This window comes from Triticum dicoccoides, chromosome 3A, assembly GCF_002162155.2.
Source record: "Triticum dicoccoides isolate Atlit2015 ecotype Zavitan chromosome 3A, WEW_v2.0, whole genome shotgun sequence".
NCBI classification, from domain to species: domain Eukaryota; kingdom Viridiplantae; phylum Streptophyta; class Magnoliopsida; order Poales; family Poaceae; genus Triticum; species Triticum dicoccoides.
Genome location: NC_041384.1, coordinates 266,732,152 through 266,804,240, shown reverse-complemented (window position 1 = coordinate 266,804,240; position 72,089 = coordinate 266,732,152).

Sequence of the window (72,089 nt, the reverse complement as noted above, 5' to 3'; positions counted from 1 at the left end):
GCCAGCATATTCCATGTGCTGACCCATTTTCGGGCTGCAACTTTTCATGTTGCAGACTTTTCAGACGACGAATAAGGTGCTTTTAGGTTGTGGTTCTATACTCAGTGATGCCGTTGGAGTTGATGGACTCACTTATCTTCCAAGTCTTCTGCTGTTATCGTTATTAGATGGCCTTAAGCCATGATTACTGTAATAAGTCCTCTTCTGGACAAACGATGTAATAAGTGTGTGATTGCTACTCTGCTATAAATCCTTCGAAGTACTGTGTAGTGTCAGCATTACTGATCCAGGGATGACATCGGAGCATAGAGACTTGATCCATTCGGGTCGGGTCGCTATAGAGATGGTATCAGAGCACACGCTGACTGTAGGACACGACCACTAAGTTAAAGCCATAGATCACTATTCTCTTCTCATTTTCTAACTCCTCATCTTTTCTACTCTTTAGGATGACGGATGCAAAGATCAAGTATGCTCAACCAGATGAAGGCACACCTTTTGGATCCCACTTGAAGGAAGTCGCCAGGTACCTGAACATTGGACTACCAAGCTTCACCGGGACTTTCAACGCCACTCTGCCTGAAGAGGACCGCTGGAAGATTCAAGCCCATGTTCCGGGAAGGACATTTGCCCCAATCACCAAGCCCATAGATAGTGTTTTCAGTGCACCAACCTGGAGTCTGGGAAAGAGCATGGCAGCTCATATCACCATGGGACGCATTGGAGAAGTTTATCAAGAAGACCTCAAGGACACTATCTACCAGATTTGCGGACGCCAGAATGAACAATGGGATATAGTCAGCACCAAGAAGGATAGATCCATTGCAGCTTTCATCCAGGAGTTAAACCAGCACATTCGACGCCAGGAGAACCAGATGTGCAATGATATGATAGAGTTGAAGAATGCAAAGGGAAGGATCATTGAACTTGAAGGAGAGATGAAGACTCAACGCAAGGACTACATGGACGAGATCGTAGCTGTCGTAAGGCACAATAACGATCTTAAGTATGAGATTGAAGAACTCAAGAAGAAATTGGAGCTCAAGAATGAAGACAAGTACGTCGACTTTCCGAGCAACTACATCATCATCGACGACACCGATTCGGACCCAAGCGAGCCCGACTTTGAAGACGAAGCTGGAGCAGACATCATGGAGTCTTCCACTGGTTCAAATTAATACATGACCCCCACATATTAGTAGTATTCCCCTCCATGTAAACATTATAGTACACGCACCTTTGCAATAGTTAGACCGTTGTATGCCCTTTGATTGAATGAATGAAGTGATTTTGTGTGCAATTGTCTCATGTGCATATGGGTAGTGTTTTCCCTTTAGACCCCCTCTATTCTTATATCTCGTCTTTTCTAAACCCTCAGATGCCTCCAACCCAAGCTCTTAGGACACCAATACTAGTAAGCTCGCCAGGAGCAGAGTACATGGCCAGACAAGGATGTTTCCAAGTGCCATTGAGTATAGGAAGGCATGTGTTCCCGACGGATTTGATCGTTCTGGAATCCCAAGGATTGGATGTGATTCTAGGTATGGATTGGCTGTCGATGTATGGAGGAAACATCGATTGTGCAAGTAAGACGATTTTGCTCACAACGCCTGAAGGAAGAAGGATTAAGTATGTATCACGGCATGAGCCGAGGAGAGCTCATGTAAATTGCCTATCAGGAGTTGTGCAAGAAGAGGTGCCAGTAGTGAAGGATTATCCTCATGTATTTCCTGAGGAATTGCCAGGAATGCCACCGGATAGAGACATTGAGTTTTTGATTGAGCTGTTGCCAGGAACAGGCCCGATATCGAAGCGACCATACAGGATGCCCGCACAGGATTTGGCGGAAATCAAGAAGCAGATTAAGGAGTTGTTGGATAAAGGTTATATACGCCCAAGTTCTTCGCCTTGGGGATCACCCGTACTGTTAGTGGAGAAGAAGGATGGATCGTTAAGGATGGTTGTTGATTATCGTGGATTGAATGCAGTAACAATCAAGAACAAGTACCCACTACCAATGATAAATGATCTGTTTGATCGTTTGCAAGGAGCTAAAGTATTTTCCAAGATCGATTTGCGATCAGGGTACCATCAGTTGAAGATTCGAGAGCAGGACATACCTAAGACAGTGTTCACCACAAGATATGGACTGTATGAGTACACCGTTATGTCATTTGGACTGACTAACGCACTGGCCTATTTCATGAACCTGATAACAAAATGTTTATGGAGTTTTTGGATAAGTTCGTCGTGGTGTTCATTGATGATATTTTGGTTTTCTCGAAGAATGAAGAGGAACATAAGGAACATTTGCGATTGGTTTTGGAGAAGCTAAGGGAACATCAGTTATATGCCAAGTTCAGCAAATGTGAGTTTTGGCTAAAGGAAGTTGGATTTCTTGGACACGTTATATCCGGAGAAGGTATAGCAGTTGACCCCACAAAGGTTGAGACCGTAACCAATTGGGAAGCACCAACGACAGTTGGAGAGATCCGGAGTTTTCTTGGACTCGCAGGATACTACCGGAGATTCATTGAGAATTTCTCAAGGATTGCAAAGCCTATGACGGAGTTGTTGAAGAAGGATACCAAGTTCATATGGACTGAGGACTGTGAGGCAAGTTTTCAGGAGTTGAAGAAAAGATTGGTTACCTCACCAGTGCTAATTTTGCCAGATCAGACCAAGGATTATGAGGTGTATTGCGACGCTTCACGTCGAGGACTTGGAGCAGTGCTTATGCAGGAAGGAAGAGTTGTTTCGTATGCTTCACGACAACTGAAACCTCATGAATTAAATTATGCCACACATGATTTGGAGTTAGGAGCCGTAGTGCATGCATTGAAGACATGGAGACATTTCCTAATTGGAAATCATTGTGAGGTGTACACGGATCACAAGAGTTTGAAGTACATTTTCACGCAGATAGAGTTAAACCTTAGACAGAGGAGATGGTTGGAACTCATCAAGGATTATGATATGAGATTGCATTATCATTCGGGAAAGGCTAATGTAGTAGCTGACGCATTAAGCCGCAAGAGCCATGTCAATACGCTGATGACGGGAGAGATACCAAAGGAGTTAGCAGAAGATCTTCGTGAGCTATGTTTGGAAATAGTTCCGAGAGGCTACGTAGCAGCATTGGAAATTCAGTCTACCTTGATGGATAAAATCAGAGAAGCTCAGAAAAATGACAAAGAGATTGCGGATATAAAGAAGAAAATGAGCGAAGGAAAAGCAAAGGGATTTCGTGAGGATGAGCACGATACCCTATGGTTTGAGGACCGTATTTACATGCCAAATGACCCGGAGATCAGGAAGTTGATTCTGCAAGAGGCACATGATTCACCCTATTCGATTAACCCAGGAAATAGCAAGATGTATTTGGATTTGAAGGAAACATTCTGGTGGACCGGAATGAAGAAGGATATCGCGGAGTATGTAGCAGTTTGTGATGTATGTCAGAGAGTGAAGGCAGAACATCAGAAGCCAGCAGGATTGTTGCAGCCATTGCCGATACCGAATGGAAGTGGGATAAACTAGGCATGGATTTCATCACGGGATTGCCAAAGACTCGTTCAGGCTATGATTCGATTTGGGTTATAGTCGACCGCTTGACGAAGGTAGCGCATTTCATTCCAGTTAGGACTACCTATAGCAGTGCTAAGTTGGCAAAGATATACATGACCAGAATTGTGTGTTTGCACGGAGTTCCGAGGAGTATCGTATCAGATAACAGTTTCGTCCCATGACAACAGTTACGAAGTTGGAGACCGTCAGTTGTTTGGACCAGATTTGATTAAGGAGTCTGAACAGAAAGTTAAGTTGATTCGCGACAGGCAAAAGGTAGCCCAGTCCAGACAGAAAAGCTATGCGGATTCAAAATGCAAAGTGATAGAATATGAAGTTGGAGATAGAATTTATCTTAGAGTATCCCCACTTCGAGGAGTTAAGCGTTTTGGAGTTAAAGGAAAATTGGCGCCACGTTTCGTTGGACCATATAGGATTTTGCAACGCATGGGAGAAGTCGCTTATAAGTTGGAATTACCAGAAGGACTGTCAGGAGTTCATGACGTGTTCCATGTTTCTCAGCTGAAGAAATGTCACGCCGAGATGGCGGAAGTACCGCTAAGAGATACAGTGCCACTTGAAGCAATTCAGTTGAAGGATGATTTAACATATGAGGAGAAACCAGTCAGGATTCTCGAATATGCCAGCAGAGTTACTCGCAGCAAGGTTACCAAGTTTTGCAAGGTTCAGTGGAGCCACCACACTGAGGATGAAGCCACCTGGGAAAGAGAAGAAGATTTGCTCAAGGACCACCCTCACCTATTTTCTAGCCAACCCGAATCTCGAGGGTGAGATTCATCTTAAGGGGGGTAGGTTTGTAACATCCCAAATTTTCAATTTGGAATGTTATACATTAGATCATCATGCATATCATACTTTCTTGCATTTTGTTGATCCTAGAAATTTCACGCAACTCAAGGACCCTCGGAGAGAGTTGGAGATTTCGAAATTTTCGTATTTGAGTTCTCTCAAAACTATGAAAAGAGGATCATTGGATTTACTTATTTTATCTTCAAATATTTTTCCAATATCAAAAATAAGAGAGGGAATAATATGACTTTCCCAAAATTTAGGAAAAATGAAGATTTAATAAATAAATCAAATTTTGGATTTTTCTCGGAGTTTATTGCCTTAGGGAAAAATGCGTGTTTTCAAAAATTGCATTTTAGGCCCCGAGTAAAGTTCATTTTATTCGACTCGTTTTTAGGAGTCGGGGAAAGTTTACTTTATTAATTTTGGAGTTCGTATAGATTTTTTTTCTGCGCGCGAAACCGTTTAAAAAAAAGAGAGAGAGCCGCAGCGCCTTGGGCCAAAGGCCCAAGCCGCCAAGCCAGCCGGCCGGACAGGAGGCCAAGGCCATCGCTAGCGCGCGCCGCGCCAGGCGCCAGGGAGCCGCCGCCGCTTCTTTTGGAAATCCTAGTAGGACTTTTGTCCTACTTCTGTTTATTCCATTTTGTTTCTAGATCTTTTCCCTCTTTGTTTCCTAATCCTAGTCAAATTCTTGTCCCCTACTCCAAGCAAAACCCTCCCCTCCCTAATATAAATACCCAAGCACCCCCCCCTCTAACACATCAAACCAACACCTCTCCTCTCCTCTCCTCTCCTCTCCTCCGCAGCAGCAGCAGCGCTGCCGCCCTACACCGCCGCCGCCGCCACCCAGCGCCGCCGCCCCTCACCAGCGCCGCCGCCCTACACCGCCGCCGCCGCCGCCAAGTGCCGCCGCCGCCACCCAACGCCGCCGCAGCCAGAGCCCCTCGCCTCTTCGAGGTACTAGCCCCGCGCCGCGTCACCTTTTCTTTTCCTCGGTTCGGTTTTTCGTAAATCGTTCCGGTTTCCGTTCCGGTTTTCTAGATCGGTTTTTCTTGCCGGTTTTTCTTTCCGGTTTTGTTTAGCAAGCGTTCGCCGGACCGTTCTTCCTAACGAACGTGATCACCGGTTTGCCTGGATTAATGAACGCCCATTCGTTCAACCGTTCGTCGTTTTCTTTCTCATTGGATTTATTCCGCTATTTTCTGATAGCGATTTCAGATCCGATTTTCTTCCTAGTCTATCTTCTCGCTCGTTTATCGGAATCAGGTGATTCAAGCACCTGGAGTTTCATCTCGAAACCGCCGTTCCGACTAATCAACTTAAACAAAGTTTTGCTACTGTAAAATTTGACTTAGTTTCAACTTGCTAGAACTGAGTTGTTTTCTTTCATCGTTTGACTTTCGTTGCTTTATTTGATTTGATTCTTTTTGCAACCAGGGTTCTTAAGTTGAACTTTCTGGTTTGATCTTTTATTCGAGATTTACCTGTGCATTAGATGAGTACTTATTGTATGCTTGTTGTTTGTCTGCGATAGATCACTTGGAGTGCGCCGCTTGTTACTTCGAGTCTCTTGGTTTCGCGGATCGTCGGCAAGGCAAGTAACACTTAATCATACCTTTTTCTACTACCCAGTTTTTATGCATTAGATCAATCCTCAAACATTGCATGATTAGGATCTAATTAAATTGTGGGATGGGAAGTAGATGAGGTAGTACCTATTACCTGTATTACTTATGAAACCTTTGGGAGTTACTTCTACGTTTGCTTATTATGCCATGCTATGCTAGTAGACGTGGATTGGGTGAGTGATTATCCATGACAGATGTGAGATTGTTATTAATGGTTTATCTAAGGTGGCAACTTAAATACACATCTGGGTGGATTGAGGCACCTATTTTCTAGTAGGACTTGCCTGTATTTCTTTGGACCGGCACCCAGGCTCAAAGGGATCATAAGATAATTCATACTAGTAACTTACGTGTGCAGCCACAAGCCATTATGGGCTCTGGCATAGTTGACTAAGTTGTGCGAACTCTTATAGTGGTGGACTAGAAGATGTAGGGGATGTAGGTGTACCGGTCCACCCATCGTAAGGTGCTAGCGCTTCTGAAAGATTATGTCTCGGTCATCCGTTTCTTAAACACCATGTAGTGCGAGAAACCAAGCGGAGGCGATCGAGTCTTGTGGGGAAAAGTGCGCAAACCTCTGCAGAGTGTACAAACTAATCATGATTAGCCGTGTCCCCGATTATGGACATCTTGAGTATCTAGTACTTGAATATCATGTGAATCTCAACATGTTACTTCTAATTAATATTGTTGGGTTTTTAATGAGTACTTTTAATTGGGATTGAGAATGCTGTCAACCATTCTCAATGTTTAACAACCACCATGATAGTTAATTAAATTTATTCCTTTGTAGTATGGAAAAATTGGCTTTATGCAAAAACTGTAACCATAGAGCTTTTCCACCAGCCAAATATGCATGTAGTATAGCCAATACTCATTACCTCTCTCTATGTGTTACATTGCCAGCATATTCCATGTGCTGACCCGTTTTCGGGCTGCAACTTTTCATGTTGCAGAATTTTCAGATGACGAATAAGGTGCTTTTAGGTCGTGGTTCTATACTCAGTGATGCCGTTGGAGTTGATGGACTCACTTATCTTCCAAGTCTTCCGTTGTTATCGTTATTAGATGGCCTTAAGCCATGATTACTGTAATAAGTCCTCTTCTGGACAAATGATATAATAAGTGTGTGATTGCTACTCTGCTATAAATCCTTCGAAGTACTGTGTGGTGTCAGCATTACTGATCCAGGGATGACATCGGAGCACAGAGACTTGATCCATTCGGGTCGGGTCGCTACAGGGATAGACAAGGTTGCTACTTCGTGGACCCTTTGTGGGTGGTTGCTTCTTCGTGGACTCTTTGTGGGTGGTTGCTTTTTCGTGGACCCTTCGTGGGTGGAGCCCTCCGTGGACTCGCACAACCGTTACCCTTCGTGGGTGGAGCCCTCCGTGGACTCGCGCAACCGTTACCCTTTGTGGGTGGAGCCCTCCGTGGACTCGCGCAACCGTTACCCTTCGTGGGTTGAAGTCTCCATCAACGTGGATGTAGGATAGCACCACCTATCCGAACCACGGGAAAAACATCCGTGTCTCCAATTGCGTTTGAATTCTCCAAACCCTTCCCTTTACATTCTTGCAAGTTGCATGCTTTACTTTCCGCTGCCAATATACTCTTTGCATGCTTGCTTGAATTGTGTGATGATTGTTTGACTTGTCCTACAATAGCTAAAATCTGCCAAGGACTAAAATTGGGAAAAGGTTAAGTTTTTATTTGGTCAAGTAGTCTAATCACCCCCCCCCTCTAGACATACTTTCGATCCTACAAGTGGTATCAGAGCTTTGGTCTCCATTTGCTTTGATCTCCATAGCTTTTGGTGGTCATAGCCTTGGTTTCACAACCTAGGAGAGTATAGCGTCTAGCGAGGGAAATTATCACTGTAGAGGTCCTTACTTTGATGGTACTAATTTTGCTAGTTGGAAGCATAAAATGAAAATGCATATTCTTGGACATAACCCCGCCGTTTGGGCTATTGTGTGTGTTGGTTTGCAAGGTGACTTCTTTGATGGGAAAGAACCAAACCGTGAAGCTACCGCGGATGAGTTGAAGATGTTGCAATACAATGCTCAGGCTTGTGATATTGTCTTCAACGGATTGTGCCCCGAAGAATTCAACAAAATCAGCCATCTTGAGAATGCAAAGGAAATTTGGGACACTTTGATTGATATGCACGAAGGTACCGACTCCGTCAAGGAATCCAAGTTGGATGTGCTTCAAAGTCAACTTGACAAGTTCAAAATGAAGGATGGTGAAGGTGTCGCTGAAATGTACTCTAGGCTTGCTCTCATCACAAATGAGATTGCCGGCTTAGGAAGTGAAGAGATGACCGATAGATTCATCATCAAGAAGATTCTAAGAGCCTTGGATGGAAAATATGATACCGTGTGCACATTGATCCAAATGATGCCCAATTACAAAGATCTCAAGCCAACGAAGGTGATTGGAAGAATAGTTGCTCATGAGATGTCACTTAAGGATAAAGAGGAACTTCACAACAAATCAAGTGGTGCCTACAAAGCCTCATGTGAAGCCCCTACATCATCAAGTGAGAAACAAAACTTCAATGAAGAATTGAGCTTAATGGTGAAGAACTTCAACAAGTTCTACAAGAGTAGAAGCAAAAATAGAAGCTTCAAGTCAAGGTCCTACAATGACAAAAGATCTTCTAGTCAAGAGGGAAACTGCTACAGTTGTGGACGACCCGGACACTATTCCAATGAGTGTACGGCTCCCTACAAGAGAAGAGAAGATTCTCCAAAAAGAAGTAGCAAAGAATCACCACCAAGAGAGAGAAGGAGTAGAGATGATCGTTATGAACGAAGATACTCACGGAGAAGCAAGGATTCGGAAAGGAAGGAAAAATCATCAAGGAGCTACACAAAACGAAGACATCAAGCTCATGTTGGTGAATGGGTATCCGGCTCCGACTCCGACAGCCACTCCGAGAGAAGTTATCACTCCGACTCCGAAGATACTCAAGATGAAGGTGTTGCCGGTCTAGCACTTGTGTCAACCAACTCCTACGACATCATTGACTCACCAAATGAAGGAATTGGAAGATGCTTCATGACCAAAGGTCCTAAGGTAACACACCCCGAGTATGTTGATTTCAATAGTGATGAAGATGACTTGTTAGGTGATGATTTGCTTGTTGACAACTCTAGTGATAAATACTATGATGAAACGTCAATTAATCATGATAATCAAGATAAAACGAATGACAATGATAAGGAGAAGATTGAGGCTCTAACTAAAGAACTAAACACTCTTAAGTTAGCTCATGAAACTATCTTCGAAGATCATCGAGAACTTTTAAGAGCTCATGAGAAATTACGCTTTGAAAAGCTCAATCTTGAGCAAGAGCATGAGTTCTTAAAAGCAATCAATGATGATCTCCGCAAGAAAAGTTCTTCTTGCATTGCCAAGCATTTACTCTTATCCACTTACATGCCTCAAGTCAAGTCTAGTAACAAGAATAAGAAAGATTCTTCCTCTAGCAGTAACAATGATCATGCTAAATCCAATATTGTTGCTTCTAGTAGTTCTCTTGATTCCACTAATGATTCTATTAGCCAAGTTACACTTGAGCAAGAAAATAGCTTATTGAAGGGAATTATAGAGAAAGGAGTGTACAAAAGCCTTGCCGGGAGTAAGCAATTCGAGGAAATTGTGCGCAAGCAAGGAATGCACCGGAAGAATCAAGGTGTTGGTTTTGAACGAAAGTTCAATGCCAATGGAGTTGAGTGGGAAGAAGATCAATACCCCAAGACAAAGTTTGTTCCTCAACAAGAAAAGTATGATACTTCTTTCAAGGGGACACAAGCTCAAGATGATCTTCCACCACAAGACTACAAGCAAAAAGGCAAGGACAAGCTTCAAGAGGAAATTGATGCATTTGAAGAAGCTCCTAAGACCTTAGTCAAGTGGATTCCCAAGACTACTTCAAGTTCCACTTCATCAAGTACGACTACAACTCCAAAGATTCCCATCAAGATGGTGTGGATCCAAAAGAAGAAGAACTAGAGAGTTCTTGAGGGTGACTCCGCCAACATACTTCACTCTTATCATTTTGGCAAGAACAAGTGCAATCAACTTCCACATCTTGCACTAGTTCAAGGAGTCACAAACCCTCTTGTTGGTAAGACAAGGGACAAGGTAACCTAAAAGTTTTCATGGACATCATCTTGTGTGTGCATCACTCTATGTCTATGGATATCCTTGTTTGTTCCTTGCGGGACTAACCCATGTAGGTATTGAAAGTGCAATTCACTCAAAGGGATAGCTCCAAGTGATCTACATCAACATTGAGCGTCCACATCTTCAACATCTACATGAAGTCATCATCGACAAAACCCGAGGTTAGTTCATCCCTCTAAGGGGGGATATCACATCTAGGGGGAGCTTTACTCTAAGACTTGAGCTAAAGCAACTCTAAAGATGTGAACACAACAATGCTTTATGTAAAAGTGGTAACCCCACTTGAGCTTAAACGATGAGTATGACCTATGATCAAGTGTTCTCACTTGACTCCTAAGTCAATATACTCATATATAGATGACCTTGTCATCGCAAATTGCTTGATAGATGCTAGAATTGGTTGTGCATGCCTTGTCACATATTTCATTTGCCATCTTATTGTGTGAGCATGCTGGTTGCATATTTTACTCATTCGAGGACATCCACTTGTTGTTTTGATTGTTTGGTTTTATTTCCTTTTGCCAAGTGGATGGACAAGAATGCCTAAGAACCTCCTCTAGCTATCTATGCTTTTCTCGTCTCAAACTCTATTCATGCTACATCACAAAATTTGATCAAGTCAGATTTGAACCACTCTGTGTGAGGAGCGCTCGGAGTCCCCGATTTGTCATAGACTTAAACTTCCAAAACCTCTTTATGATTCTCGGTCTGACCGATACCCCACTTTCGGTCCTACCGAGATCATTAAGTTGATCTAGGTTTTCGATCTCGGTGCAACCGATTTGAACCATTCGGTCACACCGAGTTGCAACAACTGTATACAGTTTTGCATCTCGGTGCCACCGAGTTGTTCCACTTGGTCACACCGACAGGGTCGGGCTATATATAGTCACGGGCAAAAATTTGGAAATTTCTCCGAACCCCTTCGCCCGCGCGATAGCCTGCTCTGCCAACTTGGTCTCCGGATCGTCTCCTCGCCTCCAGCCGCCTCCAGTCGCTGGTCTCCGTCACCGTCAACGGAAATTCAACCCCGCCGTTGCCGCCGTAGCGAGTCTCCACCGAACTAGGGTATGGACTCGATCTTTGTGCTATTCCTCAATCTGATTCTTAGCACATTGTGATCATCATGATTCTTGCCATGATTGAAACACTCCTGTCCAGTCAATGCGTTCGTAGATTAGTTTTGATTCGAAAATTTTAGGGTTAGGTTTCCGCCGAAACCATCTCGGACCCACCGAGTTGAAAAACTCGGTCCCATCGATTTGGCTTATGCCATTGCACAAGTGAGACTCGGTCTGACCGAGAATTACTTATCGGTGTGACCGATTTTGGAACTCTGTGAAACCCTAGCAGTCTCGGTGCCACCGAACTGTGACTCGGTCGGACCGAGTTCACTAGTTTAGGTGCCAAAACTGCTTCGGTATCACCGAGTTTAGAAATCGGTAGATCCGAGATGATCTCAGTGGGAAACTAAAACTAAGTTTTTGAATTATTCTTTTGCAAAAATCTCTGCATTTTGTGATGCTTATCCACTCTATCTCATCTATAACCTATTCACAGGGTCAGCAGTCAGAGTTTGCATCATGTCAGACCAAAGTGATAGCCAGAACTTGTCAGAGCAGCAAGTGCAGATGAGTGAGGGCACTAGTCCCTCAAGTTCCTCAGATTATGGCAGCAGGAGCACCCCTAGCAATCTGCCTAAAGCTGCCACAAGATAGAGAAAGAAGAGAACCTCAGACTCAGAAGATGAGGATTATGTGGCAGAAGAGTAAGCAACTTCCAAGAGAGTTGAGCCAGCACAGGGCATAAAACCAGGGATGAAGATCAAAAGGCCAGCAGGCAGGCAGCCTATGTCAAAGGCCAGAGCTTCAACTGAGACGCCCACTCCCATTGAGCCAGTTGCTGCTGAAGGCAAGAAGAGGAAAGAAAGGGTGAAGAAAACTATAGCCAGAGTGCTTGGCAAGGCTTCCATCATGGAAGATGAGGAGGAAGAAGAAGAGGTAGCTGCACCAGCACCTAAGGCACCCAAGCTGATGGGTGATGCCATAAGAACAGGGGCAGCTGCTTCCAAGGCCAAGCCAGCTCCAAAGCCAAAGCCAAAGAGGAAGACAAGAAGCATCCCAGCTACTGAGAAGAACAAGGCCCCAGTGCCTGAAGCTGCAGAAGAAGAAGAAGAGAATGTTCTTAGAAAGCTCAAGCCCAAGATCCCAGACCACAACGATGCTCATCCTGTGGCTGAGGATATGAAACTCAGGAGAGATTCAGGGCTCCGGAAGTGGAGAGAAGCAGACCCGTATGCTTCAAGGAGAAGGACTGCAGTTGACTACAGGTTTCACACCAAGGAGCAGCAAGACTTTTATGAGACAGTGCTACTAGACAAGAAGCCAATTGTCTGTGATATGAGATGGGTTGATTGGCAATACATCAAGGACAACGAAGAGTACTACCCTGGAGTGCAGGACAGCTTCAAGGCATGTGGAGTAGAGGACTTTGTTGGGCAGAAGCTCACAAAGTGGAACGAGGAACTCATCATGCAGTTCTACTCCATAGCCCATTTCTATCCAGATGGCAGGATTGTATGGATGTCAGAAGGAACCAGATACCAGTCTACAGTTGCTGAATGGGCTCAGCTGATTAATGCCCCAGAAGAGCATGACGATGACTTGGACATTTATGCCAAGAAGAAGATGGACCACAACTCAATGTCAAACATGTACAAGGAGATTCCAAATGAAGCACTTGATACGTTCAAGTTTGGCTCAGTACACTATCTTCTGTCAGGGCTACCAACCATCAACTGGATTCTTAGGCACACCCTATTGCCCAAGTCTGGAGATCACAAGATGATCAGGGGCCATGCGATCAACTTGCTTCATATCTTTGACGTGCCGCAGAAATTCAAGGTCATGAGCCTTATGATTGAAACAATCAAGAGGACAGCAGCAGACTAGAAGAGGAGCTGTGGATATGCCCCACAGATTCAGGAGCTCATCAACTCTAAGATGGGCACAGGGATATACTTATTGGACAAGGAATACCTGCCCATCCGTCTAGATTTTGAAGATAATCAAGTGGTCATGACTGAGAATGAGCCATCATCTGCCCAAGCACAAGCCAAGAAGGAGAAGGCGAGGAAGGAGAAAGCTGCCAAGATGCCTACTCAAGAGGAGGCATCTAAATATTTCCTGAAAACCAAACAAGAGCAGCTTGGTTACTTGATTGCATCCACCCTGTGGATTGAGCAAGAACTAGCTACCCTAACTCAGAACCAGGCAAGCTTAGAGAGGATCATGGAACAAAAGTTCTATGACTTGGATGTCAAAGTGACAGAGACTCAGACTGCAGTGGAGCAGCTCCAGGATGACATGCAGGAGAGGAGAGGCAAGACTACAACTGATGCCTTTGCCAGAGTGCCACGAGGTCCGAGGTCGTCTGCAGTGCCAGTTGGTGACCCCAGAGCCACCACGTCTGCACCAGCTATAGCCTCAGTTCCACCAGCTCCAGCGTCCACTTCAGCCTCGACTCCAACCACGTCTACAGAAGGCTTCGTCCTTGGAGTGCTCCGGACTCCACCACCACCTGAAGATCAAGCCTGAGTGTCGACTTAGCACTATGCATTTTCTAGGAACTTTTTGGTAACTTGTTGCCAAAGGGGGAGAAAATGTATAGATCATAGGCTTCGAGAGAGAGTGTTGCTTTTTTCTCTCTTGCTTTATTTGGTGGTTTTTCGAACTTTGTTTGCTTTTGAGTGCTTGAGATACTATGTCATTGCTCGTGAGACATTGATGATCATGTGTTTGATCATAAGCTACACTTATGCATGCTTGATATATCTTATCTATCTTATGTGATCATTCACTATTCTTGGTGATGAGTGCATGTATTTCATTCTTATCATTTTAAGCGCTCCACCAAGATGTATGTGACATGGAAGAGTAACCCATGACTCTAACTCTTTGTGCATTTGCAGTCCAAAGCAAATTTTAAATATGCACAAATTTAGGGGGAGCTCTCACTTGTCACATACTTCTCAAAGCGACGATATATTTCATGCTTATTATCATTTGTCGAAGCTTTGATCTATATGTTGTCATCAATTACCAAAAAGGGGGAGATTGAAAGTGCAACTATCCCTAGGTGGTTTTGGTAATTGATAACAACATATAGCTCATTGAGCTAATGCTATTCCAAGATGATTATTTCAGGAAAGCTCAATGATTGGCATGGCATGGATGTGAAAGTGGAACCCTCAAAATGCTAAGGACAAAGGATTGGCTCAAGCTCAAAAGCTCAAGACTCTTCATTTTATATTTTAGTGATTCAAGATCACATTGAGTCTTTAGGAAAAGCCAATACTATCAAGGAGGGATGAGGTGTTGCTTAATGAGCCTCTTGCTTCATGTGCTTAGTGATATGCTCCAAAACTCTCAACTACTTTCCCACTTCCACATATGACCTAAACCCTAAGCCAAACTCGGTCCTACCCATTCTTTCTATCCGGCACCACCGAGTTTCATTTGTCATAAGCCACTGCCAAACCCTAGCAATTCGGTTCTACCGATAGGGATCTCGGTCTCACCGAGATGGGATTGCAAACTCTCTGTTTCCCTTTCGTAACTTTTCGGTCTCACCGAAAGAGCGAATCGGTCCCACTGAGATTGCAATGTAAATTCAGTGTTTCCTTTTTGTAACTTTTCGGTCTCACCGAAAGAGCAAATCGGTCCCACCGAGTTTTCCTGACCAACTCTCTGGTTAGCTAATTACCAAAATCGGTCTCACCGAGTTTGTGTAATCGGTCTCACCGAGATTACGTTATGCCCAAACCCTAACCATATCGGTCCTACCGAGTTGCATGTCAGTCCCACCGAAAATCTCTAACGGTCACTAGGTTTACCTTTTCGGTCCGACCGAGTCTTTTGATTCGGTCTCACCGAGATTGGAAAACTGTGTGTAACGGTTGGATTTTGTGTGGAGGCTATATATACCCCTCCACCTCCTCTTCATTCGTGGAGAGAGCCATCAGAACACATACACAATTCCAACTCATATGTTCTGAGAGAGAACCACCTACTCATGTGTTGAGACCAAGATATTCCATTCCTACCATATGAATCTTGATCTCTAGCCTTCCCCAAGTTGCTTTCCACTCAAATCTTCTTTCCACCAGATCCAAATCCTATGAGAGAGAGTTGAGTGTTGGGGAGACTATCATTTGAAGCACAAGAGCAAGGAGTTCATTACCAACACACCATTTGTTACTTCTTGGACAGTGGTGTCTCCTAGATTGGCTAGGTGTCACTTGGGAGCCTCCGACAAGATTGTGGAGTTGAACCAAGGAGTTTGTAAGGGCAAGGAGATCGCCTACTTTGTGAAGATCTACCGCTAGCGAGGCAAGTCCTTCGTGGGCGATGGCCATGGTGGGATAGACAAGGTTGCTACTTCGTGGACCCACATGGGTGGTTGCTTCTTCGTGGACCCTTTGTGGGTGGTTGCTTCTTCGTGGACCCTTCGTGGGTGGAGCCCTTCGTGGACTCGCACAACCGTTACCCTTCGTGGGTGGAGCCCTCCGTGGACTCGCACAACCGTTACCCTTTGTGGGTGGAGCCCTCCGTGGACTCGCGCAACCGTTACCCTTCGTGGGTTGAAGTCTCCATCAACGTGGATGTAGGATAGCACCACCTATCCGAACCACGGGAAAAACATCCGTGTCTCCAATTGCGTTTGAATTCTCCAAACCCTTCCCTTTACATTCTTGCAAGTTGCATGCTTTACTTTCCGCTGCCAATATACTCTTTGCATGCTTGCTTGAATTGTGTGATGATTGCTTGACTTGTCCTACAATAGCTAAAATCTGCCAAGAACTAAAATTGGGAAAAGGTTAAGTTTTTATTTGGTCAAGTAGTCTAATCACCCCCCCTCTAGACATACTTTCGATCCTACACTTCTACGTTGAGCTTGGCCATGTGCTTCTTGAACTAAGCTTTTTCATAATCAATCTTGTGCTTCAGCTCAACAATTCTCTGTGCAAGAGCCAGCTCAGGAGAAATGGCTCCATGGAAGGAGACACTGAGGCCAATTGGGAGTTGAAGATCATCAAAACTGAGTCTGGGCTGTCAAACCACTCATCAATGCACTTGTACAGGATCTCCACATCAAAGAGGGGAAGATCACTGAAGATTTCCGCCTCTTGCTTGCTCTTTATAAGCAGCCAAGAGCATCATCGCGAAGATCATCGTTGCTAGACAGATCAATGGCTTCGTTCTCATTCCTCAGAACGGCAGCAGGGGTCAATGCATGACCAGTTGGTTGCATGGGCTTCTTCATCTTGTCAGACTTGGAGATGCGAGAGAGATCTTCAGACTGCACACTGGCTTCAAGAGGTGCAATGGCCAGAGGCTTCACCCGCGAGACCTTTGGTGCGGAGGAGGGCTTTGAAGCCTTTGGTTTCTTTTGCTTCACAGGCTTCGATGGTGCAGGCCCTTCGTCAGAATCAGCGTCATCTGCAGAGTGATCCACGGCTGCCCCTTGAACCTGAATGTGAGTGATGAGACCTTCAAGGTTGTAGAAGGGCCCAACAATATTGGGTTCAGCATCGCGTGTGCCGTCGGCACGAGGAACACGAGGAGCGTGTGCCGTCTAACCCAAGTGACTTCTTGTTCTCTTTGGCAGAAGTTTTGGCAAACTGGAAGTTGCGCTTAAAGAGATTGTCTTGACGACACCATAACAGAGAGGATGGGTCGGCATTAGCTGGCTGAGGTCCACGGATCATGCAGGGGTAGAAGCCTCGAGCAATAGCTTCGGAGTTCGACTTGGGCTGAAGACCTTTGTATATAATATCTCCCCAAAGGCCCTTGATGGCATTCTTTTCAGCATATTCGTCAGTGACAAATCTGTACTTGAACCATTCGTCTACCCAATGTCTTCGGATCCATTGGATTCGGTTCTTGCGTTCTCCTAGGTCTCTTTTGGATCCGACTTGTATAGATCATAGAGATCCGGTGGCAGGTCCTTGGCAGTGTTTTCACAGCGGTGTCTACTGCCCTTCCTGACTGATTTTTCTGTCGCCATGAAGTTCACACTAAATGGCTTCGGAACACGCAAAGGCTTCCTTCTGCTGGTCAGACAGGAATTGGCTTCGGGAGAATTGATGTGATGCTATAAGAACTCTGCAAATGAATGCATACTATGAGAACCAAGGGATTCTCCCACGGACATGTACCTGCGACAGCATTAGAGATGCGAGGGAAGGGGAAGAGGTCATATGCATTATCAGAAGATTTTGAAGATAAATCAGTTTAGAATTTTGAAGAGGTCATATGCATTCATATGTAGTGAGTTGGTTCCAGATTTGTACGAATCCACGAATAAGTACAAGTGAGAAATCTAACTACTTTGTGAAGCATAAGTGAACATACTAGGCATGTTATGAGATGCAGAAAAGGATAGATTCAATTTGTTGGGACAGAAACCACTTGTGGTTGAAAAAGATGAATATATCAGATCAAAAAGGACTGCTAAAAGAGTTTTTATTTACCACTCGAGGAACTGCTAGACGGAGTAGGAGATGAGGCCGAGCAGTTCGATCTTCGGTGCCCTAACTTGGCGACGAAGGACACCTACGGTGACGGCGGAGAAGATGATGTCCGCGGCCGGCGTGAGGACGGTGTCGGTGAGGTCGCGACAGCTAAGCGCTTCGTCCCCAGCGTCGTCGAGAGCTAGCGGTGGCACTAGGGTTTGTGCGAGAAGGAGAAGTGGAAGAACAGATAATGACTGGGGTGTGGCGTGTATTTATAAGGACAGGTACGGTGCAGTGTTATTACGCAGGTGCCCCTAGCGGTTCACATCTAAAGGACATGTGGCAAACATGCAACACATTGGAGGTTGTTCCATGTTCCCATGCACGCCTGGATTATCGGGTGGTCGTTCCCGCTTCTCCCGGTTTCAGTCAAAAAGTATTGATCATTTAAACTAGATTTAATGTTTGTCTCTATATCTTCTGCTGACAAGGACGCAGAGAAGACATTCGACAGTTTCAATAGAATGCATATGATTTGGATAGATAGATTTGAGACGGGACCATAGAAAGGTTAGGGTCCGATCACATTCACTTAGTTCAATAGATTCAAACGATAAGACATAGCTACAACTGAATGCTATAGAGGATAGAACATTAATATATGAATATATCCGAATAAGACCAAATCAATAGTGAAGATAAACATGAGGACATGTTGAAATTTGAAGAAAAAACGAATGCGAAGACATGGCAAATGTAACGCCAACCGAAAACACTCCAAACCAAACTTTGGTGGTGGCGTTACCCACCGTATAGGAAGTGTTAGACCCAAACACGGTGCACAATTATCATGGCGCTCCGAAGTCAAATTCCATGTTAATGTATTCACACTTCGACTGTAAGTCTTCATTGATTGACGATATATGTTACTTCGTGTGTTGCACATCTAAGTCATCAACATGCATAAGTGTTAGGATGTGTGCCTGATTACAGGACATTTGAGGATTCCAAGATATTTAGCTCACACCGCAACTTGCAAAACCTTTTCTCGTCCAAGGGCTTTGTGAAGATATCTACCAGTTGCTCTTCAGTGTTGACGTGAATGATATCAATATATTCCTTCATGACATGATCTCTGAGAAAGTGATGACGGATATGAATGTGCTTTGTCTTCGAGTGCTGCACTGGGTTGTTGGCAATCTTGATGGCGCTTTCATTGTCGCAGTAGAGTGGCACTTGCTTCAGATGAATGCCATAGTCTTTGAGTATTTGCTTCATCCATAGAAGCTGAGCGCAGCAAGATCCAGCAGCAATGTATTCAGATTCAGAAGTGGAGAGAGATACACAGTTCTACTTCTTTGAAGACCAACACACAAGTGATCGTCCCAGAAAGTGACATGTGCCTGATGTAGAATTACGATCCACCTTGTCACCAGCATAATCAACATCTGAGAATCCAACTAGATCACACTCTGAGCCCTTTGGATACCATAATCCTAGTGTTGGGGTGTAAGCCAAATATCGAAGAATTCGCTTCACAACTAAGTGACGCAATTCCTATGGTGCCACTTGGAATCGGGCACACATGCAAACACTAAGCATGATATCTGGCCTAGATGCACATAAATAAAGCAAAGAACCGATCATGGAGCGCTATACCTTTTGATCGAACTATTTACCATCGGCGTCAGGACCAAGATGACTCTTGGTTGGCATTGGCGTCGTGTAACCTTTGCAGTCTTGCATTCCAAACTTCTTCAGGCAATCTTTGAGGTATTTCTCTTGAGATATGAAGATCCCGTTGCGTTGCTGCCGTATTTGAAGACCAATGAAGAACTTCAGCTCACCCATCATGGACATCTGATATTGCTCTTGCATCATGTGTCCAAACTCATCACTGTATTTTTGATGACTTGTCAGGACCCCGATTCCAAGTCACATCGATCTAACCGGTAACACCTCATATCACATTGCAGCCTCACGCACGGTATCCCCACGGGTGTCGCCTTACCATGGCCCGGGACCGTTTGCACCTTTTGGCTCACGTATATGATAGTGTCGCTAGCATCCATATCACAGAGAACCCGGGCCGACATGGCTAGTCGTGAACCCAAAGCGGCACAGACCTATGGGGACAGGCATACATGAATCACATCGAGCATGTCGGTCAATAGCGTGTGAATCCGGGCTGTAGCACTGGGCTAACAGGACTCCGGGGAACCCGGGCTGTAGCCGGCTAGGCAGGACTCCGGATGTCACCGCGTGACATTTCCCCGAAGGGACAGACATAGGAACGAAGTGAGACACATGCCGGCTAGTCAAGTGTCCTGAGCAGTAGTGCTGGGCTAGCAGGAGTCCGGTGAACCGGGCTGTAGCGGACTACTATGGCTCAAGGAGCACTAGACTACATTTCCCCATAAGAGAGGTTGCCAAAGATAAACAACTAGATTGTCGGATCCCACACATACCAAGCATTTTAATCATACACACAATATGCTCGATATGTGCAAATACAACATGGCATCACAACAAAACTCTACAACTCAAGTACTTTATTTAAAGGCTCCAGAGAGCCATACATAACATATTCATACAGGTAGGGGTCACATGACCTGACACTCAAGTCATACAAGCATACAAGCACATGCGGAAGCAAATAGTCTGAGTACAGACGCTAGAAAGAAAGAAGGCTTGTCGAAGCCTGTCTATCTACATAGGGCCCTCTATGTCCAGGATCACCACCTGGGTGGCAAGTTACTCATCGACGTCGAGATCTACATAAAACCCATCGAAGGGGGCGGTGTTGTCGTCTGAAAACAGTAATTAAAGCAACATGAGTACAAAGGTACTCAGCAAGTCTTACAACAGAGCCTACTATACATGCTCATTCTCAAGAAGGTGGTGGAGTTATTACAGCAAGCCAGCTTTGACTCTTGGCTAAGCTATCCTACGAGACACCACTAGTAAAATAGTTTTCGCACACGAGTCCACTAATCACCAACACAATACTCCACCAGGGATCCTCCCTCGTCATCCTACAAGAGGGCCATCCTCGGTACTCACACTTATCTTGAGTCTTTTAGTAGTAACCATTAACTTGTCTATGAACTGTATAGGTAACCAAGTAGTCCTTTACCGCGGACGCGGCTATTCGAATAGTTTTATACCCTGCAGGGGTGTACTTTGTCACACATGTTTCCACCACCTAGCGTCTGCACACGACATGTGCTCGGCAGACTTCAAGCAAAAGCCGACGTGGGTGTAGACCACGACCTGACTAACCGCACAAGTCTCTAGTCCAGGTTTATTTCCTATTCGTGTTCCATCCGCAAGGAAATCCGGCCGGGGTGTCCTCAACAGCCCCAAACAATGTGTGCATGGTTCTCGAGACACCAAACGGGTGACTCGGTACATCGTGCCACGGTGTATCTGCCGCATCATAACCCACCCCTAGGGTCAGCGCTACGCACGGCCGCCAACACATAACCTACAAACACCACAAACTAGTTGCAACTGCTGAACAGAGGATGAGGGGGGGTCAATAAATCGTGCGGGGTCATATTTTAGGGCCCAATGTGTGGTAGTAGCTGAATCTTAAATCACGCATACAGAACTCAGTTCTTATGGAGGGCCTCAATGAAACAACCCACCATGTACTCCTACATGGCCTCTCATCGATACCTTTACAAAAACATGTTCAACACATCCCTCACATTACCGACATAATCATTTCACTCTAGCCCATCACCCAGATGAACCATACCTGACCCAACTCTAAGCATAGCAGGCAAGGTAGGAAACACATACATGGCTCAATCAACTCCTACACATGCTAGTGGGTTTCATCTAGTTACTGAGGCAATGACAGGTCATGTAGAGGATAAGGGTTCAACTACCGTGGCACACAGCAGTTTGAAACGTTGTTGTCTTAATGCAGTAAACGAGAACAGAGGCGAGAACATGGGATTGTATCGATATGATCAATGGGGCTGCTTGCCGAATGGAGTAGTAGTAGGGTACTGCCCTTCAGCTGGATACTCGGAAATATCCTCGGAGGCAGAACCTATGACGAAAGACACCACAGGATATAATCAACACATGGCAATATGCAACAATATGATGCATGCTATGACATGGCAAAATGAGGTGTCCTGCCTAATGCAATGTGAAACAAGTTGAAATGGGTCCATTTGAATCTTATGCATTATAAGTGTATTATCTTGTTTGACCTAAACAGCAAGGTTAAAGTGTTTTGTCATGCATGAGACCATTACAGATGGAAAGATTGAATTTTTCTGATCATTTTTTCATATATAATTTGTTTGATTTGGAGCTATGGTTGATTTTCTATGATTTTTAGAAGTTTTGGCTATTTTCTAGAATTTCCTATATAAGAATAAATCCAGAAAATAAATAACTGAGTCAGCACTGTGTCACTGTGACGTCAGCGGGTTAAAGGCACCAGCCCAGGTCAAACCTGACTGGTCGGCCCCACGTGTTAGTGTCATAGTCTAACTAATTTTTAGTTAGTCCTAATCCTAACTTAATTAGCAGGCGGGTCCCATCTGTCATAGACTAGGGGGTCAAACTAGGCCCACCCGGGTTAACTCAGTCAGCGGGGGTCAAACCCCTGGTCAGCAGGGTCAATCCCGCCGGCGTTGAGTCGCCGGCGAGGCCGAGACGGCGGAGAGCGTCGGAAACGCTGCTCCGACCACGGTTCGATGCGTGGGTGGGTGCTACTGGTAGCTAGCAATGTGGCGCATCCAACAGTGGCATTGGTTGGTGCTAGGGTGGCCGGGAACGACGACGACGTTGAGCCGGGCAGTGGCCGGAGCTCGACCGTAGGTGGTTTTGCTGCTGTAGCGAGCTAGCGGGGAAACGGACACACTAGAGAGGCGCTACCAGGTGCGGTGAGTGCATTAGGCACCCGCGCCTGACCAAATGGTCATCGAAGTGACGCTGGCGACGAGTTTGGTGGAGGCCGGAGCTCGGGTGAGCTCGGACTCGTCGCTAGGGGGCACGGGGAGGCGCGTGGGTTAGTGCGTTGGGTTCCTGGGGGTGCGGTAGGGCTAGTGGTCAAGGTGGCGCGGTCGTTGGGTTGCCGGAGCCTCGTCGGCGACGAGCTCCACGGCGGCGCGTGTGGGTGAGCTACGTGCAGTCGCTACGGGGCTCGAGAGAGGGACCGGAGAGGGTGGGGAGGTAGCTAGGCTCAGGGCGGTTGCGACGAAGCTGACTGCGAGGTCGGGGATGGCCTGCTGCGACGGTGACGGCGAAGGGGATCTCCGGCGGTGGCGGAGTCGGGCGAGGTCGAGGCGGTGGCTTCGGGGCACGCGAGCGCTTGGGGCTCGGCCTGCTCGATGGAGAGGAGGGTGGCAGAGCTCGTGGACACGGTAGGGCAGCGCAGAGACGATGATGGCTACGGCTACGGCGGCGGGACGGCGGCGGCTGCGTCGGCCATGGCGTCGGGGAGCGAGGGAGAGAGCAGGGGGAGTGTGAGGTGTCCAGGGGGTCGGGGTGCAACGTGGAGGTTGTCTAGCCCGTCCAATGGCGAAGCGGCAAGCAGGAGGTGGCGCACGGCGGTACGCGCGCGTCGGGCACGCGCCCGTCCTCCTGGCAAAGGGGGAAGACGACAGGGGAGGAGGCGGTGGTGGGCTGGGCCAGTTGGTTGGGCTGCCAGCTGGGCCGGCCAGGTGGCTGCACAGGTGAGGTAAGCCCAGGTAATTTCTAACCCTTTCTTTTTCTGTTTTTAGTTATTTTCTATTATTTCTGTAACTTTAGGGCTTTATTAAAAATATCAGGGCATTTCCAAAAATCATAAAGTTAATCATGGCTACTTCTTAGAATATATCCAATAGTAAACATTTTAGTTTTTGATTATTTGAGCATTCAAAATATTTTATAGCATTTAAATGCCCAAATGCAAATACTATATGGATTAAGCCAATGACCTTAAGATGTCCTAGAAAAATGTGCACCATTTTTGTCAAAGGTTTTAACCCAAAACAAAAAGGGTGGAATTTTTAGAAGGGCATTTCAGGTTCATTGAAAAAGTTTTTAGTAAACCCTAGTTGTTCCAGGGGGGGCTAGGAGTTCTATCATCCCCATTTCATCTTTCTGGGAAATTTAAACATGATGCAATCACTCTAATGCATGAACTAGCTAGGGTGTGACAACTCACCCCCACTCAAAAGAATCTTGTCCCGAGATTTAGGATCTATTGGGAAGAAGGTGGGGTACTCGAGTCGAAGACAATCCTCCCTTTCCCAAGTGGCTTCCTTTTCGGAATGGTGTGACCATTGAACCTTGAGAAACTTGATGTTATGGTGTCGAGTGGTACGCTCGGCTTGATCAAGGATACAAACGGGATGTTCCCGATATGAGAGATTATCTTGTAGATCAAGCGTTTCGTGGTCCACTCCACGGATAGGATCCGTGAAGCAACGCCTGAGTTGAGAAACGTGGAAGACATCGTGAACTTTGGAAAGATGTGGAGGTAGTCCCAATTGGTAGGCAACTTCTCCTCATTTGTCAAGAAAAAGGTTCCAATGTAACGAGGAGCCAATTTGCCTTTGATACCGAAACGATGGGTTCCCTTTAACGGAGTAACCCGAAGGTAAGCCTTTTCGCCGACTTCATAAGTCATGAGCTTATGTTTACGATCATATTGGCTCTTTTAACGAGATTGGGCTGTTTTCAATTTCTCACGAGTAACTCGAACCTGCTCTTCTGCTTCCTGAATCATATCCGGGCCAAAGAGTTGTCTTTCCCCGGTTTCTGACCAGTTAAGAGGCGTTCGACATTTTCGTCCATAGAGAACTTCGAAAGGAGCTTTGCCCAAGCTAGCTTGATAACTATTGTTATAAGCAAACTCCGCGAATGGAAGGCATTTCTCCCAATCCATTCCGAAAGAGATGACGGAATCTCGGAGCATATCTTCCAGAATTTGATTTACTCGCTCTACTTGACCACTTGATTGGGGGTGGAAGGCGGTGCTAAAAGAGAGGTGAGTTCCCATAGCATTTTGGAAACTTTCCCAAAATCAAGAGGTGAAGAGACTCCCACGGTCTGAGTTAATTTCCAATGGTACACCATGAAGAGACACTATTCGGGAGATGTATAAATCAGCTAACTGGCTAGCAGTGATACTCGCACGAACAGGTAGAAAGTGGGCCACCTTGGAAAGACGGCCGATCACGGCGAAGATGGCATTATTCCCTCTCTTGGTCCTGGGAAACCCAGTAATGAAATCTATACTGATTTTATCCCATTTCCACTTAGGAATAGCCAAAGGTTGAAGGGTGCCAGCAGGCTGTTGATGCTTTGCTTTAACACGACGACCGATGTCGCAACTAGCAATATATTGAGCAATTTCTCTCTTCATCCTAGTCCACCAAAACCTCCGGCGTAGGTCTTGATACATTTTAGTACTACCGGGATGAATGGTGAGAGGGGATTCATGAGCTTCCTTAAGAATCAACTGGCGTAGATGTTGTTTCTTGGGAACCACCAAGCGGTTCTCATAGAAAACAACACCTCGCTCATCCACGAAAAAACATTTAGCAACTCCGCTAGCGATGTTTTCCTTAATCCGGGATATGCCCTTATCACACTTCTGGGCAGCTATGATTTGATCCGTAAGGTTAGGCTTCGCCACCAGGGTGGATAGGAATCCTCGAGGAACAATGTGAAGATTAAGCTTACGAAATTCCTCATGGAGAGGTGGTTGACTTTGTTGTAACATCAGGTTGTTACAATAGGATTTACGACTTAGCGCATCAGCCATGACATTGGCTTTGCCAGGGGTTAAGTTATTCCTAAGTCGTAATCCGAGATCAACTCGACCCAACGTCTTTGCCTGAGATTCAAATCCGGTTGGGTGAAGATATATTTCAAACTTTGGTGATCAGTGAAGATCTCACAACGATTACCGAGAGGGTAATGTTGCCAAGTTTTAAGTGCATGGACTACAGCTGCAAGCTCTAGATCATGTGTGGGATAATTTTCCTCATGTGGGTGTAATTGCCGTGAAGCATAGGCAATTACCTGACGATCTTGCATGAGTATGCAACCTAGTCCTTGTCGCGAGGCGTCACAATAGATAATAAACTCCTTGGAGAAATCTGGTGGTACCAGTACGGGAGCAGATGTCAGGCGTCTCTTCAGTTCCTGAAAGCTGAACTCGCACTGTGGGGTCCACTTGAACCTTTTATCTTTCTTGAGTTCAGTTAGAGGTTTAGCAACCTTGGAGAAATTCTCGACGAAGCGGCGGCAATAGCTCGCTAAGCCAAGGAAGGTCTGAACTTGATTGGCCGTTTCAGGTGGAGTCCAATCAAGAATGGCTTGAACTCGCTCGGGATTGACAACAATACCCTTACCAGAGATTACATGGCCTAGATAGGTCACTTCTGGCAACCAAAATTCACACTTGGAGAATTTGGCATAAAGACGATGCTCTCGAAGTTTCGTCAATACCAGCCTTAGATGTTCGGCATGTTCCTCTTCATTCTTGGAGTAGATGAGTATATCATCGAGGTATACTATGAAGAATTTATCCAAATACTCCAGGAAGACCGAGTTCATTAATCGAGAGAAGGTGGCTGGGGCATTGGTTAAACCGAAGGACATAACAGTGTACTCGTATTGGCCATAACGAGTAACAAAGGCCGTTTTGGGAATGTCCCCGTTTCTGATTTTGATTTGATGGTAGCCCAACCTCAAATCCATTTTGGAAAAGACTGAGGATCCAGCGAGCTGATCATACAGATCGTTGATCCTGGGAAGCGGATACTTGTTCTTGATGGTGACCAAGTTGATAGGTCGGTAATCTACAACCATCCGATCCGTTCCATCCTTCTTCTTGACGAAGAGGACGGGGCAAGCCCAAGGGGAGGAACTAGGACGGATGACACCCTTTTTCAAGGACTCATCGAGTTGGTTCTTAAGCTCGGCTAGTTCTAAGGGTGCCATCTTATAGGGTCTCCTAGAAATTGGGACGGTTCCTGGAACAAGGTCTAACACAAACTCGACATCCCTGTCAGGTGGAACACCTGACAGTTCTTTTGGAAATACATCCAGAAAGTCCCGGACTACCGGAATGTCTTCAAGGTCTGGAAGGGGGTTGGCATTTAGGGAGTAAAGCTGGCGCTTGGCCACTCGAGTTAAGACATTGACTGTCTTGCCCGATGGGTGAGTAAGTTGAATGGTTCTAGTGGCACAATCAATTTTAGCATAATGAGATGACATCCAGTCCATACCCAAGATGATGTTTATGTCCGAGGACTTGAGAGCTATTAAGGATGCAAGGAAGACAAGTCTATCGACAAGAATTTCATTCCCATGGCTTACTCTAGAAGTTTGCCATTTGGAACCCGGAGTTTGAATTACCATGGAAGTGGGCATGTCACAGAATGTCGTGTTATGCAATCAAGCATAGTTCTCAGATATGAATGAACGAGATGCTCCAGTATCTAAAAGAACAGATTCCGGATGGCAATTAACAAGGAGCGTACCAAGGACGACGTTAGGATCCTCATGAGCCTCCTCAACTGAGACATAGTTGACATGGCCACGTGCAGTGGTGGCTGGCTTGGCGTAGAATGTCTTTCCCGCTGGCTTACCACGGCCAACGTACTTTCCAAACTGATTGGGGTTGTTGTTCTGGGGACACTCTCGACTGTAGTGACCCAGCTCTCCACACTTGAAACATGTCACAACATTGGGGCGTGGAGCAGCATTAGCAGCAGGGCCACCATAGGGCTTAGACGGCGCAAACTGCTGGTTGGGGCAAGGCGCCTCAAAGGATGGCCTCAGAATGAACCTGGGTGGCAGTGCCGTGCTTGGAATCCACACCCGGCGCTTCTGAGATCCAGAGTCGGATGAAGAACCAAAATCACTAGAGTGCTTGCGTGAAGCTTCATAATCATACTGGCATGTCTCAGCACTGATGGCTTTATTGACCAACTTCTGAAAGGAGGTGCACTCGTGCAGACGAAGATCACGGCAAAGCTCGGGGCTAAGTCCCTTGTAGAACCTTGCCTGCTTCTTAGCGTCGGTGGATACCTCTTCAGGAGCATATCGTGCCAGAGTCCCAAATTCACGACTATATGCATCCACAGTCAGTCTTCCTTGGGTGAAATTGCAGAACTCTTCCCTCTTGCGATCTATGAGACCTTCTGGGATGTGATGCTCACGGAAAGCCTCACTGAATTCAACCCAAGTAGTGATTTGGCCGACCGGGCGCATAGCCTCAAAGTTTTCCCACCAAAGGCTAGCAGGGCCTTCGAGGTGATAGGCCGCATAGGTAACCTTATCCGCTTCGGCTACGTTGGCAGAACGTAGCTTGTGTGTGATGCTGCGGAGCCAGTCATCCGCGTCGAGGGGCTTGACGAAATGATTAAACTTTGGTGGGTACAACTTGATGAAGTCATTGATTGACACCAAGTCGTTTCGCTGATGGCGTGCAGTGTTCTGTTCAATCCACTCCAGCAAGCGGTTAGTCTCACGCTTGTTTCTTTCCGCCTCCAGCATAACTTCGGCCAGAGAAGGCGGGTGAGGCATATTTTCACCCCTAGCTGCACTGGCTTCCCCCTGCTCTGGGGCAGCAGGGTTGCTGCGGGTGTTGACCATCCTAGGAAAAACAAGACAACGGTTTAGACAAGGATGGCACAAACTTAGCAAGGAAGTGCAGAATGTAATGGATAACATGGAATGCTAAGATGTTCATTGCACGACATGGTAATATAGAAACTGCCATATATATACCATTGGTCATACACACCGTACATAGTTTAGTACAAGCCCATGCTAGAGTACAACTATGGTGAAAGACAGTACATCTCATCGGAGGCATTCCAAGCTCCTATACATTATTTTTCTACACCTCCGGAGCGTGATACACACCCAGTGTATCCCATGGGTCACGCAGGACTATGGAGAATACAACTATTACAGTACTAGTGAAACTACTACTAGCTCAGCCGGCTCCGTAGTAATCCTCATAAAAGTCACCACCAAAGCCTGGAAGTGGAACATGATCATCTGGGAACAGACGGTCCTGCGGAGCCTGCGGACCATAGGGACTCGGATGTGGCCTTGGTCCCACGGACGGTGGCAGACGTGGACCATGAGGAGGGGTGATGCCTCCTACATCACACCACTCCATACAATCTGGCAATCCAGACCGCACAGGGTACAGGTCCCTCAGGTCCATGTATCCTGCCTGTACCGCAGGTGCAAACCGAGTCAAAGTGGCCCAGTGATCAGCACGAGAGTTGAAAAGCTCCATACGCAAGGCCCGATTTTCGCGGTCCTTATCCTCAAGCATCTCGGTAGTGGTGCGGAGTAGTGACTCCTCATGTGTAGAGTCATAGTACAAAGCCTGATAGTACCCCTGTGCTCCAGGAAGTGAGGCTGGCATGTAACAGAAATCGGTGCTCCGAAGCAAGGCAGTCCTGGCTCGAATGATAGTCATCATTAAGTAAGCTGCATCCTGCACAGGCATCTCAATAGTGACGCCAAGTCCATAGGAACAGTGAAGGGGCTCAGTGGCTCCAGGATAAGAGGGATATATCCTGAAGGTACAAAGGTACTGGCTCTGGTTAAAGTCTCTGAACTGCTCCTCGACGGTATATTCCAAATACCACCGATAGCCTGACTCGACCATCACTCGAACCAACATGGCCGTGTGGCCGGGCACATCGAGGCACCGGGTCAGACGAACCACTTGGTTCTAGGAACGGGTGGCCATATGAAAGCACAGAATAATGCAAAGGCATTAGAATTTTCTAGGGGAAATCGGACAGCATAACGGCTGTAAATGCTCAGAAAAAGATTTGAGACATCCACAACAGTTTGCAATACCACTCAACAACATCATATCAAGGTTCTGATTCAACTAACAACATACTAAAAGTAGTAGAAACTGTACTAAGGCTTGTAACAACAATCCTATAAGCTACTACGGATTAGTAACACGTGAACCTGATAGAAAGAAGAGAGCCTAGTCCTTAACCCACGTAGAATGAGAAGAGAATGACTCAGATCAGAGGGCATAAGGTAAAGGAGTAAAAGAGCCTTACGTTCTCTCCCACAATCAATTCCCCTACATATAACTAAAGCATTTCTAGACTCGATATCGACCAGTCTGGCTCAACGAACCTATAGGCAGTCCGGCTCTGATGCCAACGCTGTCAAGCCCCCGATTCCAAGTCACATCGATCTAGCCGGTAACACCTCATATCACATTGCGGCCTCATGAACGGTATCCCCACGGGTGTTGCCTTACCATGGCCCGGGACCGTTTGCGCCTTTTGGCTCACGTATATGATAGTGTCGCTAGCATCCATATGACAGAGAACCCGGGCCGAATGGCTAGTCGTGAACCCAAAGCGGCACGGACCTATGGGGACAGGCATACATGAATCACATCGAGCATGTCGGTCAACAGCGTGTGAATCCGGGCTATAGCACTAGCCTAACAGGACTCCAGGGAACCCGGGCTGTAGCAGGCTAGGCAGGACTCCGGATGTCACCGCGTGACATTTCCCCGAAGGGACAGACATAGGAACGAAGTGAGACACATGCCGGCCAGTCAAGTGTCCTGAGCAGTAGTGCTGGGCTAGCAGGACTCCGGTGAACCGGGCTGTAGCGGACTACTATGGCTCGAGGAGCACTAGACTACATTTCCCCATAAGAGAGGCTGCCAAAGATAAACAACTACATTGTCGGATCCCACACATACCAAGCATTTCAATCATACACACAATATGCTCGATATGTGCAAATACAACATGGCATCACAACAAAACTCTACAACTCAAGTACTTTATTTAAAGGCTCCAGAGAGCCATACATAACATATTCATACAGGTAGGGTTTACATGACCCGACACTCAAGTCATACAAGCATACAAGCACATGCGGAAGCAAATAGTCTGAGTACAGACACTAGAAAGAAAGAAGGCTTGTCGAAGCCTGTCTATCTACATAGGGCCCTCCATGGCCAGGATCACCACCTGGGTGGTAAGTTACTCATCGACGTCGAGATCTACATAAAACCCATCGGAGGGGGCAGTGTTGTCGTCTGAAAACAGTAATTAAAGCAACATGAGTACAAAGGTACTCAGCAAGTCTTACAACAGAACCTACTATACATGCTCATTCTCAAGAAGGTGGTGGAGTTATTGCAGCAAGCCAGCTTTGACTCTTGGCTAAGCTATCCTACGAGACACCACTAGTAAAATAGTTTTCGCACACGAGTCCACTAATCACCAACACAATACTCCACCGGGGATCCTCCCTCGTCATCCTACAAGAGGGCCATCCTCGGTACTCACACTTATCTTGAGTCTTTTAGTAGTAGCCATTAACTTGTCTATGAACTGTATAGGCAACCAAGTAGTCCTTTACCGCGGACGCGGCTTTTCGAATAGTTTTATACCCTGCAGGGGTGTACTTCCTCACACATGTTTCCACCACTTAGCGTCTGCACACGACATGTGCTCGGCAAACTTCAAGCGAAAGCTGACGTGGGTGTAGACCACGACCTGACTAACCTCACAAGTCTCTAGTCTAGGTTTATCGCCTATTCGGGTTCCATCCGCACGGAAATCCGGCCGGGGTGTCCTCAACGGCCCCAAACGATGTGTGCAGAGTTCCCGAGACACCAAACGGGCGACTCGGTACACCGTGCCACAGTGTATCTACCGCATCATAGCCCACCCCTAGGGTCAGCGCTACGCACGGCCGCCAACACATAACCTACAAACACCACAAACTAGTTGCAACTCCTGGACAGAGGACGAGGTGGGTTAATAAGTCGAGCGGGGTCATATTTCAAGGCCCAATGTGTGGTAGTAGCTGAATCTTAAATCACGCATACAGAACTCAGTTCTTATGGACGACCTCAATGAAACAACCCACCATGTACTCCTACATGGCCTCTCATTGATACCTTTACCAAAACATGTTCAACACAACCCTCACATTACTGACATAATCATTTCACTCTAGCCCATCACCTAGATGAACCAGACCTAACCCAACTCTAAGCATAGCAGGCAAGGTAGGAAACACATACATGGCTCAATCAACTCCTACACATGCTAGTGGGTTTCATCTAGTTACTGTGGCAATGACAGGTCATGTAGAGGATAAGGGTTCAACTACTGTAGCACACAGCAGTTTGAAACATTGTTGTCTTAATGCAGTAAACGAGAGCAGAGGCGAGAACATGGGATTGTATCGATATGATCAATGGGGTTGCTTGCCTAATGGAGTACTAGTAGGGTACTGCCCTTCAGCTGGATACTCGGAAATATCCTCGGAGGGAGAACCTACCATGAAAGACACCACAGAATATAATCAACACATGGCAATATGCAATAATATGATGCATGCTTTGACATGGCAAAATGAGGTGTCCTGCCTAATGCAATGTGAAAGAAGTTGAAATGGGTCCATTTGAATCAAAGATTCAAATGGAAGCTTAAGTTCTTATGCATTATAAGTGTATTATCTTGTTTGACCTAAACAGCAAGGTTAAAGTGTTTTGTCATGCATGAAACCATTACAGATGGGAAGATTGAATTTTTCTGATCATTTTTCATATATAATTTGTTTGATTTGGAGCTATGGTTGATTTTCTATGATTTTTAGAAGTTTTGGCTATTTTCTGGAATTTCCTATATAAGAATAAATCCAGAAAATAAATAACTGCATCAGCACTTCATCACTGTGACGTCAGCGGGTCAAAGGCGCCAGCCTAGGTCAAACCTGACTGGTGGGCCCCATGTGTCAGTGTCATAGTCTAGCTAATTTTTATTTACTCCTAATCCTAACTTAATTAGCAGGCGGGTCCCATCTGTCATAGATTAGGGGGTTAAACTAGGCCCACCCATGTTAACTCGGTCCGTGGGGGTCGAACCCCTGGTCAGCAGGATCAATCCCGCCGGCGTTGAGTCGCCGACAAGGCCGAGACGGCGCGGAGCATCGGAAACGCTACTCCGGCCACGGTTCGATGCGCGGGTAGGTGCTACGGGTAGCTGGCGATGTGGCGCATCCAACGGTGGCGTTGGTTGGTGTTGGGGTGGCCAGGAACGACGACGGCGTCGAGCCGGGCGGCGGCCGGAGCTCGGCCGTAGGTGGTTTTGCTGCTGCAGCGAGCTAGCGGGGAAACGGATGCACTAGTGAGGTGCTATGAGGTGCGGTGAGTGCGTTAGGCACCCGCGTCTGACCAAATGGTCACCGGAGTGACGCTGGCGACGAGTTTGGCAGCGGCCGGAGCTCGAGTGAGCTCGGACTCGTCGCTAGGGGGCACGGGGAGGTGTGTGGGTTAGTGCGTTGGGTTCCTGGGGGTGCGGTAGGGCTAGTGGTCAAGGTGGTGCGGCCGTTGGGTGGCTGGAGCCTCGTCGGCAATGAGCTCCGCGGCGGCGCGTGCGGGTGAGCTACATGTAGTCGCTACGGGGCTCGAGAGAGGGAACAGAGAGGGTGGGGAGGTAGCTAGGCTCACGACAGTTGGGATGGAGCTGACGGCGAGGTCGGGGACGGCCTGCTGCGATGGTGACGGCGAATGGGATCTCTGGCGGTGGCGGAGTCGGGCGAGGTCGAGGCGGTGGCTTCGGGGCATGCGAGCGCTCGGGGCTCGGCCTGCTCGACGGAGAGGAGGGTGGTGGAGCTCGTGGACATGGTAGGGCGGCACAGAGACGACGGTTGCTACGGCTACAGCGGCGGGACGGCGGCGGCTGCGTCGGCCATGGCGTCGGGGGAGCGAGGGAGAGAGCAGGGGGAGTGTGAGGTGTCCACGGAGTCGGGGGCGCGACGTGGAGGTCGTCCAGCCCATCTAGCGGCAAAGCGGCAAGCAGGAGGTGACGCATGGCGGTGCGCGCGCGTCGGGCACGCGCCCGTCCTCCTGGAAAAGGGGGAAGACGACAAGGGAGGAGGCGGTGGTGGGCTGGGCTGCCAGCTGGGCCGGCCAGGTGACTGCACAGGTGAGGTAAGCCCAGGTAAGTTCTAACCCTTTCTTTTTTTGTTTTTAGTTATTTTCTATTATTTCTGTAACTTTAGGGCTTTATTAAAAATGCCAGGGCATTTCCAAAAATCATAAAGTTAATCTTGGCTACTGCTTAGAATATATCCAACAGTAAACATTTTAGTTTATGATTATTTGAGTGTTCAAAATATTTTATAGCATTTAAATGCCCAAATGCAAATATTATATGGATTAAGCCAATGACCTTAAGATGTCCTAGAAAAATGTGCACCATTTTTGTCAAAGGTTTTAACCCAAAACAAAAAGGGTGGACTTTTTAGAAGGGCATTCCAGGTTCATTGAAAAAGTTTTTAGTAAACCCTAGTTGTTCCAGAGGGGCTGGGGGTTCTATCATCCCCATTTCATCTTTCTGGGAAATTTAAACATGATGCAATCACTCTAATGCATGAACTTGCTAGGGTGTGACATTAGTGCAGCCGAAGATAATGTCATCCATATATATTTGGCACACAAACAGTTCACCATCATATGTCTTCGTGAAGAGTGTGGGATCCAGGGAACCAGGTTTGAAGCCTTTGCTCTTCAGGAAGTCTTTCAGTGTGTCACACCAAGCATGAGAGGCTTGTTTAAGGCCATACAGTGCCTTGTTGAACTTGTAAACCATGTCAGGATGTTTCGGATCTTCAAAACCAGGCGGTTGTGCAACATACACTTCTTCAATCTTGCCATTGAGAAAGGCACTCTTCACATCCATTTGATACAGAAGAATGTTATGATGATTTGCATAGGCTAGCAGTATGCGAATAGCTTCAAGCCTAGCCACAGGAGCAAATGTTTCATCAAAGTCAATTCCTTCAACTTGAGTGTATCCTTGAGCAACGAGACGAGCTTTGTTTCTGACAACTTGACCATGCTCATCTTGCTTGTTGCGATATATCCATTTAGTGCCTATGATATTGTGTTTACGAGGATCACGACGCTTCACCAGTTCCCAAACATTACTCAACTCGAACTATTGAAGCTCTTCTTGCATGGCTTGAATCCATTCAGGTTCAATGAAGGCTTCATCAACTTTCTTGGGTTCGGATATTGAGACAAATGCAAAGTGCCCACAGAAATTTGCTAGCTGTGTTGCCCTTGAATGAGTGAGTGGACCAAGTGCATTGATGCTATCAATTATCTTCTCAATCTGTACTTCATTTGCAACACGAGGATGAACTGGACAAAGATTTTGCTCTTGCTGATCATTTTCATCGTTTGAAGGATTTTCTTCAGGATGAGCATTGTCTTCAGGTTGATTAGGTGCAGAAATGACAAGTTCCTCTTCAGGCTATACTTCAGACGGTATGATTTCTCCAGTTCCCATAAGCTTGATGGATTCACTGGGTGGGATTTCATCTAGCACATTTGGCAGGTGCTCTCTTTGCGAGCCGTTAGTCTCATCGAACCGCACATCCACAGTTTCAACCATTTTATAGTGAAAGAGGTTGAAGACTCTGTAGGAGTGTGAATCCTTTCTGTAACCAAGCATAAAACCTTCATGTGCTTTCGGTGCAAATTTTGAAGTGTGATGTGGATCCTTGATCCAGCACCTAGCACCAAATACTCTGAAGTAACTGACATTTGGATTCTTACCAGTGAGGAGTTCATAGGATGTTTTCTTCAGAAGCTTGTGAAGATAAACACGGTTGATGACATGGCATGCAGTATCAATAGCTTCAGGCCAGAACTTTCTTGGTGTCTTGTATTCATCGAGCATTGTCCGAGCCATCTCAATGAGTGTCCTATTCTTGTGTTCCACGATGCCATTCTGCTGCGGCGTGTACGGAGCTGAGAACTCATGGGTGATGCCAATGTATAAAGATATGTGTCGAGGTCGGTGTTCTTGAATTCAGTGCCATTGTCACTTCTAATGTGCTTGATCTTGACGCCATAGTTGTTCATGGCTCGATTGGCGAAGCGTCTGAAGACATCCTGCACTGCAGTCTTGTAGAGGATTATATGTACCCATGTATATCTTGAATAATCATCAACAATGACGAAACCATAGAGACAAGCAGTAGTAGTAAGAGTAGAGTAGTGAGTAGGGCCGAAGAGGTCCATGTGTAACAATTCAAAGGGTTGAGTCATTGTCGTGATTGTCTTCGAGGGATGCTTGGCCCTCGTCATCTTTCCAGCTTCACAGGCACCGCATAGTGGTCCTTCTTGTACTTGACGCCCTCGATGCCTATGATGTGCTTCTTCTTTGCGAGAGTATGCAAGTTCCTCATGCCAGCATGCCCTAGCCTCCGATGCCAGAGCCAGCACTCTGAAGCTTTTGCAAGAAGACATACGGCAAGCTGTGGTCCTGCTGAGAAATCTACCATGTACAAATCATCTTTGCGATACCCTTCAAAGACTAGAGACTTGTCATATTCCATTAGAACAAGGCACCAATATTTTCCAAATATCACAATCATGTTCAAGTCACAAAGCATTGAGACAGACATTAAGTTGAAACCAAGGGATTCAACAAGCATCACTGTATCCATGTGTTGATCCTTTGAGATTGCAACTCTACCTAGACCCAATACATTGCTTTTACCAGTGTCGGCAAATGTGATGTGACTCTTCTCAGATGGTCGTAAGGTTGAGTCCATGGGAAGACTTTGATCACCAGTCATATGACTAGTGCATCCACTATCGATAATCCATTCTGAAGCAGCTGGTGTCGTGCCCTACAGAACACTTAGGGGGATAGGCTTCACGAAGAGTATTGTGAAGCATAAGCATTTGACGAGCAAGTGAATTACGAAAGCTCAGACCCAGATTAGAACTGATAGGATGCATGTTAAGAGACTCAGAAATGAAATACATAATAAGATTATTTGGGAATTTTATCTCATGCCCCACAAGACGTTTTAGGTCCCCAGCAATAGCTTCAGACACATTTGATTTTCGGCTAGAGACCTTTCTCTACAAAAGAGAGTTAAGCTTTCTTAGCCACCCACATCTTCAGGGGTGGCTTCGAAGCAATGAGTCTAAGTGCAGCATCTGAGAACTTTGGCTTTGAAGCCCTAGCAAATAGTCTTGCATGTGGTGAATAATACTCATAAGAATAAGCAGAGTAGTTCTAGGTCTTATGAACATGGCGGTTTGATGAAATACACTCATATTCATATGCCTGAGTATGGTTTCCCTGCAAAACATTTGTGTTAGTGCGACTCAGGTGAGTCCTCTGTCTGTATGAAGCCTTTGGACCATATGAAGCCTATGGTCTGTGATTTGTCTTCTTCCCTTGTGGTGTCATGACGACATTCACTGGAAGATTCTCCAGACACCTTTTGGGCACCCAGACTTTCTTCATAGGTGGCCCATTCCTACACTTAGTTACAATATACCTGGCAAACACTTCACCATTCTGATTTTTAAATAGTTCATAGTTTGCATCGAAGGATTCATCAATGACAATATAGTTAGCACAAGTGAAGCCAGATAAGGTGGATGGATCCACTGAAGGTCCCTTTGCAGCAACCCATGTGGTCTTGGGGTACTTCTCAGGCTTCCAGTAGGAGCCATCAATATTCATTTTCCTCTCGAACCCAACACCCTCTTTCCTAGGGTTTCGGTTCAGAATCTACTTTTTGAGGACATCGCACAGTGTCTGATGCCTTTTGAGACTTTGGTACATCCATGTTTCAAGCAATGTCTTCAACCTAGCATTTTCATCAGCAATAGCAGTGGCATCCTCAGTAGAGGGGTTAGTTTCCACCTCAACAGTCGAAGATATTGCAACAGTAGCAGCAGTGGAACATTCAACAACAGAAGTAACGTTATCACGCTCAATGCATTTTAGACATGATGGTTCAAATCCTTTCTGAGCGGGACTGATCTGTTGAGCGCGAAGTGACTCGTTTTCCTTTTGAAGATCTTCATGAATTGCTCTCAATTTCTCAATTTCTTGCTTCCTTTGAAGATAATCATAGCAAAGCTTTTCATGAGTTGTTGAGAGCGTTTCATGACGACTTTCAAGTTCCTCATACTAAACATGAAGATTTTTTATGTCTTCAATTAAGGACTGAGATCGAGTCATTTCTGCATCCAATAGGTCATCACTTTTGTCTAACAGTTCTTGAATATGTTCCATAGCTCTCTGTTGTTCAGTTGCAATTTTAGCAAGTGTTTTGTAGCTGGGTTTGGAATCACAATCAGAGTCATCTTCACTGGATGTTTGATAGTGAGCATTGCGTGAGTTTACCTTGGCACCACATGCCATGAAGCAATAGGTGGGAGCGGAGTCGTCCTTGTCATCAGCGTTGGTGATGGAACCATTGTCTTCAGTGTTGAAGATGGACTTGGCAACGTAGGCTGTAGCCAGACTTGCAACGCCAGAGTCAGACTCCTCCTCAGACTCCACCTCTGCCTCCTAAGAAGCAAACTCCTCCTCTGAATCCATTTCCTTACCAACAAACGCACGAGCCTTGCCATATGAGGTCTTCTTGTGTGATGAAGACTTTGAGGAAGACTTGGAAGAAGACTTTGAGTATTTATTCTTCTTCTTCTTGTCGTCAGAATCATATTCCTTGCTCTTCTTCTTCTTCTTCTTCTTCTTCTTGTTCTCATTGTCCCACTTCGGACACTCAGAGATGTAGTGACCAGGTTTCTTGCACTTGTGGCATGTTCTCTTCTTGTAGTCATGAGTAGAAGCTTCATCATTCCTTGAGATGGATCGTGAAGACTTTCCGAAGCCTATCTTCATGGTGAATTTCTAGAACTTCTTCACAAGCATAGAAAGCTCCTTTCCAATGTCTTCAGGATCATCAGAACTGCAGTCAGATTCTTCTTCAGATGAGGAAACAACTTTTGCCTTCAAGGCATGAGTGTGGCCATAGTTGGGACCATAGATATCTCTTTTCTTAGAAAGCTGAAACTCATGTATGTAGAGCCTTTCAAGTATGTCAGACGGATCGAGTGTCTTGAAGTCAGGGCCTTCTTGAATCATCAGGGCCAGAGTGTCAAACGAGCTGTCAAGTGATCTCAGGAGTGTCTTGACGATTTCATGCTTGCTGATCTCAGTAGCGCCGAGAGCTTGAAGCTCATTTGTGATGTCAGTGAGGCGATCAAACGTGAGCTGAACATTCTCATTGTCGTTTCTCTTGAAGCGGTTGAAGAGGTTGCGAAGGACACTTATCCTTTGATCTCTCTGGGTTGAGACGCCTTCGTTGACCTTGGAGAGCCAGTCCCAGACTAGCTTCGATGTTTCCAGAGCACTCACACGGCCATACTGCCCTTTGGTCAGATGACCACAGATGATGTTCTTGGCAGTGGAATCCAGTTGAACGAACTTCTTGACATCAGCAGCAGTGACACAGTCACCAGCCTTGGGAACGCCATTCTTGACGACATACCAGAGGACGACATCAATGGCTTTAAGATGCATACGCGTCTTATTCTTCCAGTAGGGATATTCAGTTCCATCAAAGATGGGGCACGCAGTGGAGACTTTGATTATCCCTGCAGTCGACATAGCTAAAACTCCAGGTGGTTAAACCGAATCACACAGAACAAGGGAGTACCTTGCTCTGATACCAATTGAAAGTGCTAGTTATCGACTAGAGGGGCGTGAATACGCGATTTTTATGAAAGTCTTCAAAACATGGGAGTTTCGAAGACAAACGATAGAAATGAACCTATAAACATGCAGCGGAAGGTAGACTACACTAGGCAAGCCATAGTCAAGTAAGCACGAAGACTAATAGCAGCTAGGCAGTACGGATCAGGATGGAAGATAGTATGAAGCGAATCAGAACAAACAGTCACACAGTGAAGACAAATAGATAAGGCAAACAGGCAATGACTTCACACGGACCAACTTTAAAAAAAGAGATGGGAAAGGATAGAACCAGTTGCTTGTTGAAGACAATGATTTGTTGGACCAGTTCCAGTTGCTGTGACAACTGTACGTCTGGTTAGGGAGGCTGATATTTAACTCAGAAGACCTTGTCTTCACCCTATTCCCCTTGAGCTAAGGACACCTAGTCCTCGCCCAATCACTCAGGTAAGTCTTCAAGGTAGACTTCCAAACCTTCACAGACTTCATTCACTGGCAATCCACAATGACTCTGGGATGCTCAGAACGCGACGCCTAACCGGCTGGAGGATTCACAATCCTCAAGTGTAACAAGTCTTTAGATCACACAGACAGGAAGACTTCAGTGATGCCTAACACTCTTTGGCTTTGGGTGTTTAGGGCTTTGTCCTCACAAGGATTTCTCTCTCTCAAAGCTTCGGAGGTGGGTTGCTCTCAAACGACAAAAGCCGTGCACTAACTCTGAGCAGCCAACCAATTTATGGTGTAGGGGTGGGCTATTTATAGCCACTAGGCAACCCGGCCTGATTTGTCCGAAATGACCCTGGGTCACTAAGGAACTGACACGTGTTCTAATGGTCAGATTTCAAACACACGCAGCAACTTTACTTGGGCTACCAGTAAAGCTGACTTATCCATCTCTGGATAAGTTTTGCTCTCATTGTCTTCGCTCGAAGACATAGGATTGTGGTTAAGCATCACTTCAGTCACTCTGACTTTGTTCACTGGGACCCCACTTAACAGTACGGTGGTTCCTATGACTCAACAAAGAAGAAAAGGAAACAACGAAACAACTAAGTCTTCGCGCTCCATAGTCTTCACACGATGTCTTCTCTTGTCATAGTCTTCAATGTGAATACCTTCACATACCACCTTTGTCTTCAATGTCTTCATACATTTTTAGGGGTCATCTCCGGTAGGTAAACCGAATCAATGAGGGACTGCTACCTGTGTTGTCCTGCAATTCTCACAAACACATTAGTCCCTCAACCAAGTTTGTCGTCAATACTCCAAAACCAACTAGGGGTGGCACTAGATGCACTTACAACTAGTGAAAGCACAAACAGCAATAGGAACACGTCTCTCCTCGGGATATTGTAAACATGTAAAACATCGTTCAGTTTCTAACTCACAAATAAGATATATATCAGGAACATACCTACCCTCAAACAATGGAATATTCAATTTTAGTTCACGAAGATGGTCATGATCTCATACCTCAGGTGGCGGTGCAGCCCTACCGTTGCGATGATATGCATGAGGACGACCTGGTGGTGGTGGTGCTGGTGGTTGCACGTAGTTCTGATTTTCATAAACCTCCTCCTTGTAATGGTCCAGCACCTTTGTAGTAGTAGCAGGAGCTATAGAAGCATCAACAGTAGGTACAGCAACATCAGAATTTTGACCAGGCTCAAGGGGAACGCGCAAATGCTCATCCCACTTGATTTGGAAGGCGATGTTGTTGTTGTTGTTGTAGAGGTGCGACAGGTGCAACGGGCGGTGGTTGTGGAAGACGCATGAGTACTTCATCGAACATGGCGTCCAACTTGGTGTCAATTGTCTTCTCAACGTCATCAATCCTCTCTAGTGCCTTTCTGAAGGTAGCCATGACATCTTCCACTTGTTGACTCAACATTTGCTGAAATTCGTCATGAAGCTCCTTCTTCATCATGTTCTCCCAGTCAATCTCGTCGGCTTGTGGTCCTGCCATGGTTAGCGGCAATAGAAACAAACAAGAATATGATCCTACAGACTACTAGAAAGTGGCAGTGTGTCACAAATCCGTAAAGCAAATCTCAAATTATTACCAGTTCTTACCAAGCCGCGGGTGGTGATTGGCAACCGTTGTAGTGAAAAGTCTCAAATCTTGGATAGAGCGATTATCAGGGAGAGTCAAACGCAAGACATAGATGTATGTGGAGCCGGGAAGGGTCGGCAATAATCAATTCAGAGATGCAAAGTTGACTAAACACTCAACGACGGTACTGTGATGGTCCTAGGCTAGACTGTACGAGTGATGCGAGCCTAGAACACTAACAAAATCATGGCATGACACAGAAACAAGGGAAATGCCCACTGTGAATTAGTTTTTTTGTTGCTCTCCTCTTTTTTGCGAAAAATCACTATAATGGCGAGTGTCTCAAAACTCTTCCCAAGTCAAACTGATAGGATAGGAACGAAACTTTTTTGACTATTTTTTTGAAATCAGGGCAGCGACAACGAAAAAGTGTGACAAAAAATCACTATGATGGCGAGTGTCTCAAAAGACTAAGAAAAGCATAAAAACAAGATAGGGAAAAATATTTTCACCTGCCAAAAATTTGGCCTAAAAACTGCACGGGGATCTCTAGACTTTTTTCCTAAAACCTACTCAGGCAAGGAAACACGGATCGAAAAATAGATGGGTCTTGAAAACAAACATAATATGAAAAGAACTCAGATTGGTGGTGGATATATGGTGGTAGGATATGGCAGTGGTGCTGGTATATGGCAGCATTGGTGGGATATGGCAGTGGTGGTAGTATATGGCAGCGTTGGTGGGATATGGCAGCGGTGGTGGTATATGGCAGCGATGGTGGGATATGGCAGCGGTGGTAGTATATGGCAGAAACGATGAAGATGGTGCGGCGGCGGCGTGACAAACTGTGACAGAACTCAAAACTATAAAGGACTAGACGCTAAGACTAGCAACTAGACATGACGATGCAACCACAAATTCAACAAAGCAAAACCCTAAAAATATTATGCAAAGGCTCAGATTGCTTAGGATATGATGAACTAACCCTAATTTTTATTGACTTTTTCATGGACTGTAGGTATGAAGAACAGACTCGATCTAAACTACGAAAAACTGTAAAATCGCACCGAGCAACCAGGAAATCTGATACCACTTGCTAGAGGCGAGCGTGTTCTGATGTTTCGATGAGATAACTATCATTTTCTATGGGTGTTGACCTTGATGATCCGAGTACGAACGTGCGAGATGTCGCGCCTTAGCAATCGCTAAACCAACTTCCGAGGGGTTATGGACCACGCCGAAGCACGATCAACCTGACCACGAGGGTCTATTTCCAACAAGCAAACAAAGAACAAGCAAGAAACTAAGATTGCATTCTGGATATTGTGAATATAAGATGAAAGCTTTATTGATCAAGGTGGGGTTCTGTGACGTCTTTGTCTGGTCGTTGAACACAAATGAAGTACACGAAGTTGCAGCTATGGTGAACTTTTAATCTAAACAAAACCCAAATTCTAAATGATGCCCTAAGGGCTGTATATATGGAGGAAAGAGTGGGGTATTTCGTGGCCCTTCGAGGAGGGGTCCAAAACCAACCCTTACTCTTGTTTCCCCACACATACGGACTCTAAAAACAGCCTATAATCAAGTATTTCAAAATTTCATAAGCTTAGCCCAAAAATAAGGGGACATAGCACCTGGAATAGCCTCTTGACGAAATTCATGAAGTGGCATCTTGTATATTTTGTCCCAGGCTTCATGTACTCATTATGGTGGCTTCAAAGTCCTGGAATCATCACTTGTAGCTCCGTTCTTGTTCCCCTTGCGCATGCCATCATCTCCATGCTTGAACTTGCTTCAAGGTTCATCTTTCTTGTCCAAGCTAGGCCCTTCATTTGTAAGAAAAAAAATGTATCCAATTTAGGTAGCACCATATTCTCATGAACATTAGAAACGTTACCAAGAAACAAAAGTACCTGGTAATTCAATTGGCATGCGCGAGCTCTAGTAATTGGTCTTTTATGTATAGAAATAGGGGATGTGGGTGTAACAATGATATTGATGTCCTCATCAGACTCCCATGGCATTTTTCTTAGAGGCAAACTTCCTAAAGAAACTTATCTTATTTCTATAAATAAAATTCTGAAATTTTTAGTACACAAAATTTTTGTCAACAAAACTTCACAAGATTGATAGCAGCTACTCATGAGGATGCATAGAGGCAATATTAAGCATTCAAACTACTTAGAACTCTAAGAATTCAACATGCAAGCTCATCTACATCAGCACCAAGAGTAGCTAATTATTAAAAATACAAACTACTAAAGCAAAAACTAATTGGAGCAATGGAGGAGTCACATACCAAGTAGCAATTCCCCAAAACAGTTTTAGAAATGGAGCTTCGAGCAAAGAGATCGAAATCCGTGGGTTTGAGAGCAAGAACACGAGAGAGAGAGAGAGAGAGAGAGAGAGAGAGCAATGGTGAATTTTTTTCTAGATGTAGGAGATGACAAGGGCTAAAGAGATAAGTGAGGGGGCCCACGTGGGGATCACAACCCACCATGGCATGCCTGGGGCTGCTGGCGTGCCCAGGTGGGTTGTGCCCACCTGGTGCACTCCCCTCTGATGTTATTTGCACTAAAAATAAAAAAAATTGTATCAAATTTTCAGGGCATTATAAGCACCTATATTTTTGTGTCATTGTTATTATTATTATTATTGCATGGGAAATCCAGAAAACAGGATAAACATGGCATTTTATTTTATTTAACTAAGAAAAATAGGGAAAAAAAGGTAAGGTCAGAAGGTAGTGCCTACTAAATGCATCAACTTCATACCTCTAAAAAATGATCCATTAATAAGGTTGATCAAGTCTTTTAACAACCACCTTCGATTAGCATGAAACCGAAGAACATTCGTAAAACACTAAGTTACCTCAACGGGGATATGCATGTCCCGAACAATAAGTATATCATATTTCTTTTTGGCAGTTGGTAGAGGTAGTTGAAAAATTCAAATAGTGAGTGTCAAAGATTTTTCAATAACATTAATACCATTCACTTGGAATTGTTTCTTCGGAAAGTGCACCGTATGCTCATTACTATTGATATGAAAAGTGGTCTTGCTTTTATTGCAATCAATAACAGCCCCGCAGTATTCAAAAAGGGTCTACCAAGGGTAATCTGCATATTGTCATCCTCGGGCATCTCAAGTATAACAAAGTCTGTTAAGATAGTAACATTTGCGACAACAACGGGCACATCTTCACAAATACCGATTGGTATGGTAGTCAATTTGTTACGATTTGCAAAGATATTTCAGTAGGTGTGATTTTATTCAAGTCAAGTCTTTTATATAAAGAGAAAGGCATAACACTAACACCAGCTCCTAAATCACACAAAGTAGTTTTAACATAATTTCTTTCGATGGACGAAGGTATAGTTAGTATTCCTGGATCTCCAATTTTTTTAGGCACTCCATCCTTAAAAGAATAACTAGAAAGCATGGTGGAGATTTCAGCTTCATGTATTTTCCTTTTGTTAGTGATGATGTCTTCCATATATTTTGCATAAGGGACCATCTTTAAAATATCAGTCAAGCGAGTGCGCAAAAAGACTGGCCTAATAATTTCAGCAAAGCGTTCAAATTCTCCATCATATTTTTTCTTAGTTGATTTAGGTGGAAAGGGCATGGGTTTTTGAACCCATGGTTCTCTTTCTCTTCCATGTTTTCTAGCAACAAAGTCTCTTTTATCATATATTTTATTCTTAGGTTGTGGGTTATCAAGATCAATAGCTGGATCTATTTCAACATCATTATCTGGTTCTTTATCTTTGTCTAGTTGAGTGTTTTCATGAACATCATCATTATCTTTTTCATTATCATTAGATGAATGTTCATCACTAGATTGAGTTTAGCCATCAGAAATAGAAACATTGTGTAACACCCCGGATATGACTTTCCCAATTTGTACTCCAACTCTTGTCGTTTCCGGCGTTAAGTTATTTTATTTTCTCGGGTTCGGGTTTTTGTCTCCGTATGTTGTTATCATTGTCATGCATCTCATATCATGTCATCATGTGCATTGCATTTGCATACGTGTTCATCTCATGCATCCAAGTATTTTCCCCGTTGTCCGTTTTGCATTCCGACGCTTCGTTCTCCTCCGGTGGTCATTTCTACCTTTCTTTCGTGTGTGGGGATTAAACATTTCCGGATTGGACCGAGACTTGCCAAGCGGCCTTGGTTTACTGCCGGTAGACCGCCTGTCAAGTTTCGTATCATTTGGACTTCGTTTGATACTCCAACGGTTAACCGAGGGACCGAAAAGGCCTCGTGTGTGTTGCAGCCCAACACCCCTCCAATTTGGCCCAAAACCCACCTAACCCTTTTCCATAATCTAGAGCGTTCGATCACGATCGCGTGGCCGAAAACCGCACCTCATTTGGACCTTCCTAGCTCCCTCTATGCCTATAAATATTTCCCCATTCGGAATCACGGGTAAAACCCTAGATCCGCTCCTCCCCGCGCCGCTCGACAACGTCCGCGTCGAGCCGGACGTGTCCGGATCTTCCCCCGCCGCCACTTGTCGCCGCGCCATTCGCCCGCGCCCTCAGCCCCACTTCGCCGCCACCGCCATCCCGTGAGGCCCGGGACGGGCCCTCCCGGCCCACGCGCGCCCCGCGCCTCCCCCCAAGCAGCGCCACCCGCGCCCCTCGCCAGCGCCGCCCGCGCCCCTCGCCGGCGCCCTTCGCCCCGACGCCGGCCGGTTGCTCCGCCCCGCCGCCTCGACGCCGGCGCATCGCCGCGCCTCGTCCGCCGCCCCGCCGCCGTCCGGCGACCTCCTCCGGCCACCGCCTCACCTCCTCGCGCCGGCAAGCTCTTCAACTCCGGCGGCAACCTCCGATTCTGGCGATCCTCGAAATCCGCGCCGGATGGATCTAGATCTGGATCTGAGACGGTTGACTTTTTTCCCGAAACCCTAATCCATGTGCTCCTGTTCGTCATGCTATATCTCCGCATCCGTAACTCAGTTTTTGGCATATAGCATATCAAAATGTTCATCTCAGAGAGTACATCATTTCATTCCATTGCATCATTTTCATTTGAGTTCATCTGTATGCCCAAATGCTGTTAGAATAGGGCTACTTGAGATAATTGTCAGATCTGCTACTCCATTTGCATATTTGTCATTTTTGCCATGATTATTATGTGCATGATATGCCCATGAGCTCTACATATGTTTTGTTAAGGGTTTTGCCATTTTTCCAGAGGTGCAACCCATGTATTTTTGTGATGTGTGTGGTGTCTAGCACAAGCTTTCCAAGTGAGGCACTTGGTAATTCTGATTTCAGGGACTTAGCATTTCCACTAAGTCCTTGATCTGTTTATTTCATATGGCCATATGTTCATGTTGTTTCCTAGTGATCCGTGCCTCTTTTGAGGATGATCGGTAAGGATGTTTTGTCAATCTTGTAGTGCTCTATCCATCCATGTATTTGTTTGCAATTATGGAGCACCCTAGCTTGAGTCAATCGAGCTCTACTTTTGCTACTTCGTAAATCTGGGCAGATTGTCTACTTGTTAGCGATTTTGCCGATGATGTTGTAGTTGATCCGTCCATGCTATGCTATTGTTCTTGCCATGTCTAGACTTCATTTTGTGTATTCTTTATGGGTGTATGCTTAGATTGTCATGACTTGCTCCGAAGTGAGTGCATCGAGCTCGTAAACATGCCTACTTGATATCTGTTTTCAGCATGCTCCAGTTTTCACTAAGTCTGTGATCTGATTATGTTTTTGCCATGTTCACATGCTTGCAATTGTATTTTCTGATCCCTTTTGGGTCAAGGTCACTAAGGGACTTTTGTTAAGCTCTTTGAGTAGCTCCATGCCATGCTTTACTTTTCCATGTTAAGGTCCTATAGTATGTAGTTCTGTTGCTCCGAAGAGTGCTATCTGATCTGAAATTCCAGACAAGTGTTAATTTCACAAAGTCTGAGATCTGTTCGTCAAATGCTTTTTGCCATGCTTGTTTGAACCTGTTAATGGATGAATTGACCATAGCTCAGTGCTAGACTTTTGTTAAGCATCTTGAATACATCCCTGCCATGTATTTTGATGCCATGTTTGGGTGTTGTAGCTTGTTCATCTCATTGCATTTAGATGGCTACTTGCTGTAAATCGCAGAACGTGGCCATATTTGAATTGCTTGCCATTTCCAAACCGTAACTCCGATTCCGACGTTCCTTATATCGTTTTCAAGCGATTTGATCTCATCTTCCCAGTGGTGCACTTGGATTCCCAAGTTGAGGCCAGGTTCATGCATCCCTTGTCAAATCTTGCATATGCATCCCGCATAGCATACCATCTTTGCATCATATTGTTTGAGCTTTGCACGTGGTTGATTGTGTTCCGTTTGCTTGTTTGTCTTGTTTGTGTAGAGCCAGGAGACGAGTTTGCTAATGAGGAGCCCGTTGAGTTTGCTTTCGAGGATCCAGGCAACTCTGACAACTTTGCAGGCAAGATGATCATACCCTCGAAATCCCTACTATCTTTGCTATGCTAGATTGCTCGCTCTTTTGCTATGCCAATGCTACGATGCCTACCACTTGCTTTCAAGCCTCCCAAATTTCCATGTCAAACCCCTTACCCACCATGTCCTAGCAAACCGTTGATTGGCTATGTTACCACTTTGCTCAGCCCCTCTTATAGTGTTGCTAGTTGCAGGTGAAGATTGGAGGCCGTTCCTTGTTGGAACTTTTATTTACTTGTTGGGATATCATTATATTGCCCTGTTATCTTAATGCATATATATACTTGGTAAAGGGTGGAAGGCTCGGCCTCTCGCCTAGTGTTTTGTTCCACTCTTGTCGCACTAGTTTCCGTCATATCGGTGTTATGTTCCCGGATTTTGCGTTCCTTACACGGTTGGGTTATAATGGGAACCCCTTGATAGTTCGCCTTGATTAAAGCTTTTCCAGCAATGCCCAACCTTGGTTTTACCGTTTGCCACCGAGCCTATTTTTCCCTTGGGTTTCCGGAGCCCGAGGGTCATCTTATTTTAAACCCCCCCGGGCCAGTGCTCCTCTGAGTGTTGGTCCACCTACCAGCTACCGGTGGCCACCAAGGGCAACTCTGGGCTGGCCTACCCGTACCTAAGACAATCTGAGTGTGCCCTAAGAAAGAGATATGTGCAGCTCCTATCAGAATTTGTCGGCACATTCGGGCGGTGTTGCTGGTCTTGTTTTAACCTGTCGAAGTGTCTTGAAGAACCGAGGTACCAAGTCTGATCGGAACGTCTTGGGAGGAGGTCTATTCCTTCATCGACCGTGAGAGCTTGTCATGGGCTAAGTTGGGACTCCCCTGCAGGGATTTGAACTTTCGAAAGCCGTGCCCACGGTTATGTGCAGATGGGAATTTGTTAATGTCCGGTTGTAGATAACTTGAACCTTAATTTAACTAAAATGAATCAACTGAGTGTGTTACCGTGATGGCCTCTTCTCGGCGGAGTCCGGTAAGTGGACACGGTGTTGGAGTAATGCTTGTGCAGGTTGCTCTCTAGTTTCTCGCTCGCGCTTTGCCTCCTCTTCTCGCTCTCTTTTGCGAGCAGGACAGACACCTTATATGCTAGTCGCTTGCTGCAGCTCCACTTATATTTACCTTGCCTTACCTATAAGCTTAAATAGTCTTGATCGCGAGGGTGCGAGATTGCTGAGTCCCTGTGGCTCACAGATTACTATTACACCAGATGCAGGGCCTGATGATTCCGCTCCAGGTGACGTGCTCGAGCTCAAGTGGGAGTTCGACGAAGACTCTCAACGTTACTATGTTTCCTTTCCTAACGATCGGTAGTGGTGCCCAGTTGGGGGTGATCGGGACCGTGTCGCATGTTGGGTTATCTTTTATTTTGGCGCGGTAGTCGGGCCATGAGTGTTTGGATGATGTAATGTTATTTATGTACCTTGATTGACGTGGCGAGTGTAAGCCAACTATGTTATCTCCCCTTTATTATTATATTACATGGGATGTTGTAAAGATTACCTTACTTGCGACATATGCCTTCAATGTGATTATGTCTCTAAGTCGTGCCTCGACACGTGGGAGCTATAGTCGCATCGAGGGTGTTACAAGTTGGTAATCAGAGCCTTCCCCGACCTTTGGAGCCCCATTGCTTGATCGTTTTTAGCGGCCGAGTTGTGTCTAGAAAAATGTTTTGAGTCATTTAGGAATTATATATCGGAGAGTTAGGAATTCTTTTTACTTTCCAGTCTCCTCATCGCTCTGGTAAGGCATCCTGACGTAGAGTTTTGACTCTTCTCTTCTCAAATATCACTAAAAAAATTTAGGATCACACGGGTATCTTGGAATCGTTCTGATGGTTTTATGATGAGAACATTGTCTTGGTGCCTCCTGTCAGGGGTTTTGTGGAAGTGTCCCGGGGAGTTGAGCTCTGAGGTGTTGTCGTCATAATTTTATCGCTGCAGTTCTGGAATACCTGAGTTTAGTACGCCGACATCGAAAATCTCTTTTATGCAGTTCATTGGTGAGATAACCTCGACGCCACCTAGTACTGGGGCGGGAGTTCGGGAGTATCGCCATAACTTGTATATCGGATGCTTTTCGAAGGTTTAGGTAGATGGTTTCCGAAGTTTTTCTTGGTTATGTGTTGAAGGATGGATATAGCTGGATGTAGGATTTGCTAGATTTGGGTGAGATATTATGCTTCCCCTGTATCCCCAACACCTGATTGCATAACCGGAAAGGTTCGGGAATTTCATAGGTGGGAATTCTCGTAGCTCTAGTTCTTCTTCCACGGATATTGGTTTGAGATTGGGATTTCTTACCAATTATTCGTTCTTGATTCGTACCTTGTTGATTTATTTCTCTACCTTAATTCTACGTGGCTTCTCAATTTATGGATATGTGACCATTTCAAGAGGAATGCATTCGTTCATTTTGTTCGGATGTGAAGACTATATGTTGCAATTTTCATTCCGTTGGATTCAGCTTCAATATTTTTCTGTCTATGTGCTAATGGTGGTCAACCTCTTCAGGATGGCTCCTCCAACGCGCACGACTCTGAATCCTGATCCGCCACCACCTCCACCTCCTCCGGAGGCATGGCAAGCTGTGATGGCCGCAACCAATGCAAACACACAGTTGATCATGCAAATTCTCCAAGAGCGCAATCAAGGCAACCAAGGGAACCAAGGCAACAATCAGAATCACTCTGCTACACTCAACCAGTTCCTTGCTAACGGGCCAAAGACTTTCAGCAATTGTGTTGAGGCAACCGATGCTGACGATTGGCTTGTGGATCTGTGCAAGCATTTCGAGTGCAGTAACGTCAGGCCTGAGGACTTTGTCAAGTTCGCTTCCTTCCAACTCAAAGATCAAGCTGCAGAATGGTTCCAGCAGTACAAGGACTCCAGAGGTGGACGTGTTATCACTTGGGATGATTTCCGTCGAGATTTCAGAGCTCACCATATCCCTTAGAGCGCGGTTGAAAGCAAGCGTGATGAATTCCGCAACCTGAAGCAAGGCTCTTTGTCTGTCTATGACTACAACAAGTTGTTCCAGAAGCTCGCCCGCTTTGCCAAGCAGGACGTACCTGATGAGAAGAGCATGATATATCAGTTCAGGGGTGGTCTTAGAGAAGAAATTCAGCTCGCTCTTGTTCTCTTTGAACCCGTGAGGTACGATGAGTTCTACAACATGGCATTGAAGCAAGAGGCTGCTCAATTGAGGTGTGATGCTTCCAAGAAGCGAGTCAGAGATGCTACTCCTTCTTCCTCTACTCAAGTGGCCAAGCAGCAGAAGTATTGGCTTCCTCCTCCTCCGTTCCGTCAGCCGTATCAGCAGAAGAGCAAAGGTGGCAGTGGTTATTCCCACCCACCCAACCCTGGCTTTCAGAACAAGACTTCGTCTCAAGCTCCAAGATCGAGTGCTCCGTATCACCGTCCGCTTTCAGAGGTCACGTGCAACAAGTGCCAATAGAAGGGTCACTATGCCAACAAGTGTTTCAACTAGAGGCGTCTTCCTCCTCCTCCTCCTGTCAGATCGGCAAGTACAGCTGTGGTCAAGCATAACCCCAAGCACGCCAAGGTCAACTTGATGAACGCAGCTCAGGCAGAGGACTCATCAGATGTCATCATGGGTAACGTTCCTGTTAATAATATTCCTGCAAAAGTTCTTTTTGACACAGGTGCATCGCATTGTTTCATCTCGAGACCGTTTTCCTCTAAGCATGGTTTGGCTCTGCAAATTTTGCCTAGTCCGTTAGCAGTTGTCTCTCCCAGTAGGCGCATGCATGCTAACTCCATTGCTCCGGATGTTACTATCGCTTTGGGTGACTACAAGTTTCTATCTTCTCCTACGGTTCTTGGTGACTCTGATATTGATCTTATTCTCGGAATGGATTGGCTTTCTAATCACAAGGCTCAGCTTGATTGTGCAGCCAGGCAGATTCAATTGACTCATTCGTCTGAGGATGTAATTGTGTTTGCCGCTCGTGATGATACCATCCGTCTGTTTTCTCTTAATGAGAAGGGTGAACTGGATGCTTTCTCACAAATTCCAGTCGTTTGCGAATATCAAGACGTCTTTCCAGAAGAGCTTCCAGGAATGCCTCCGCACCGGCCAGTTGAATTCGTCATTGATCTTGAGCCTGGCACGGAATCTGTGTGCAAACGTCCTTACAAGCTCGGACCTGAAGAGTTGAAGGAGCTGAAGAAGCAACTCGATATTCAAGAGAAAATGGGTCTCATCCGGCCTAGTTCTTCTCCGTGGGTTTGTGGTGTTCTTTTTGTGAAGAAGAAGGATGGAACGGACCGACTTTGTGTTGATTACCGTCCATTGAACAAGAAGACCATCAAGAACAAATACCCACTTCCCAACATCAACGAGCTGTTCGAGTAACTCAAAGGTGCCCAAGTATTCTCCAAGCTTGATCTTCGTATGGGTTAGCATCAGATTCGTATCCGTGAGCAAGATATTCCCAAGACGGCTTTCAGGACAAGCTATGGTTCATATGAATACACTGTCATGTCTTTTGGCCTCGTCAACGCTCCTCCGACTTTCTCTCGCATGATGAACTTCATCTTCAACGCCTACACCAATGACTTCGTTTTGGTCTATCTCAACGACATTCTGGTTTTCTCGAAGAACAAGGAAGATCATGCCAAACACTTGCGTTTGGTTCTTGATAAGCTTAGGGAACATCAGATCTACGCCAAGTTCTCCAAGTGTGAATTTTGGCTCAATGAGGTTCTTTATCTTGGTCATATCATCTCTGCCAAGGGCATTGCGGTGAATCCTGAGAAGGTGTCTGCAATTGTGAATTGGGAACCTCCTCAGAACGTGAAGCAACTCCGTAGCTTCCTCGGTCTCGCAAGCTATTGCCGAAGATTCATTGAAAACTTTTCTAAGATCGCGAAGCCTCTCTCAAATCTTCTCCAGAAGCACGTCAAGTACGTTTGGTCTCCGGAGTGTGACATTGCTTTCAACACTTTGAAAGAGAAATTGATCACTGCTCCAGTTCTGACTCCACCTGATGAATCCAAGCCGTACGAGGTCTTTTGTGATGCCTCTCTCCAAGGTCTTGGCGCAGTATTGATGCAAGAGAAGAAAGTTGTTGATTATACCTCTCGCCAGTTGAAGCCCAATGAGAAGAACTACCCCACTCATGATCTTGAGTTGGCGGCAGTTGTGCATGCTCTTTTGACTTGGAGACATCTTCTATTGGGAAGAAAAGTGGACATTTTCACTGATCACAAGAGTCTCAAGTACATCTTCACTCAGCCTAATCTCAACCTCAGGCAAACTCGATGGGTCGAAATGATTCAAGAGTATAATCCGAGTATCGAGTATACTCCAGGCAAGGCCAATGTGATTGCTGACGCATTGAGCAGAAAGGCTTACTGCAACAGTCTGATTCTCAAGCCTTATCAACCCGAGCTTTGTGAAGCTTTCCGCAAACTTAATCTGCAAGTGGTTCCTCAAGGTTTCCTCGCCAACCTTCAAGTCTCTCCTACCTTGGAAGACCAGATTCGCCAAGCCTAGCTTCTTGATGCTATGGTGAAAAAGGTGAAGATTGGGATTGCCAAGAGTCAACCCAAGTACAAGTGCTACCATCTTGATGACAAGGACACTCTCTTCTTCGAGGATCGTATTGTTGTGCCCAAAGGTGAACTTCGTAAAGTGATCATGAATGAGGCTCACAATTCTCTCCTCTCCATCCACCCTAGGAGTACGAAGATGTATCAGGACCTCAAGCAGGCTTATTGGTGGACTCGAATGAAGCGCGAGATTGCTCAGTTCGTGAATGAATGTGATGTCTACAGAAGAGTGAAGGCAGAACACCAAAGCCCAGCTGGTCTCCTCCAACCTCTTGCCATTCCAGAATGGAAGTTTGACCACATTGAGATGGACTTCATGACTGGGTTTCCAAAGTCCAAGCATGGCAATGATGCTATATTCGTTGTCATCGACAAACTCACTAAAGTGGCTCATTTTCTGCCTATCAAAGAGTCGATCACTGCAGCTCAATTGGCGGAACTCTATACCTCTCGGATTGTCTCTCTTCACGGTATTCCTCAAGTGATCTCTTCAGACCGTGGCAGCATCTTTACCTCCAAGTTTTGGGATTCTTTTCAGAAGGCCATGGGCACCAACATCCGCTTCAGCACAGCTTTCCATCCTCAAACTAGCGGTCAAGTCGAGCGTGTCAACCAGATTCTTGAAGATATGCTCAAGGCTTGTATGATCTCCTTCGGCATGAAGTGGGAGGATTGTCTTCCTTATGCTGAATTCTCCTACAACAACAGTTTCCAAGCAAGTTCGGGCAAGGCCCCTTTTGAAATTCTGTATGGCAGGAAGTGCCGTACCCCTCTCAACTGGTCTGAAACCGGTGAACGTCAGCTTTTGGGAAATGACTTAATCACAGAGGCAGAGGAAATGTGCAAAGTCATTCGAGATAACCTCAAAGCAGCCCAATCCCGCCAGAAGAGCTACTATGATAGTAAGCACCGTGATTTGTCTTTCAAGATCGGAGATCATGTTTACCTCCGTGTCTCTCCTATGAAAGGTACTCGTCGCTTCGGTATCAAAGGGAAGCTCGCCCCTAGATATGTGGGACCTTTCAAGATTGTCAGCAAAAGAGCCGATCTCGCCTATCAACTCGAGCTTCCTTCAAACTTTGCAAATGTTCATGATGTTTTCCATGTCTCTCAGCTTCAAAAGTTCTTTAAGACTCCTGAACGCACTGTCAACTTCGAGGACATTGATCTCCAAGAAGATCTTTCCTATCGTGAGCACCCAGTTGCTATTCTCGAAGAGACTGAACGCAAGACTCGCAATAAGTCAATCAAATTCCTCAAAGTCAAGTGGTCACACCATTCCGACCGTGAAGCTACCTGGGAACACGAGGATCACCTCCGTTCAGAATACCCGGCGTTCTTTCAGTCCTAGATCTCGGGACGAGATCCTTTCGTAGTGGTGGAGTGTTGTAACACCCTGGATATGACTTTCCCAATTTGTACTCCACCTCTTGCCGTTTCCGGCGTTAAGTTATTTTATTTTCTCGGGTTCGGGTTTTTTTATCCGTGTGTTGTTATCATTGTCATGCATCTCATATCATGTCATCATGTGCATTGCATTTGCATACGTGTTCATCTCATGCATCCAAGCATTTTCCTCGTTGTCCGTTTTGCATTCCGGCGCTTCGTTCTCCTCCGGTGGTCATTTCTACCTTTCTTTCGTGTGTGGGGATTAAACATTTCCGGATTGGACCGAGATTTGCCAAGCTGCCTTGGTTTACTGTCGGTAGACCGCCTGTCAACTTTCGTATCATTTGGACTTCGTTTGATACTCCAACGGTTAACCGAGGAACCGAAAAGGCCTCGCGTGTGTTGCAGCCCAACACCCCTCCAATTTGGCCCAAAACCCACCTAACCCTTCTCCATCATCTAGAGCGTTCGATCACGATCGCGTGGCCGAAAACCGCACCTCATTTGGACTCTCGTAGCTCCCTCTATGCCTATAAATATCTCCCCCATTCGGAATCACGGGTAAAACCCTAGATCCGCTCCTCCCCGTGCCGCCGAACAACGTCCGCGTGGAGCCGGGCGTGTGCGGATCTTCCCCCGCCGCCACTTGTCATTGCGCCATTCGCCCGCGCCCTCAGCCCCACTTCACCGTCGCCAGCCCGTGAGGCCCGGGATGGGCCCTTTCGGCCCACGCGCGCCCCGCGCCTTCCCCCGAGCAGCGCCGCCCGCGCCCCTCGCCGGCCGCCCGCGCCCCTCGCCGGCGCCCTTCGCCCCGATGCTGGCCGACTGCTCCGCCCCGCCGCCTTGACGCCGGCGCGTCGCCGCGCCTCGTCCGCCGCCCCGCCGCCGTCCGGCGACCTCCTCCGGCCACCGCCTCACCTCCTCGCGCCGGCAAGCTCTTCAACTCCGGCGGCCACCTCCGATTCTGGCGATCCTCGAAATCCGCGCCGGCTGGATCTAGATCTGGATCTGAGACGGTTGACTTTTTTCCCGAAACCCTAATCCATGTGCTCCTGTTCGTCATGCTATATCTCCGCATCCGTAACTCCGTTTTTGGCATATAGCATATCAAAATGTTCATCTCAGAGAGTACATCGTTTCATTCCGTTGCATCATTTTCATTTGAGTTCATCTTGATGCCTGAAATGCTGTTAGAAGAGGGCTACTTGAGATAATTGTCAGATCTGCTACTCCATTTGCATATTTGTCATTTTTGCCATGATTATTGTGTGCATGATATGCCCATGAGCTCTACATATGTTTTGTTAAGGGTTTTGCCATCTTTCCAGAGGTGCAACCCATGTATTTTTGTGATGTGTGTGGTGTCTAGCACAAGCTTGCCAAGTGAGGCACTTGGTAATTCTGATTTCAGGGACTTAGCATTTCCACTAAGTCCTTGATCTGTTTATTTCATATGGCCATATGTTCATGTTGTTTCCTAGTGATCCGTGCCTCTTTTGAGGATGATCAGTAAGGATGTTTTGTTAATCTTGTAGTGCTCTATTCATCCATGTCTTTGTTTGCAATTATGGAGCACCCTATCTTGAGTCAATCAAGCTCTACTTTTGCTACTTCGTAAATCTGGGCAGATTGTCTACTTGTTAGCGATTTTGCCGATGATGTTGTAGTTCATCAATACATGCTATGCTATTGTTCTTGCCATGTCTAGCTTGCATTTTGTGTATTCTTGATGGGTGTATGCTTAGATTGTCATGACTTGCTCCGTAGTGAGTGCATCGAGCTCGTAAACATGCCTACTTGATATCTGTTTTCAGCATGCTCCAGTTTTCACTAAGTCTGTGATCTGATTATGTTTTTGCCATGTTCACATGCTTGCAATTGTATTTTCTGATCCGTTTTGGCTCAAGGTTACTCAGGGACTTTTGTTAAGCTCTTTGAGTAGCTCCATGCCATGCTTTACTTTGCCATGTTCAGGTCCTGTAGCATGTAGTTTTGTTGCTCCGAAGAGTGCTATCTGATCTGAAATTCCAGACAAGTGTTAATTTCACTAAGTCTGAGATCTGTTCGTCAAATGCTTTTTGCCATGCTTGTTTGAACTTGTTAATGGATGAATTGGCCGTAGCTCAGTGCTAGACTTTTGTTAAGCATCTTGAATACATCCCTGCCATGTATTTTGATGCCATGTTTGGGTGCTGTAGCTTGTTCATCTCATTGCATTTAGATGGCTACTTGCTATAAATCGCAAAACGTGGCCATATTTGAATTGCTTGCCATTTCCAAACCGTAACTCTGATTCCCACGTTCTTTATATCGTTTTCAAGAGATTTAGTCTCATCTTTCCAGTGGAACACTTGGATTCCCAAGTTGAGGCCAGGTTCATGCATCCCTTGTCAAATCTTGCATATGCATCACGCATCGCATCCCGCATAGCATTCCATCTTTGCATCATATTGTTTGAGCTTTGCACGTGGTTGATTGTGTTCCGTTTGCTTGTTCGTCTTATTTGGGTAGATCCAGGAGACGAGTTTGCTAACGAGGAGCCCGTTGAGTTTGCTTTCGAGGATCCAGTCAACTCTGACAACTTTGCAAGCAAGATGGTCATACCCTCGAAATCACTACTATCTTTGCTATGCTAGATTGCTCGCTCTTTTGCTATGCCAATGCTATGATGCCTACCACTTGCTTTCAAGCCTCCCAAATTTCCATGTCAAACCTCTAACCCACCATGTCCTAGAAAACCGTTGATTGGCTATGTTACCGCTTTGCTCAGCCCCTCTTATAGCGTTGCTAGTTGCAGGTGAAGATTGGAGGCCGTTCCTTGTTGGAACTTTTATTTACTTGTTGGGATATCATTATATTGCCGTGTTATCTTAATGCAGCTATATACTTGGTAAAGGGTGGAAGGCTCGGCCTCTCGCCTAGTGTTTTGTTCCACTCTTGCCACCCTAGTTTCCGTCATATCGGTTTTATGTTCCCGGATTTTGCGTTCCTTACGCGGTTGGGTTATAATGGGAACCCCTTGATAGTTCGCCTTGATTAAAGCTTTTCAAGCAATGCCCAACCTTGGTTTTACCATTTGCCACCTAGCCTCTTTTTCCCTTGGGTTTCCGGAGCCCGAGGGTCATCTTATTTTAAACCCCCCCGGGCCAGTGCTCCTCTGAGTGTTGGTCCACCTGTCAGCTGTCGGTGGCCACCAGGGGCAACTCTGGGCTGGCCTACCCGTACCTAAGACAATCTGAGTGTGCCCTGAGAAAGAGATATGTGCAGCTCCTATCGGAATTTGTCGGCACATTCGGGCAGTGTCGCTGGTCTTGTTTTAACCTGTCGAAGTGTCTTGAAGAACCGAGGTACCAAGTCTGATCGGAACGTCTCGGGAGGAGGTCTATTCCTTCATCGACCGTGAGAGCTTGTCATGGGCTAAGTTGGGACTCCCCTGCAGGGATTTGAACTTTCGAAAGCCGTGCCCACGGTTATGTGCAGATGGGAATTTGTTAATGTCCGGTTGTAGATAACTTGAACCTTAATTTAACTAAAATGAATCAACTGAGTGTGTTGCCGTGATGGCCTCTTCTCGGCGGAGTCCGGTAAGTGGACACAGTGTTGGAGTAATGCTTGCGCAGGTTGCTCTCTATTTTCTCGCTCGCGCTTTGCCTCCTCTTCTCGCTCTCTTTTGCGAGCAGGACATCCACCTTATATGCTAGTCACTTGCTACAGCTCCACTTATATTTACCTTGCCTTACCTATAAGCTTAAATAGTCTTGATCGCGAGGGTGCGAGATTGCTGAGTCCCTGTGGCTCACAGATTACTATTACACCAGATGCAGGGCCTGATGATTCCGCTCCAGGTGACGTGCTCGAGCTCAAGTGGGAGTTCGACGAAGACTCTCAACGTTACTATGTTTCCTTTCCTAACGATCAGTAGTGGTGCCCAGTTGGGGGTGATCGGGACCGTGTCGCATGTTGGGTTATCTTTTATTTTGGCGCGGTAGTCGGGCCATGAGTGTTTGGATGATGTAATGTTATTTATGTACCTTGATTGACGTGGCGAGTGTAAGCCAACTATGTTATCTCGCCTTTATTATTATATTACATGGGATGTTGTAAAGATTACCTTACTTGCGACATATGCCTTCAATGTGATTATGTCTCTAAGTCGTGCCTCGACACGTGGGAGCTATAGTCGCATCGAGGGTGTTACAAGTTGGTAATCAGAGCCTTCCCCGACCTTAGGAGCCCCATTGCTTGATCGTTTTTAGCGGCCGAGTTGTGTCTAGAAAAATGTTTTGAGTCATTTAGGAATTATATATCAGAGAGTTAGGAATTCTTTTTACTTCCCGGTCTCCTCATCGCTCTGGTAAGGCATCCTGACGTAGAGTTTTGACTCTTCTCTTCTCAAATATCACTAAAAAAATTTAGGATCACGCGGGTATCTTGGAATCGTTCTGATGGTTTTATGATGAGAACATTGTCTTGGTGCCTCCTGTCAGGGGTTTTGTGGAAGTGTCCCGGGGAGTTGAGCTCTGAGGTGTTGTCGTCATAATTTTATCGTTGCAGTTCTGGAATACCTGAGTTTAGTACGCCGACATCGAAAATCTCTTTTATGCAGTTCGTTGGTGAGATAACCTCGACGCCACCTAGTACTGGGGCGGGAGTTCGGGAGTATCGCCATAACTTGTATATCGGATGCTTTCCGAAGGTTGAGGTAGATGGTTTCCGAAGTTTTTCTCGGTTATGTGTTGAAGGATGGATATAGCTGGATGTAGGATTTGCTAGATTTGGGTGAGATATTATGCTTCCCCTGTATCCCCAACACCTGATTGCATAACCGGAAAGGTTTGGGAGTTTCATAGGTGGGAATTCTCGTAGCTCTAGTTCTTCTTCCACGGATATTGGTTTGAGATTGGGATTTCTTACCGATTATTCGTTCTTGATTCGTACCTTGTTGATTTATTTCTCTACCTTAATTCTACGTGGCTTCTCAATTTATGGATATGTGACCATTTCAAGAGGAATGCATTCGTTCATTTTGTTCGGATGTGAAGACTATATGTTGCAATTTTCATTCCGTTGGATTCAGCTTCAATATTTTTCTGTCTATGTGCTAATGGTGGTCAACCTCTTCAGGATGGCTCCTCCAACGCGCACGACTCTGAATCCTGATCCGCCACCACCTCCACCTCCTCTGGAGGCATGGCAAGCTGTGATGGCCGCAACCAATGCAAACACATAGTTGATCATGCAAATTCTCCAAGAGCGCAATCAAGGCAACCAAGGGAACCAAGGCAACAATCAGAATCACTCTGCTACACTCAACCAGTTCCTTGCTAACGGGCCAAAGACTTTCAGCAATTGTGTTGAGGCAACCGATGCTGACGATTGGCTTGTGGATCTGTGCAAGCATTTCGAGTGCAGTAACGTCAGGCCTGAGGACTTTGTCAAGTTCGCTTCCTTCCAACTCAAAGATCAAGCTGCAGAATGGTTCCAGCAGTACAAGGACTCCAGAGGTGGATGTGTTATCACTTGGGATGAATTCCGTCGAGATTTCAGAGCTCACCATCTCCCTCAGAGCGTGATTGAAAGCAAGCGTGATGAATTCCGCAACCTGAAGCAAGGCTCTTTGTCTGTCTATGACTACAACAAGTTGTTCCAGAAGCTCGCCGCTTTGCCAAGCAGGACGTACCTGATGAGAAGAGCATGATATATCAGTTCAGGGGTGGTCTTAGAGAAGAAATTCAGCTTGCTCTTGTTCTCTTTGAACCCGTGAGGTACGATGAGTTCTACAACATGGCATTGAAGCAAGAGGCCGCTCAATTGAGGTGTGATGCTTCCAAGAAGCGAGTCAGAGATGCTACTCCTTCTTCCTCTACTCAAGTGGCCAAGCAGCAGAAGTATTGGCTTCCTCCTCCTCCGTTTCGTCAGCCGTATCAGCAGAAGAGCAAAGGTGGCAGTGGTTCTTCCCACCCACCCAACCCTGGCTTTCAGAACAAGACTTCATCTCAAGCTCCAAGATCGAGTGCTCCGTATCACCGTCCGCTTTCAGAGGTCACGTGCAACAAGTGCCAATAGAAGGGTCACTATGCCAACAAGTGTTTCAACCAGAGGCGTCTTCCTCCTCCTCCTCCTGTCAGATCGGCAAGTACAGCTGTGGTCAAGCATAACCCCAAGCACGCCAAGGTCAACTTGATGAACGCAGCTCAGGCAGAGGACTCATCAGATGTCATCATGGGTAACGTTCCTGTTAATAATATTCCTGCAAAAGTTCTTTTTGACACAGGTGCATCGCATTGTTTCATCTCGAGACCATTTTCCTCTAAGCATGGTTTGGCTCTGCAAATTTTGTCTAGTCCGTTAGCAGTTGTCTCTCCCGGTAGGCGCATGCATGCTAACTCCATTGCTCCGAATGTTACTATCACTTTGGGTGACTACAAGTTTCTATCTTCTCCTACGGTTCTTGGTGACTCTGATATTGATCTTATTCTCGGAATGGATTGGCTTTCTAAGCACAAGGCTCAGCTTGATTGTGCAGCCAGGCAGATTCAATTGACTCATTCGTCTGAGGATGTAATTGTGCTTGCCGCTCGTGATGATACCATCCGTCTGTTTTCTCTTAATGAGAAGGGTGAACTGGATGCTTTCTCACAAATTCCAGTCATTTGTGAATATCAAGACGTCTTTCCAGAAGAGCTTCCAGGAATGCCTCCGCACCGGCCAGTTGAATTCGTCATTGATCTTGAGCCTGGCACGGAATCTGTGTGCAAACGTCCTTACAAGCTCGGACCTGAAGAGTTGAAGGAGCTGAAGAAGCAACTCGATATTCAAGAGAAAATGGGTCTCATCCGGCCTAGTTCTTCTCCGTGGGTTTGTGGTGTTCTTTTTGTGAAGAAGAAGGATGGAACGGACCGACTTTGTGTTGATTACCGTCCATTGAACAAGAAGACCATCAAGAACAAATACCCACTTCCCAACATCAACGAGCTGTTCGAGTAACTCAAAGGTGCCCAAGTATTCTCCAAGCTTGATCTTCGTATGGGTTAGCATCAGATTCGTATCCGTGAGCAAGATATTCCCAAGACGGCTTTCAGGACAAGCTATGGTTCATATGAATACACTGTCATGTCTTTTGGCCTCGTCAACGCTCCTCCGACTTTCTCTCGCATGATGAACTTCATCTTCAACGCCTACACCAATGACTTCGTTTTGGTCTATCTCGACAACATTCTGGTTTTCTCTAAGAACAAGGAAGATCATGCCAAACACTTGCGTTTGGTTCTTGATAAGCTCAGGGAACATCAGATCTACGCCAAGTTCTCCAAGTGTGAATTTTGGCTCAATGAGGTTCTTTATCTTGGTCATGTCATCTCTGCCAAGGGCATTGCGGTGAATCCTGAGAAGGTGTCTGCAATTGTGAATTGGGAACCTCCTCAGAACGTGAAGCAACTCCGTAGCTTCCTCGGTCTCGCAAGCTATTGCCGAAGATTCATTGAAAACTTTTCTAAGATCGCGAAGCCTCTCTCAAATCTTCTCCAGAAGCACGTCAAGTACGTTTGGTCTCCGGAGTGTGACATTGCTTTCAACACTTTGAAAGAGAAATTGATCACTGCTCCAGTTCTGACTCCACCTGATGAATCCAAGCCGTACGAGGTCTTTTGTGATGCCTCTCTCCAAGGTCTTGGCGCAGTATTGATGCAAGAGAAGAAAGTTGTTGATTATACCTCTCGCCAGTTGAAGCCCAATGAGAAGAACTACCCCACTCATGATCTTGAGTTGGCGGCAGTTGTGCATGCTCTTTTGACTTGGAGACATCTTCTATTGGGAAGAAAAGTGGACATTTTCACTGATCACAAGAGTCTCAAGTACATCTTCACTCAGCCTAATCTCAACCTCAGGCAAACTCGATGGGTCGAAATGATTCAAGAGTATAATCCGAGTATCGAGTATACTCCAGGCAAGGCCAATGTGATTGCTGACGCATTGAGCAGAAAGGCTTACTGCAACAGTCTGATTCTCAAGCCTTATCAACCCGAGCTTTGTGAAGCTTTCCGCAAACTTAATCTGCAAGTGGTTCCTCAAGGTTTCCTCGCCAACCTTCAAGTCTCTCCTACCTTGGAAGACCAGATTCGCCAAGCCTAGCTTCTTGATGCTATGGTGAAAAAGGTGAAGATTGGGATTGCCAAGAGTCAACCCAAGTACAAGTGCTACCATCTTGATGACAAGGACACTCTCTTCTTCGAGGATCGTATTGTTGTGCCCAAAGGTGAACTTCGTAAAGTGATCATGAATGAGGCTCACAATTCTCTCCTCTCCATCCACCCTAGGAGTACGAAGATGTATCAGGACCTCAAGCAGGCTTATTGGTGGACTCGAATGAAGCGCGAGATTGCTCAGTTCGTGAATGAATGTGATGTCTACAGAAGAGTGAAGGCAGAACACCAAAGCCCAGCTGGTCTCCTCCAACCTCTTGCCATTCCAGAATGGAAGTTTGACCACATTGAGATGGACTTCATGACTGGGTTTCCAAAGTCCAAGCATGGCAATGATGCTATATTCGTTGTCATCGACAAACTCACTAAAGTGGCTCATTTTCTGCCTATCAAAGAGTCGATCACTGCAGCTCAATTGGCGGAACTCTATACCTCTCGGATTGTCTCTCTTCACGGTATTCCTCAAGTGATCTCTTCAGACCGTGGCAGCATCTTTACCTCCAAGTTTTGGGATTCTTTTCAGAAGGCCATGGGCACCAACATCCGCTTCAGCACAGCTTTCCATCCTCAAACTAGCGGTCAAGTCGAGCGTGTCAACCAGATTCTTGAAGATATGCTCAAGGCTTGTGTGATCTCCTTCGGCATGAAGTGGGAGGATTGTCTTCCTTATGCTGAATTCTCCTACAACAACAGTTTCCAAGCAAGTTCGGGCAAGGCCCCTTTTGAAATTCTATATGGCAGGAAGTGCCGTACCCCTCTCAACTGGTCTGAAACCGGTGAACGTCAGCTTTTGGGAAATGACTTAATCACAGAGGCAGAGGAAATGTGCAAAGTCATTCGAGATAACCTCAAAGCAGCCCAATCCCGCCAGAAGAGCTACTATGATAGTAAGCACCGTGATTTGTCTTTCAAGATCGGAGATCATGTTTACCTCCGTGTCTCTCCTATGAAAGGTACTCGTCGCTTCGGTATCAAAGGGAAGCTCGCCCCTAGATATGTGGGACCTTTCAAGATTGTCAGCAAAAGAGCCGATCTCGCCTATCAACTCGAGCTTCCTTCAAACTTTGCAAATGTTCATGATGTTTTCCATGTCTCTCAGCTTCAAAAGTGCTTTAAGACTCCTGAACGCACTGTCAACTTCGAGGACATTGAGCTCCAAGAAGATCTTTCCTATCGTGAGCACCCAGTTGCTATTCTCGAAGAGACTGAACGCAAGACTCGCAATAAGTCAATCAAATTCCTCAAAGTCAAGTGGTCACACCATTCCGACCGTGAAGCTACCTGGGAACACGAGGATCACCTCCGTTCAGAATACCCGGCGTTCTTTCAGTCCTAGATCTCGGGACGAGATCCTTTCGTAGTGGTGGAGTGTTGTAACACCCTGGATATGACTTTCCCAATTTGTACTCCAACTCTTGCCGTTTCCGGCGTTAAGTTATTTTATTTTCTCGGGTTCGGGTTTTTTTATCCGTGTGTTGTTATCATTGTCATGCATCTCATATCATGTCATCATGTGCATTGCATTTGCATACGTGTTCATCTCATGCATCCAAGCATTTTCCCCGTTGTCCGTTTTGCATTCCGGCGCTTCGTTCTCCTCCGGTGGTCATTTCTACCTTTCTTTCGTGTGTGGGGATTAAACATTTCCGGATTGGACCGAGATTTGCCAAGTGGCCTTGGTTTACTGCCGGTAGACCGCCTGTCAACTTTCGTATCATTTGGACTTCGTTTGATACTCCAACGGTTAACCGAGGAACCGAAAAGGCCTCGCGTGTGTTGCAGCCCAACACCCCTCCAATTTGGCCCAAAACCTACCTAACCCTTCTCCATCATCTAGAGCGTTCGATCACGATCGCGTGGCCGAAAACCGCACCTCATTTGGACTCTCGTAGCTCCCTCTATGCCTATAAATATCTCCCCCATTCGGAATCACGGGTAAAACCCTAGATCCGCTCCTCCCCGTGCCGCCGAACAACGTCCGCGTGGAGCCGGGCGTGTGCGGATCTTCCCCCGCCGCCACTTGTCATTGCGCCATTCGCCCGCGCCCTCAGCCCCACTTCACCGTCGCCAGCCCGTGAGGCCCGGGATGGGCCCTTTCGGCCCACGCGCGCCCCGCGCCTTCCCCCGAGCAGCGCCGCCCGCGCCCCTCGCCGGCCGCCCGCGCCCCTCGCCGGCGCCCTTCGCCCCGATGCTGGCCGACTGCTCCGCCCCGCCGCCTTGACGCCGGCGCGTCGCCGCGCCTCGTCCGCCGCCCCGCCGCCGTCCGGCGACCTCCTCCGGCCACCGCCTCACCTCCTCGCGCCGGCAAGCTCTTCAACTCCGGCGGCCACCTCCGATTCTGGCGATCCTCGAAATCCGCGCCGGCTGGATCTAGATCTGGATCTGAGACGGTTGACTTTTTTCCCGAAACCCTAATCCATGTGCTCCTGTTCGTCATGCTATATCTCCGCATCCGTAACTCCGTTTTTGGCATATAGCATATCAAAATGTTCATCTCAGAGAGTACATCGTTTCATTCCGTTGCATCATTTTCATTTGAGTTCATCTTGATGCCTGAAATGCTGTTAGAAGAGGGCTACTTGAGATAATTGTCAGATCTGCTACTCCATTTGCATATTTGTCATTTTTGCCATGATTATTGTGTGCATGATATGCCCATGAGCTCTACATATGTTTTGTTAAGGGTTTTGCCATCTTTCCAGAGGTGCAACCCATGTATTTTTGTGATGTGTGTGGTGTCTAGCACAAGCTTGCCAAGTGAGGCACTTGGTAATTCTGATTTCAGGGACTTAGCATTTCCACTAAGTCCTTGATCTGTTTATTTCATATGGCCATATGTTCATGTTGTTTCCTAGTGATCCGTGCCTCTTTTGAGGATGATCAGTAAGGATGTTTTGTTAATCTTGTAGTGCTCTATTCATCCATGTCTTTGTTTGCAATTATGGAGCACCCTATCTTGAGTCAATCAAGCTCTACTTTTGCTACTTCGTAAATCTGGGCAGATTGTCTACTTGTTAGCGATTTTGCCGATGATGTTGTAGTTCATCAGTGCATGCTATGCTATTGTTCTTGCCATGTCTAGCTTGCATTTTGTGTATTCTTGATGGGTGTATGCTTAGATTGTCATGACTTGCTCCGTAGTGAGTGCATCGAGCTCGTAAACATGCCTACTTGATATCTGTTTTCAGCATGCTCCAGTTTTCACTAAGTCTGTGATCTGATTATGTTTTTGCCATGTTCACATGCTTGCAATTGTATTTTCTGATCCGTTTTGGCTCAAGGTTACTAAGGGACTTTTGTTAAGCTCTTTGAGTAGCTCCATGCCATGCTTTACTTTGCCATGTTCAGGTCCTGTAGCATGTAGTTTTGTTGCTCCGAAGAGTGCTATCTGATCTGAAATTCCAGACAAGTGTTAATTTCACTAAGTCTGAGATCTGTTCGTCAAATGCTTTTTGCCATGCTTGTTTGAACTTGTTAATGGATGAATTGGCCGTAGCTCAGTGCTAGACTTTTGTTAAGCATCTTGAATACATCCCTGCCATGTATTTTGATGCCATGTTTGGGTGTTGTAGCTTGTTCATCTCATTGCATTTAGATGGCTACTTGCTGTAAATCGTAGAACGTGGCCATATTTGAATTGCTTGCCATTTCCAAACCGTAACTCCGATTCCCACGTTCTTTATATCGTTTTCAAGAGATTTCGTCTCATCTTTCCAGTGGAACACTTGGATTCCCAAGTTGAGGCCAGGTTCATGCATCCCTTGTCAAATCTTGCATATGCATCCCGCATCGCATCCCGCATAGCATACCATCTTTGCATCATATTGTTTGAGCTTTGCACATGGTTGATTGTGTTCCGTTTGCTTGTCCGTCTTATTTGGGTAGATCCGGGAGACGAGTTCGCTAACGAGGAGCCCGTTGAGTTTGCTTTCGAGGATCCAGTCAACTCTGACAACTTTGCAGGCAAGATGGTCATACCCTCGAAATCACTACTATCTTTGCTATGCTAGATTGCTCGCTCTTTTGCTATGCCAATGCGACGATGCCTACCACTTGCTTTCAAGCCTCCCAAATTGCCATGTCAAACCTCTAACCCACCATGTCCTAGAAAACCGTTGATTGGCTATGTTACCGCTTTGCTCAGCCCCTCTTATAGCGTTGCTAGTTGCAGGTGAAGATTGGAGGCCGTTCCTTGTTGGAACTTTTATTTACTTGTTGGGATATCATTATATTGCCCTGTTATCTTAATGCATCTATATACTTGGTAAAGGGTGGAAGGCTCGGCCTCTCGCCTAGTGTTTTGTTCCACTCTTGCCGCCCTAGTTTCCGTCATATCGGTGTTATGTTCCCGGATTTTGCGTTCCTTACGTGGTTGGGTTATAATGGGAACCCCTTGATAGTTCGCCTTGATTAAAGCTTTTCAAGCAATGCCCAACCTTGGTTTTACCATTTGCCACCTAGCCTATTTTTCCCTTGGGTTTCCGGAGCCCGAGGGTCATCTTATTTTAAACCACCCTGGGCCAGTGCTCCTCTGAGTGTTGGTCCACCTGTCAGCTACCGATGGCCACCAGGGGCAACTCTGGGCTGGCCTACCAGTACCTAAGACAATCTGAGTGTGCCCTGAGAAAGAGATATGTGCAGCTCCTATCGGAATTTGTCAGCACATTCGGGCGGTGTTGCTGGTCTTGTTTTAACCTGTGAAGTGTCTTGAAGAACCGAGGTACCGAGTCTGATCGGAACGTCTCAGGAGGAGGTCTATTCCTTTGTCGACCGTGAAAGCTTGTCATGGGATAAGTTGGGACCCCCCTGCAGGGATTTGAACTTTCGAAAGCCGTACCCGCGGTTATGGGCAGATGGGAATTTGTTAATGTCCGGTTGTAGATAACTTGAACCTCAATTTAACTAAAATGAATCAACTGAGTGTGTTACCGTGATGGCCTCTTCTCGGCGGAGTCTGGGAAGTGGACATGGTGTTGGAGTAATGCTTGCGCAGGTTGCTCTCTAGTTTCTCGCTCGCGCTTTGCCTCCTCTTCTCGCTCTCTTCTGCGAGCAGGACAGCCACCTTATATGCTAGTCGCTTGCTGCAGCTCCACTTATATTTACCTTGCCTTACCTGTAAGCTTAAATAGTCTTGATCGCGAGGGTGCGAGATTGCTGAGTCCCTGTGGCTCACAGATTACTATTACACCAAATGCAGGGCCTGATGATTCCGCTCCAGGTGACGCGCTCGAGCTCAAGTGGGAGTTCGACGAAGACTCTCAACGTTACTATGTTTCCTTTCCTAACGATCAGTAGTGGTGCCCAGTTGGGGGTGATCGGGACCGTATCGCATGTTGGGTTATCTTTTATTTTGGCGCCGTAGTCGGGCCATGAGTGTTTGGATGATGTAATGTTATTTATGTACCTTGATTGACATGGCGAGTGTAAGCCAACTATGTTATCTCCCCTTTATTATTATATTACATGGGATGTTGTAAATATTATCTTACTTGCGACATATGCCTTCAATGCGATTATGTCTCTAAGTCGTGCCTCGACACGCGGGAGCTATAGTCGCATCGAGGGTGTTACACATCGTTATTATTATCAAGAGGTTTTTCTACTTCAAGTTCACTGGAGGTAAGCAAAGTCCTATCATTTTTCTTTTTCTTCTGTTTTTTAGAAGGACAAGGTGCATCAGTGTTAATTCTTTAAGAGTCTTGTTCAATTCTTTTAGGGTTAACCTCGGGATAAAGTGGTTCCTGAGTCATTTTACCTCCTCTAGTTGCTACTCTAATAGTAAATTCATTTATATTATTATTCAGTTCATCAAGCACTTATTTTTTGAGATTTAGCAACTTGTTCTAACTAGGTATGAACCATAGAGGCATGTTTTCCTACACCACTAACTTCATTAGTGATTCTAAATAACAAGTTACTCAACTGAGCAATCATATCAGAATTGTATTTCAACTATTTCATAACATTTGCGTTGAAGTGATCTTGTTTTCTAATGTAGTTATCAAACTCATAAAAGCATTGACTAGGATGTTCATTCTAAGGGATGTCACTTTCATCAAATTTCATTAAAGAGTTTTCCTCTACCACCTGTGGTGGTGGTGTGTCATGTCCATGGATTTCTTCAATAGGGGGTAAAATTTTGACATCTTCAGCTTTAATACCTTTTTTCCTTCATACTTTTCTTTGCCTCTTGCATATCTTCAGGACTGAGATATAAGATACCCCTCTTCTTCAGAGTGGGTTTAGGGGGTGGTTCAGGAAGAGTCCAATCATCATAAGTTTTCAATATATTATTCAATAATTCCTTAGCTTGTTCAATAGTTCGTTCCCTGAAAACATAACGAACATAACTATCTCGGAAGTCCCTAGAAGCATCTGTTAGTCCATTATAGAAGATATCAAGTATTTCATTTTTCTTAAGAGGATGATTAGGAATAGCATTAATCAATTGGAGAAGCCTCCCCCAAGCTTGTGGGAGACTCTCTTCTTCAATTTGCACAAAGTAAAATATTTCCTGTAAGGCAGCTTGTTTCCTATGAGCAAGGAAATATTTTTCAGAGACGTAGTAAATCATATCCTGGGGAATATGCATAGAACCAGGAGCAAGAGTATTTTACCATATATTAACATCACCCTTTAATGAGAACGAAAATAACATGTGAATGTAATAGTAGCGAATTTTCTCTTCATCAGCAAATAGGGTGGCTATATCATTTAATTTAGTAACGTGTGCCACAACGGTTTCAATTTCATAACCATGGCAAGGATTAGATTCAACCAAAGTAATTAAATCCGGGTTGACTGAGAATTCATAATCCTTATCATTAAGAAAGATATATGAAGTAACAAATTTAGGATCACATTTCATTCTAGCATTCAAAGTTTTTTCTTTCAGTTTGCATAGTAGTTTCTTAAGATCATTACAAGCAAGAAAGTATCTAGCTATCCCCCATCCATAACTTAACCTTCAGGTATCTTGGGAAATTCATATCTAGGAGAGCTAGGTCTAATAGGTGTTTCAAGATTTTCAGTTTCAAGTACTTCATCCATTTTAGCATTCTCAATATTTTTAGCTCTAGCAAGTTCATCAAGAAATTCGCCTAGTGGCATATTATCATCAAGCAAGGTACTAGCATCATCATGAGTAGTATTCATAGCAGAAGTAGCATCATCAATAACTTATGATGTATCAGGATTAATAGCATGTCGTGGTGTTGCAAGTGTACTCAAAACAGAAGGTGAATCAAGTGCAGAGTGTGATGGTAGTTCCTTACCTCCCCTCGTTCTAGAGGGAACAATCTTGGTTTTCGTATCCTTCAGATTCTTCATAGAGGCAAATAGATAATAATTACAAGTGAATCAACAAATATAGCTATGCTCCCCGGCAATGGTGCAAGAAAAAGTTCTTGATAACCCACAAGTATAGGGGACCGTAACAGTTTTCGAGGGTAGAGTATTCAACCCAGATTTATAGATTCGACACAAGGGGAGCCAAAGAATATTTGCAAGTATTAGCAGCTGAGTTGTCAATTCAACCACACCTAGAGATTAAATATCTGCAGCAAAGTAATCAATAGCAAACTTGTATAATAGTTTTGATAATAGTGATAACAGCAATAGTAATGGTAAAAGTGATAGCAATGATTTTGTAGCAAGTGTAATAGTAACAGTAGCAGTAGTAACCTAGCATGAGCAATACATGGAAAATTTGTAGGCATTGGATCAGTGAATTCATTGGATGATATTCATCATATAACATTCATAACCTAGGCAAGGATGTTTCCTCCACCACGATTTCAGAGGGCAAGGATGTTTGGGTGTGCACTTGGGGAGCATCGGTACTCAAAACCACGGCCTACTATATATTCTGTTTTATAGAGATTGACATTCATGAGGCGTTTAAATGGCTCTGGAAAGAAAAAAGTATCCTAAAACTCAAGGGTTTTGTTGGTTTCTGCTAGTAGATCGCCTCAACACACGTACTATGCTTAGCAGAAGGCACTACAACATTCGGACCAACCTCGTCTGTCTGCTGTGTGGAGAACATGTGGAAGAAACTCTTGAGCACCTCTTCTTCCATTGCAAATTTAGTGAAAGATGATGGCCAAGTGTAACGCCCCATGTGTAACCTGCCATATTTGTATTCCAACTCTTTCCATTTCCGGCACTAAGTTATGATATTCTTCGTTGTTGGGTTTTTGTCTTCGTTTTGTTTTTGTCTTTGTCATGCATCTCATATCATGTCATCATGTGCATCGCATTTGCATACGTGTTCGTCTCATGCATCTGAGCTTTTTCCCCGTTGTCCGTTTTGCATTTCGGCGCTCCTATGTCCTCCGGTGTCCCTTCCTACCTCTTTTGGTGAGCGGGTGTTAAACGTTTTCGGATTGGACCAAGACTTGCCAAGCGGCCTTAGTTTACTACCGGTAGACCGCCTGTCAAGTTTCGTGCCATTTGGACTTCGTTTGATACTCCAACGGTTAACCGAGGGACCGTAGAGGTCTCGTGTGTGTTGCAGCCCAACACCTCTCCAAAGTGGCCCAAAACCCACCTAAACCCCCTCCATCATCTCGGTCGTTCGATCATGATCGCGTGGCCAAAAATTGTGCTCAATTTGGAGCCTCCTAGCTCCCTCTACCTATATAAAGGTCCTCCCATTCCAAATCCCGGATCAAATCACTCCTAACCCTAGCTCCCCTCACCTCCGCGCAGCCGGACGCGTCCGCCTGCCGCCGGACAGGATCCCGCGCCTCCATGTGTCGCCTTCCCACTCGTCGCCCGCGCGCCCCACTTCGTCGGCCCGTCCGGGCCCAGGGCAGGCCCTCCCGGCCCGCCTCGCCGCCACTCTGGATTTATCGGCATAGCGGGTGGTCTTGCTGGACTTGTTTTACCATTGTCGAGATGTCTTGTAACCGGGATTCTGAGTCTGATCGGATTGTCTTGGGATAAGGAATATCCTTCGTTGACCCTGAAAGCTTGTGATGGGCTAAGTTGGGACACCCCTGCAGGGATTTGAACTTTCGAAAGCCGTGCCCGCGGTTATGGGCAGATGGGAATTTGTTAATGTCCGGTTGTAGAAAACCTGAAAC